Raw genomic sequence first — 51,844 nt, forward strand, 5'->3', positions numbered from 1 at the left:
CTATTTAAGATGAATATTGAAGGTAATATTGTATGGAGGAACAATCTAATTAATCATACCATATTTATTATTTATTCTAATAATTTTATTTCAAAATTATTGACTCGCATATTTGAAGTTTGAACTAGTATTTTCAATGCGCGATACGTAAAAATAGATACTCAATAATAGTACTGTATATTAAAACTTTAGATTTATTTAGATTTTAGATATTTATATTATTCTATAATAATAATAATAATAATAATAATAATAATAATAATAATAATAATAATAATAATAATAATAATAATAATAATAATAATAATAATAATAACTTTGAGTTAATACCACAAATGGTCCTCTGACTATTGGGGTAGTACTGTTTTTAGTCCTCAACTTTCAATTCGACCAAAACACATACTTCAACTTTCATTTTTGACCATAAATAGACCTCTGTTAGTCCTTCTGTTAAGTAAGTGTTAAATTTAAGGGTATTATCGTCAAATCAAAGAAAAAAATAAGAGTTAATACCACAAATGGTCCTTTGACTATTGGGGTAGTACTCATTTTAGTCCTCAACTTTTAATTTGACCAAAACACATACCTCGACTTTCATTTTTGACCACAAATAATCATGTGTTAGTCTTTCTGTTAAGTGAGTGTTAAATTTATGGGTATTATCGTCAAATCAAAGAAAAAATAAAATATTTAACAACAAATCCATTTAAAACAGCAAAGGCAAAAAGTATCACTACAATCGTGGATGCAAGCGAAACAAATGGAGCCGAGATGCCATGAATTGGGCAGTCAAGCATATCATATGAAACCAAAGGTTATGCTGGTTATTCTTGGAAGCCATAAACTCTGCTACGTTTCTCTGAATTTTTTTTATTTTTGTTGAAAGCTGCTTTGATAAATCTGCGAGTTTCTGGATAGATAAGGGTGTCCGACATGCTTCTAGATTATAAGTGGAGTCTATCAATAGAGGCATGTATGTGGAGCAAATGAAGTATGGTATTCAATAGAGATATACCAAGTCAAGGCCAATCGACCATAGTTAAATCTCAGTAGAATAGTCGAAAATTTTTAAACACACAGAAGACTTAACGTACAAGAACTAGAGTTAATACCATCTGAGGTCCTCCGAGTATAGTGATTTTGCCACGTTTAGTCCTAAACTTTCAAATTGACCAGTTGTGGTCCTCTTGAAAGGGTCGTGGTTGGTTAAAATTTAATAGTTGAAGGACAATTGGTGGTTAACTTGGACTACGAATGGTTAAATTTGAAAGTCGAAGGACCACAGATGGTCAATTTGAAAGTTTAGGACTAAACATGGCAAAATTACTATACTCGAAAGATCTCAGATCGTATTAACTCACAAGAACTATTAGAGAACGACTATTGATTACTACCTTATATCTATTTTTTTTAAACAATTGAACACAGTAATCAAGCTAGATACATGAAATCTTGGCATCATAACAAAATCAATTTTTATTTATTTAGTTTTTTTTTTTTTTGAAAAAGCAATGGCTTACGCAAAAATGTATGGTGGTTTAACAACCATTAAAGATATGCAACGCATCTTGTTAATGTATTATTCCAAATTCATGTATTGGCATTGCTGTTTTAAATGGATTTGTTGTTAACTATTTTATTTTTTCTTTGATTTGACGATAATACCCATAAATTTAACACTCACTTAATAAAAAGACTAACGAATGACCATTTGTGGTCAAAAATAGAAGTCAAGGTATGTGTTTTGGTCGAATTGAAAGTTGAGGACTAAAAGAGTACTACCTCAATAGTCAAAGGACCATTTGTGGTATTAACTCAAAGTTATATCAAGCAAATTTCATTTTTAGTTATCGAATATTGTGACATTCTCACACTTAGTCATATTTTTAAAATATTTCGCATTATATCCTTGATGTTTTTTCTTTGTCACAATTAGTTAAGTGAAATTTGTTACTCCGTATTATTTAAAAATAAATATTGAAATATTCTATTCATAGATTTCATCCATGTCCGATTTGACATAAATATTGAAATATTCTATTCATAAAGTCTAGTAAAAAATTCGAAATTTGACATTCATGTCCTTCATCTTTAAAAAATGAACCGTTACGGCCGAACCACACACATAAGTATCTTGTGGAAGTCTCCCTTTTAATAATAATAATAATAATATAATAATAATAATAATAATAATAATAATAATAACTGCGCACGCCGGTAGACAGGCTGTCCGTTCCTGCCACGTGGCCAACGCCGATAACGGAAAGAAGATAGCAGTGGCCAGTGGGACCCCAAAAGGCCAAAATACGTGATCCATCGCCGAAAACTTTATAGTTGATTTCTGGTCAACAAAACGATATAAAAATATTGCACCATACTTATATATATATATATATATATATATATATATATATATATATATATATATATATATATATATATATATATATATATATATATATATATAGAGGCGGGTTCAGGTGCGGCGGTGTCTTACGGTGCGGTTATTTTTTACGGTGCGGCAACACCAATAGTTCACCAAATATGCACCATCAACGTTAGGAAATACACCACACAAAACAGAGTAAACAGAGCCCTGCATCACCAAACACACACCATTAGGTGTGAGTAAAAATACCATACACTGTTCGGAAATACACCATTTGGGGTGGTGAGTTATATGGTGTGTTTTTTTGAGTCTGTGGTGTATTTTGTGATGTTTTATTACATTTCATTGGGGTGTGTTTTTATTACACTGTTGATGCATATTGTTAACACTGTTGGTGTATTCTGAAATTTGACCGCACCGTCGCACCGTAAGACCCCGCCACATATGAGCGCTCTTCTATATATATATATATATATATATATATATATATATATATATATATATATATATATATATATATATATATATATACTGAAAGGTTCCAGCGGTTGGGTGCTTCCCTTGCGGTTGTGCGGTTAATTAATGTGCGTGAGCTTTGTACTTAATGTGTGTGAGTCTTATGCTTAATGTGTCTAAGCTTTGTACTTAATATGCGTGAGTGTGTATGTTAATGTGCGTGAGTTTTGTACTTAATGTGCTTGAATCTTGTGTTTAATGTGCTTGAGATTTGTACTAAATGTGCGTGAGTGTGTAATGTTAATGTGCTCCTGTACATATACGTCTTCGTCTTCTATTCCTCTCTTTTCCCTTAATCCTCTCTTCCTCTCTCTCTCTGTTCTTCTTCATATATGTCTTAGCTCTTCGTCTTCTCTTTCTATTCCCTTAATCCTCTCTTCCCCTCTCTCTGTTCTTCATTATATACGTCTTCATCTTCGTCTACGTCTTCGTCTTCTCTTCCTATTCCCTTAATCCTCTCTTCCCCTCTCTCTGTTCTTCATCATATATGTCTTCGTCTTCGTCCGACTTTTGTGTTTAATGTGTGTGAGTTTGTGGTCTGAATGTATTTTGTTTATAGCTTCCTGTGCGATTGTGTTAAAAGTCACGCACATTAAGCACAAACCTCTCGCACATTGAGCACAGTACTCAGGCACATTAAGTACAAAACTCGCGCACATTAACATTATACACTCGCGCACATTAAGTACAAATATCAGACACATTAAGCACAAGACTCACGCAAAAAAATATACACAAATTAGGTACGCATAACAAAAAACGTGCCATTAGATATGAATAAATACATCATACAGTGTTCGGGAATGTACTATTAGTGTGTTTCACTGTGGTGTGTTTTATTACACTATTGGTGCATGTTGTCAACACTGTTGGTGAATTCTGGAATCTGGCCATAATACAGTTTGCTATGTGTTTTGTGGACTATTATAGTGAGGTTTATCTCATGCATACTCTAAAATAATGATCATAATGTTGTAAGAATATTCAGAAATAAGAGATAAGAGAGAAAAGAAGAGGATCATCTATTCATCGGTACATTCTCTACAAGATTACAAAGAATATATAATCTATATTTGACAGCTATTACATAACATTCTATAAATACTAAGCTGTTACAAATCATGTTATTAATATCAGAATAATGTCCATAATAAGATTTTACAACACTCCCCCTTGGACATTATTTTGATATGATCCTGCCTTGTAAAAACTTGCTAGGAAAACCCTGTGGGAAAAACCTAGACAAAAGGAATATAAAATATGTATATTCATGCCTCGTTAAAAACTTCACTAGGAAAACCACGTGGGAAAAACCTAGTTGAAGAAAAGAGTACATGATATTTGTAAGAACATATATTGTACTGATTACCTCATTAAAACCTTAACTTAAGAAAACCCTGTGGGAAAAAATTTAGTTAAGGGAAAAAGAGTACAATCATAAGCCTTCAAGGCATAATTGGCATAATCTTCAGGATTTTTGGTGTTTGTCTACATAAGCAACTATTTTTCGACATTTCCCATTGTCATTATTGTATCATACTCATGTCTCGTTAAAAACATCACTAGAAAACTCAGTGGGAAAAACTAGTTGAGGAAAAAGTGCATGATGTATGTGTATTCTTGTCTTATATTAGCTGCCTCATTAAAAACCTTAGATTTAAAGAAAAATCCGTGGGGAAAAACTTAACTAAGGAAAAAGAGTACAACTGTTAGTCATCAAGACCCAATCTTCAAGATTGATTCATGTAAAATGATACTCCCCCTAGAGATAACAATCTTTAATTCACATACATTAAATTTCCAAAAATGTATAGAGGAATTTTGTAAATAAATATATACAACTGTCAATGGAATAAATATACTCTATAATAATCTCGTGACTCTTCTGGAGTTCACTTGGTATAATATTGACATCACAATATCTAGTCAAAAGGATTTCATTATGTATCCTTTTATCATTTGTGTAACACAATCTTTATTGACCCTTTATGGGATAATAGAGATAAATATAGTACATCCAGTTTTGGGACTTGACATTATGGGGATACAAAAATAATAGCCAGTACACAAGTAGCCCATTGTATATTGGTTTGTCTAAGTATGCAATCAAAATCATATATTGTAACTAGTGTATAAAAATTTCTTCAAAGAAAAACTCAATCTTCAAGTCGAGATAATATTCAAAAACTCCGTCTTTAGATATGGGCTGACATCATCAAACCCTTTATATATTTCATTGATGTTTTCCACCATCAATATTGACTTAGATAATAAATAATAAATAAGTTCATTATCAACCTTTTATCGAGCACACAATGGTACATATTATTCCTTCAATGAGGATATTAACTCCATTCACAACCCTTTAAAGAGTAAATATAATGACACTTAAATTCCCATTTCGGGAATTATAAATTCATCAGGGATTTCTCAAAATAAATATTAACTATTTCAGGTCCTATAAAGACCTTAATATTTTAATGTGCGATTTTCACTTTTTCTCATTTTGAGAACTTAAAATCCTTCGGGGACTTTTGAATTTAATATTAGTTGCATATCTAATTTATTATTCTGCCAATGATGTAGCGGAACTTAATGTCATTTATCGTGGGAAAATATGTTTGATTAAAATCAATCAAGGGTATCCGCGTGAACCCATAAGACTACAAACTCGCTTTATATCATATCACCTCATTATTCTTATTTCTCTTTCGTGCACACACCCACTTGTAACCTTCGGGGTTAACTCTCAACGGTGTATTGTTATAAAGAGAATTATTAATAATTAGCGAGTCGAGCTATACCTTAATTGCTCCTTTATACGTTAAATAGTCATGGCACTTCCGGTGCATAACTCTGGATCTAGATTAAAATATAATGGAGCAATTTGTACAGGCTATTGTGTTGTCGACAACTATAATACTTTCATAAATCTCTCCCATATTTATATTTGTTTATGGCAATATTTAAGTCAACCAGATTCTAGACATTTCCCAGAATTTATTCAGATCACATCTGGTTGTCCCGCATCCCTAGTATTATGCTTGTTTGGTGCACCTATAAATTGACTAAGGTTTTTCGTCATCTGGACGAACGTCTCCAAGACATAATTATTCAAGGTATATCAAGAGTGACAATGTTTATTTACTAGATCTAGTATAATGATTCTTATCTCTTACACCGATAGATCTCCTACACTTCTGACATCAAGGAGTATCGATCGATATATTTGGTCCAAATTGGGGATGGTATATGGACCTAGGCACTCTTTTATGATCAGTATGATCAATAGATGTATTTGGCAGATTATTTGCTAATATCGCAAATATATCATCTTCTGGACTTTCAGTTCAGTCTAACTAGTACATGGATTAAATAATGAAGATATTTTTATTCTACGAAATTTCTTGGCATTCTATTAAATTTGAACTCTTATCTCCCCTAATGCCGAGAAACAATCTTCATTAATTAAGTATGCAGTCAGCGTACCTAAGGATATGTATATTAGTCTCCTATCATGTGCTCTTGGCATTAATTAATCAAGAGACTAAGGCTTCTTTGGTAGCCTTTTTAGAGGTACGCTGTAGTGGTGATATATTGAAATAGACTGCGTACTATAAATAATAACGCAGATAGGGAAATGTTTATTTTGAAAACATGTACTAGGTATAACAATCATAACAATCCTTGAGGGATTGATTTGTGATATGCCGTTAGTTAGATTTGAATAAAAAAAATATTAGGAATTCCCCTTCACAATTTAATTGCTTCAGGCACACTAACATAATCTGACTAACTTTATAGTATTATCTCATCGGACGGTGTTTGCACTCGTCCTAACGACCCTTCCAGGGTTTGACAAAAGATTTGGGGATCATTTTTATCAAATAGTTATTGTCCAGGTTTGGTCCAAATGTTGACATAGGAAATTAGAGCTCTTAGTTCACCTTCGGGTAAATATATATTCAAAAAATTAAGAGCTATAAATTTTATATCTCAATATTATATATGAGATAAATTTCTATATTTAGGACTCATGTCCAATATTTTCTATTGCAAAACTAGCACTATATGCAAGTTTGACTTTGGACAAATAATTATTGACTTTTGAATTGTATCAAGTCAATTTCACATTAGAGATATATAATTTGTCTGAATATTGTTATAATATAATTAGTGCTATGAATTCACCTTCCAAGCAAAACTATAGTCGATTATTCATGCTAGATATCACAAAATTTAGACTCATATCATCTAATCGATATCACAAGATCAAATTAAGGTTTAGCAACGACAGGTGCAACCTTACAATGAAAACAATATTGAGAATTCATGCTATTGTCTCACTTATACGTTGCGTGATAAATCACGATAGCTATGGCCTATAGCAAATAATTAATTGCCAACAAGAGAAATAATAAATTATCTTATATGAGCCTAATCAAAAGATTATAGGCTAAATATTATCAATTAAAGATAAGCATATTCAATATGAGATATAATTGTCCCTTATGTCTTGGCACCAAAAACTCAAATAAGTCATGCACATCCACTTTAAACAAAGAGTATCATATGTGTGGTACACACAATGCATAACATGACATGAGAGATTCTATTAATTCATAAATTAGAAAATAAAATGAGAGAAGTACTGTTCGCCGAAGGGTAACGAGCACATGTTCGTTGTTGGGCCCATTCATTCCTATTTCGGGGAGTTAAAAACAACAATTTTCCAAGCAAGCTCTCATTTTATCTCATAGTTTCATACAAGTTTGAAAACCTCACAAAATATCAAGATATACAAGCTTAAAACGGCAGAAATTTTCAGAATTTTGACATGGATTGCAAGATTTTCTGTGGAAAAATGATAGCACATTTTGATACAAAATTTTGCAGATATGTAGTTCAGCAAGTATAGAACATACATAAAAATTTTCATGTCAATCCAAGGTCTAGAAGTATTTTTCACGAATTTAATTTTCAAACTGCGCCGGTTAGAATTTTCACGCAGTGATTACTATGTGTAAAAAAGGAATTAAAGCTGTTAATTTACCTTCTGGGTAAAACTATAATATACTTGAAAAAACAGCCTATAGGTCCATGTATAAGGTGTGAAGGACATCTCAGTATTCATGACACATATCAAATAAATCACAGTTTGACACCCATCAAAGGCAAGTTCAACAAATAACATATATTCAAAATCATATAAATGAATATCGGGCAATGTGCCTTTGATATGTTGGGTTTGTATCCCCTACCATTACCTTGCAATCTAGCCATGTTACCATAAGGCACTAGGTAAAATCTCAAGATTACCAACAACAAACGAATTGAATAATTAGCCAAAGGCAACATTACTTTTAGAATTATCAGGGGCACTGCCGTAACATTATGACACCATATTCTTGGAGATTAGCATATCTCTTGTGACTCGTACACAAAGGCACTACAACATAATTTAACAAAAGACCACCCCACTAAGACAGAAGTCAGAGATATAACCTCACATAGCCTTTCATTAGGCACAAGCCACATGTACAGCCACAAGTGAACTTGGAAAAGATGATTCATTTAGAAGGATAAGAGAAAGGAAAGACAAAAAACTGCTACAGGAAAAGAAATATGGCTTCAAAACATGACAACCATACTCATAGGAATACCAGTACATTTTATGTTCAATTTGCTTCGCCTTAAAAATGTGCAAATTCCATTTCCTCTGGAGATCACATAAGTGGGTCATCTCATGGTTATTCGGAAGCTATTAAATATGAGCTGTAGCCACAAGATCTATAAACTAGAGGAAGAAAACAAGCCAGGGTACAAGACACGAAGCAATTCATGCTTATTACTTCACTTAAAAATGACGCTAGATAAATTTCAATATTCATAGCACATAACATATAATTGTTATCATCAAAGAACTCAATAAACTCATTTTGGCAAGACAAAGGAAACATGAGCATGTGAATATGCAGGATCATTTAATGGCATATCATCATAAGCTAGGATCATGATCCAATTTAATTCAATAGCACCATGGATTTCCAAGTTTTTATGCACACCACTTTGTGATACTATAGGGAGCATGCAAGCTGACTGACACGAGTTATATAGTAAACTTCTATCTCTTAGATGTTGTAAGAAAATTTTGTCATAGATGATCCCTAGGGTTTTGCAACACGGACTGTGCAAATAACAAATAATTGTGAACACATCTTTCTAGGCAATTTTTTGAAACAAATTGAATGAATGAACCTGATTTTGCCCAGGAGAAAGAATCCACCGGCGGCTTTGTAAGTTTTAGCTTCCGCCGCTCTCTTTTCTTTCCTCTAAATTTCCTCTGTTATGCTTTTCCATTTCTTTCTTCCTGGTTTTAATTTTCACAGAATTTCCTGGTTTTTGAGAATATTACGTGCATCTTCTGGACAGAGGAGGCGACCACAAGTGGTAGGGATAGCTTCGGAATCATCGGAGGCGGATAACCGAACGGGACCCGTCAGAAGATGGGGAGGATGATCTAAGCGCATCCCCACCAGCCGCGCCATGATCTGCGATCCCAAAAGGCCGACGTCTCATCCTGCAATTTTTCGAAAAACCGTCGAGGCATGCGATCGATCTGAAGATGGATGTCGATCGTCTGGAGGATGATCAGGAAAAAGTTGCGACGCCTGGACATCATGATCGGGCAGGTAGGTCTCCACCCGATCCTTGATCAACCGGCTGGATCGCGGGGAACTGCTCCGCCGACGAAGGCTCCCTCCGATCTGCGACCTTGGTTGTGGCATGCGCTTAGCGTTGGTGATGGTCGCACCGTTGGATGCGGTGTCGATGACGACAGAAGTCGCCATTGTTGCCGTCCTTTATTTTCATCGAACCACTTCTCACTTCTCATTCACTAAGGATTGATGTAGAACACTCGTGTGCGGTCAACAATTGGAGTAGCAGAGATTGGTCCAGACGACAAGGCGAGGCCTGTTCCACATCCAGTTCCTTGATTGGTCGGCTCAATCGCTGGTAATTACAGCGGTGGAATGACAGAAGTCATGGGGAATGAGCGTCGATCTACCAAATGTTGTTCGCGATCACAAAGCGGCGGAAGGATTGATGGCGATGACAATCTTCCGTTGTGCCCCGGAACTGCGATCTAAACCAGTAGAGCAAAGTACTGATAACGTGTTGTAAGAATATTCAGAAATAAGAGATAAGAGAGAAAAGAAGAGGATCATCTCATCATCGATACATTCTCTACAAGATTACAAAGAATATATAATCTATATTTGACAGCTATTACATAATATTCCATAAATACTAAGCTGTTACAAATCATGTTATTAATGTCAGAATAATGTCCATAATAAGATTTTACAACACATAAATTATTTTGTCACAAAAAATAAGTAAATAGAAATATATATAATTTAGTAGAGTTACTCTTAACATGCAGGACTTAATTGATGGAAACTTAACTCGATTAGTTTCGAATAACGTTATACAAATATTAACCCAAATATATATTTTTAAAGGTTGAAAACGATATTCTGGCTATTAGCGATTGTACTCTGGGGGGCGGCGCTAAGGGGGTGACAATTCATTGATGTATTTAATTTCCATAATTGTCCCCACATTCATCTCTGTCTAATTTCTATATTCATGAATCTTGACCTTGGGACTGCTCTCAGAACATGGAGTTCGGTGCCTGCCTGAATTTTTCAACGACAATAGAAAAATAATGTTGGGGCCACTGAAGATATTGAAACTGCATTGCATATCTGGAGGGGGAAGATTTTTACATCAATAAATTCCAAAATTTCATTCAATTATCCATCTTCGGTTATGCGATCCGTTAATGTTATTGTTCACCCTAATATAATTTTAGCTTTGCTTCTGGCTTAAGGGATTTGTCTATTTGATTTGATTCAATCGACTTGAAGTCATCTTATAATATCAAGTGTCAGTTTTTTTTTAAGTCAACCGATGCTAATCCTAATTAAATTTATTGGACGATTAAGTTGGTAACTACAATATTTCAAGTTAGACTCTCGTGAGAGCTATTTATTGACTTTTTATAATTTGAAGGACGATTAGTTATGAACAACATAAGTTAGTTTACCTTTTGTTGTCTTTTACCTACTAGGGTCATAAGACGGGTTTCACCAAACACGTACTTTGTCGTGGTCTTTTTTGAGTGACGAGGAAAATCTGTAATCACAACCAAATGATATGCACCGGGTAAGCCCCTTATTGACCCTAGCTGATAAAGGATCATAAATAAGTAAACCAACCTAAGTTACCTATAGTTCACTAGTTCAAACCATGAAAGCTAATAGGACACTTCAAACTTGTAACCTAACAAAAAAAAAAAAAATAGCCTAACCAATTTGAATGTGGTTGCCTCTCATTGTAATTTTTTCTTTCAAAAAATTTTACCTTATTACATCTTCAGGTAGTAGTTGTTAATTTTCCTGTAAACTAAAGTCAATTTTTAAAATATTTTTTAATTTTTTTTTGTTTCTTTTTTTTTTTTTACTTTAATAATTAAAAAAGATGGATAGAAAGACATCATTATCATTAGATAAGTAGCCGTTGTAGTATTGATAAAATGGAAGAGAAATATGCTCAACAGATACAAGTAACAACCAACATCCTAGCTATACAACTGCAGACTGCAGTGGAATACCCAACGGCCCATGAATGGCTGGCGAGGGTACTTTCGTCATACAAATATCCAGCCCGGACAAACTTTTTTGGGATATACAAAAGCCACCACAGAAAAGACTGCACCACCACGGTCAATACAATAAAGCTGCCCCTGGGCCCTCTTTTTACTCTCTCATTTTACTTTTTTTTTTTTTTTTTTTTTTTTTATTGAGTTATACTACATCGGCTCTGTTTGGCAGAGCTTATTTAGGAGCTTATATCTTATTTTAAGCTATTAATAAGCTATAAGTTTTGTTTGATAATATTTCCAAAATAAACTCCTAGCTTAAAATAAGAGCTTATTTTGAAAACGCTAGCTTAGGTAGCATTTCAAAATAAGTTCCTAGCTTCCTATCTATTTTTCCATCTTTATCCTTATTATTTTAAAGAAATAACATAATTTACACTTTTCAATTTTTTTTTTTTTTTTTTTTGAGGAAACCCTTCTCAATTAAAACATTTTCTCTTCTCCTTTATTCGCAACTTTTACCGCAAATATTATTATTATTATTATTATTATTATTATTATTATTATTATTATTATTATTATTATGAGATTTGCAACAATATTGCTACTTCATTATGAGATGCTAGATCATGATTATGCTAATAGTTTTATTTCAACATGTTAATTTTTTTTAAAAGACAAAATGTTAAATTTTAATATGTAAACAAACTAATTTAAATTTTATGAAGATGTCCTTTTTAGTCTTTTTACATTTATCAACTTATCAAAAAGTTAATTTTACCAAACACTTTCAATCATAACAACTAGCTTAACAGCTCTTCAGTTTTCAGCTCCGAGCTTATAGCTTTTCAGCTTTCAGCTTTCAGCTCCTTTTCTACTCCCTTGTTTATACTCCTTGAGGTGGCAAATCAAGATTGATTATTTTCATCATGTGGATCCACAGCAAAATGTCTACATAGGTGAAAGAGAGTACAAGTTGAGAGCTTAAAATGGGAGTACATTAATTTTTTTTTTTTACCATTAATTAAACCATATATTTAACCGTGTATTTACACAATTATTATTATTATTGTTGTTGATGTTGTTCTGCACCCAATGGGTTCTTCGTATCTCCACCCCTACAGGTTTTAAAATACCCGCACAATTTATGTAATGTGTGCAGATATGGGGAGAATTTTGTAATACGCGCGTGGGTGCAGTGCGAGAGAGGTATCCTCGCCCGCACCCGCACCCGCACTTATATATATTGTTATTAGTACTCATTTATTATATAAGTTTATGTATATTTTATAATTAAAAGTGCATAATGAATTAAACTTCTTAGGGTTTGTGTGGTTCGCACATACGAATCAGAATCGGAATGGGTATCAAATACTTAGTAATGGTAATGGGTTTCGGTGAAAGTATTTAACATGTTTGGTAGTAGGGTGGAATGAGACAGTTGTTATATTATAGACCATGGTGCATAATCGATTATGCATCGCGGCCCATATACGGCGCCGTTTCTTTAAGTAAAGAAACGGTCCGCCGTTAGAGTTAACGGAGTCTGTTTGTTTGGTGTATTAAATACCAACTGACACTACAGTATATCCAAACCGACACTGCAGTTATATCAAAATGATACTGTAGTTATAATGAAATGAAACTGCAGTGTATATAAACTGAAACTGAATAACATTTCACATATTTGAGTGTATATTGTACAATGAAGCTGTAATTATATCAAAATGATCATGTAGTTGTGTTTTAATAAAACTATAGTGTATATAAAATAAAATTAAATAACATTTTCACATATTTGAGTCTATAAATATCGAATGAAACTATAGTTATATCGAAATGAAACTGTAGTTGTGTTCAACTGAAACTGCAGTGTATACAAAATGACACTGAATAACAGACTTACTTTTTGCAAAAGGGTGCGAAACGGCGGAAATAAACACTGTTAATTTTCATTTAAAAAAAAAAGACGCGCGGTGCATAATCAATTATGCACCGCGGTGCATAATATAATTTGCCGAAATGAGAATGGTTACTAATAGTAGTGTTTGATAATGAATAAGGGAATGAAATTCTTATTTTATTTGGATATGAATTTTTCAATTGATGGGGTATTCGAAACACATAATAGTGTTCTAAAAACCTATCAACCAAACAACAACAATCACTTTCATACCCATTCCATGGAATTGTAATTCCATAGTTTGGTTGGAGGGAATTACAATTCCATGGAATTGCAATTCCCTCAAACCATGGAATTGCAATTCCATTGTAAATTACCACTTTACCATCATTATCATTATTATATTAATATTATATAAGGGCGTTTTAGTATTTATTCACTTCTTCCCTCTCAATTTTTCATCACCATATTCCTTCTTACCAAACAATGTAATTTAAATTCCCACTTTATTCTTTTCCCACCGAAGTAGAATTCATTTCCCCTCTAATTCCCTCCTTCCAACCAAACGCTTGTTTGGTTGTATGTAATAATTGAAATTCTTTTCCTACCTTATTTCATGACAATGCAAATTACAGTATTTTTTTTTTGAAAGTAATAATAGTGGCGTATTAATGGATAAACTGAGCAATAGAGTCAGGAGGGACAGAGTCCCAGTACATAGGTTGTTCCTAATCAAAAGCTAACGAAGCTAAAGTATGAGTATGAAAATTAAGTGTTCTAGAAATATAACTTAAAGAACAACGTGTAAATAATGATATGGCTGTCCTACAATGGTCCACAATGATCCCGTTAGGCAAATTACAGTATTTAGTTGGAGGGCAATTCCCTCATTTTGTTCTATCCCCATGAATTGCAATTAATGCTCGTAATAAATGGGAAAAAAAGGGAAGAAAGGACAAAAGTACCTTTTATTATTATTATTATTATTATTATTATTATTATTATTATTATTATTATTATTATTACACAAGGACATTTTAGTCTTTATATTACTTTTTTTTTTTTCATTCTCAATAATTCTATTCATTTTTACTCAATAATGTAATTTGAATTCCTACTTTATTTTTACCTTATTTTTTTCTTATCGTATTGTAATTCCTTTCTCCCAACCAAACACGTTGTAAGCGGTTGGGAGTGAAAGCTCGGCCCTCACGAAATTTGAACTCTTTCCTCTTGCTTCTTAATTGTAATTTATGATGGCTTTCATGACAAAGAGTACGAATACAATTTTAAAATAATATGCAGTTGTACATAGTATAAAGGAACCATAACAGCGATTAATATTGTAATTTTTCTTTAAAATAAAATTGGAGTTAGGTTGAAAAAAGGTAGTATACAGAAGTTGTTGCTCATTTTAGAAAGCTTCTACTTAAATTTTACTTCGCTATTTCGTTTTGTAATATATTTGGTTTTTTTTTTTTTTTTTTTTTTTTTTTTTTTTTTTTTTTTTTTTTTTCCTGTTTTTGCATTTAATTAATTTTATAACATAAATGGTTAAAATAATTAACTTGCAAATATAAACATGTATTCAAGGAAATTTAGTTATTTGTATACTATACTTAATTGAATATGATACTTTGTCAATGGATACTATAACGTAGCGTTTGGTTGGAGGAAATTACAATTCCATTCCTACATAATTCCCACATATTTCTAACGGTAAGCAAATTCATTCGTTTGGTTGGAGTGATTTCCAATTCTGTAGAATTATAATTCCTTCATTTTCAAGAAATGAGAATTTCATGCCCTCCCTTAGTATTTTAATTCCATGAAATTTAGGAAGAAAAAAAAAACTTTGGGACAAAATGATCCATTTTTTTAAACCTAAAATTGACGTTTGACCCATCTCTTTCGATTATAGTGTGTCTTCTTCTTCTTCTACACTAGACACAGAACGTCAATTAGTAGTCCAACCTCAATTAAATATGTTTTTTTCAAAACTCTCTTATATATTTTATTGCTTTTATTATGTAATTCTAGTGTTTATTTACATCATGTTACATAAAATTTCAAAAGCAAAATATAAATTTGGCCATTTAAGATTTATAATAATAATAATAATAATAATAATAATAGAAATAGTAATATTCGTATTAATAAGTATGTGTATTTTAAATTTTATACTACTTATTCCCTTTCAATTCTCATATATACCAAATATTGAAATTTAAATTACCACTTTAATTCCATATTATTCATTTCCCATGAAATTATAATTCTTTTTCTTCCTAATTCTATCCCTCCAAGCAAATGCTCCGTAAACGTTCTCAAATTTATATATATACACGCATTTTTATTTATTTTGATTTTGATGTCTATTGATTATGAGTTTTGTTATATTATGCTCCTAATTTTATCTCCAAATATTAACATTCTTATATGACAATTGACTGCTTTTGTATTTTACTTGTAAGTAGATTTCTATTAAACGCTCAATAAGATCAGTTAATTTACAAGTAATCATTTTTTTTTTTTGTAAAGTAATTAACTTGTAACTACTACAAAATTGTGTGCACGAAATAATTGAATAATTGAGTTTTATTATCACGTAATAATGTAAATATTATGTGGTGAAATAAGGAGAGAAAATAGCAGTACTAGTTGAATATTACCAAATCCATTCTATTTTATTAAATTTTCTGATTTTCAGAATATTTTGAATTAGAATCCCAATTTAAAAAAGAAATAATATATATATATATATATATATTTTAAAAAACATAGTTTTAAAACAGAAATACCAAAGAGTCATACACCTCAACGACAAAACAAACACAACGGAGGAGAGAGAGAGAGAGAGAGAGAGAGAGACTAGGTAGAGCGAAGGAGAAACTCCGGCGAAACGTAAACCAGAGATTTTTCGGTGAAGGAGATTAATGCTTTGATTTGTATTGTAAATACTCGGAACGACGCCGTACTGCATCCGACTCTGGAACTCCCAACTTGCCACCGCGAGATGGCTGTTACGCCGCCGTCTCTCGCGGATTCGTCAACCTTGACGTTTCTGTTCCGCAGTCGATCTGTAATCTTCCAGAGCCCTACTTGAAATTTCATTGTGTTATATGCAGAAGAAGTTATTGTTATTGTTTGGAAAGAGTATAAAATTGATTCTGGAATTGGAGTTTACAAGAATGGCTTCTGGAGGGAAAGGAGGGTTGGAGAAGCTGAGGAGATGCGTAAGGACATTGTATTTTATGGTGGCGATGGTGGCGTCTTTGTTGGTGCTATCAGCGCCGGTGCTGGTGGCGATTGGGGACGTCATGGTGCAGTGCGTTTTGATTTCGAGCTTCACGTGCATCAGCTGTTACAGTATTCAAGAGCATTTGCACAGATATACATTCAAGAGTTCATTAACTGAAATTCCTCTTGTTTCCATCATCAGATCTCTCGTCATCACTTGTATGTTGCCACTCTCCTTGTTTTTTTTTTTTTTTTTTTTTTTAAAGCTCCAAAATCTTGTTTAAATTTGCGATAATTTGATACTATTCATCCACTTCCTACCGATGATATAATTCATCTGCGTTTTCAATTTGTGTTAGTATAATATCCTGATGATTAATGTTCCTTTCGCTGATCTTGTTACTTTCCTGTTTCTCCTTGATGAAAATATGTACATATTTTGTTGAAAACGGTAATGCTGGTACGAAATTGCTGATAATCTATTTTTTTGGGGTTCTCATTTTGACTTTAAACACAAGTTGCTGATAATGGTAATTGTTTGGATCTTATTTTTCTAATTGAGACAGTAAGAAATGAACTATCATTCCATTGCTGTAGTTTGTTTCTTCAAATGAATGAAAAGGTTGGTGTTAGTATGTAGTAAGTGTCGTTGTTTGATTTGCTCTTAAATGTATTTCTATTACCTGTCTAGCTTCTTTCTTTTTCTATTCCTTTTGTTTTGGTAATTTTTCCATTTTACTTGAATAATCATTGCTTGTTTGCTATTTTAATGAATACAGGTGTGTATTCCATGTGCAACAGCGCTGCTCTCTCACACGGACCATATCTTGGAACAGTTACCTTTTGTTCAGTCATTTCAGTTCTTCTTCTTTCCATTAAGGCTTGTGTCTTCTCTGTCAATTCTTACCTTGAAGCTGAAGCTTCAACATCCATCTCAAGGCAAAGGCTTCATTTGAAAAAGTCATGGGGGATGCCTGTCTTATTTCTCTCATCTGTGGTGTTTGCTCTTGGACATACAGTTGTTGCATACAGAACAAGTTGTAGAGCTAGAAGGAAACTCTTGTTCCACCGTGTTGACCCAGATGCTGTAAGTAAATAATATTTCCACTATTTAGAGACCCATTTGAAAATGCACAGAATCTACTATTTTCTTTTACTCAGAATTAAAGCCGATGTTCCATAAAATTTTACATTCTGGTGCTTTTGACATTTACTGTGTTTGATGGTTGATTATTCATCAATCACTTTATCTAATTACAGGTTCTCTCCAGAGTTGTTTTCTCTGGATATCAGAAGGTTCCACGTTCTCCAACCCCTTCTGCTGGGAGAACGCCAAGAAGTGACAGTGAAATTCGCGGAAAACCAGCAGGATTAGCTCATTTGGATGGGCAACTACCTGTTAGATTGCTGGCTGATTCTGACAGCTTATTTATCTCTTGTCATGGGCTTACCATTCATTATAAGCTAAGTTTGCCCGGGTCACCTCCCCGTTCCTTATCATCCATAACCTTTCTTGACAGGCCAGCAGTAAGTTCTTTATCAAGAAGCGAACAGAAACTTCGTAGGAGCTTCAGTAACCAGTTTCATACTTCATCTCTCTCTACTCCTTTGCTAGATAGTTCTCCAAAATCCCCTGTTCTGTCTGAAGACATACCTATTTTAAGCCTAGGTGAAACTGGTGGCGAGGATCAAACTAATAAGTTGCCATATCAACTTAACATTCGAGATTTGGAAGCAAATTGTCAGTTTGGGATTGTTTTAGTGCATGGCTTTGGAGGAGGAGCCTTTTCATGGAGAAATGTGATGGGTGTGCTAGCTCGACAGGTAGGTTGTGCTGTAGCGGCTTTTGATAGACCAGGTTGGGGATTGACATCAAGGCCCCGCCGCAGAGACTGGGAGGATAATCAATTGCCTAATCCCTACAAGCTTGATACCCAGGTAATTTCTTGTTTTTAATGTATATGCTGGTGTGTAGCGGTTCTTACGTCATCCAACACGGACTTCCTTGCCTTGTTTGTGATACTTCTGACTTTTTAAGCTTTTGATTGAACTGTGGTGGTTTATTTGTTTTCAGGTTGATCTGCTTCTTTCTTTTTGTCTAGAGATGGGGTTCACCTCTGTTATACTTGTTGGCCATGATGATGGAGGGTTACTTGCATTAAAGGCTGCACAAAGAGTTCAGTCATCTATGGGTTCAATTAATGTGAGCAACCACCTATCTTGCTTTAATGGAATCTTGTTATAAGTCCATTGGTTAAAACTGTACTTCTTGCAAACGTAAGGCCATTTAATGGAATCTTGTTACAAGTCCGCTGGTTAAAACTTCTTGCTAACATAAGGCCATTTGAATGATATTCAAACTGGTTGAATTGCTTCAAGGAATAATAAGCAGTTATCTTGGGGTAAATAAATGATTTCACCATTAATCGTCTTTTATTTTCTTACTGTTTAAAACTAAATTTTTTGTTTGTATTGTCAGCATATAGCTGAGTCTGCATTCTTTTCTACACTCTTGAGATCTTAAAAATTCTTCTAAGGTCTGTTGAAATAAATATTATGGAAGTGTGCATAAACTGATAAATTTTGTTGAAAATGTTTAAAATATGTGATGAGGTTGCTCTAGAGGGTGGCTTTCGAAACATTACATTGAAGTAGACAAACTGGCATGTATTGTGGAACAGTGACACAAAATTGTAGTATATGATCAAGTTCAATTTTGAAATATTGCGAAATGAAGACTTATTCTTTTTATTGTGGTATAAAATTGTTAGAGTGATGCTCATCTATTTGACTCTATTATGCATTTATGTCTCTAGGTTGAGATAAAGGGAGTTGTCTTACTGAGTGTTAGCTTGACAAGAGAACTGGTCCCTGCCTTTGCAAGAATATTGTTGCGCACTTCGCTTGGGAAAAAGCACTTAGTTCGTCCTCTTTTGCGAACTGAAATTACTCAAGTAGTGAATAGGCGTGCATGGTATGATGCTACTAAGCTAACAACTGAAGTCTTAAGTCTTTACAAGGTATGTTTTGCACATGTTATCTCATATCTGCTACATTGTCATAGTTGCTGCTTTTTATTATACAAGTATGCCTGATCATATAAATTGTTTTATTCCTTTTCTGTAATCAGGCCCCATTATTTGTAGAAGGTTGGGATGAAGCACTTCATGAGATAGGGAAATTATCATTTGAGACGGTGCTTACCCCTGACAATGCAGCATCAGTACTAAAAGCAGTTGAAAATTTGCCAGTACTGGTAATTGCGGGAGCAGAGGATGCACTTGTACCATTAAAATCTGTTCAAATTATGGCCTCAAAACTTGTAAATTCTGTAAGTCTATTATTTATATCCTCCATATATGTAGATGCATGCATACACAGGCTGCTTGGACTTTGTTTATCTAATTATGTATGTGTTGATGATTTTGCAGAGACTGGTTGCAATATCTGGTTGTGGCCACCTTCCTCACGAGGAATGTCCCAAGGCTTTGCTTGCAGCTATGTCACCGTTCATAAATAGAATTTTAGGGGTTCCAGAATCCTAACACTATTAGGAAAGATTCAACATCCAGATAGGTTTCTCTCTTTGTTTCTGAAAAGCCAGCCTTGCCTGCCCGCCCGCCCTTATAGTGTTTTTCTTCCTACAGTTTTATCCCAAAAGGTAGAGTAACAAGTTCATCTCTCCTTTTGGGCATTTTTGATGATTAGTTTGGTGTTGAGTTTTTCTGTGTTGTTGATTAGTAGTGGTAGGTTAAGGGTCTCTTGGCTTCAGTCAGCCCTTTTTAAACAGTTACCATTATTTGTGTCCATATGGGGAAATTGGAATGGAATGGGAATTTCTTTGTACAGATGCATGCAGAGATGAATGTTTAAGCAGATTTTGTTCTTTTAACCATTGTTCCATTCCCTTTTGTTCATTATATATCTTCTATTAATTGGAGGGAGCTTTTCTTTTTTTCTTTTTGAAAGGAAGGGAGCTTTTATAGTTCTTGCAAATAATTAAATTCTGTCAAACAATGTATTTGCAAGTAGATTGAAAAGCTAAATGGAAATGGCAATTGATGGAGGATGCATTTGGAAAAGCTTAGAGCTTTTATAGTTCTTGCAAATAATTAAATTCTGTCAAACAATGTATTTGCAAGTAGATTGAAAAGCTAAATGGAAATGGCAATTGATGGAGGATGCATTTGGAAAAGCTTAGTTTTATTCAAGGCATAAAACCCTTCAAAAGTTGTCATGCTAGCATATAACTTGCATGTCTCTGTCATGCGACAGCCAAAACCAAAAAAAAGAAAAAAGAAAAGGAAGACCTATAAAAATATGTTTCCTTTGGTCTCAGTTTCAGACATCAATCATTCTTCGTTCTCTTTATCGTCATCAATCTTTGCCCCTTTGGCAATATGTAACTTGTCAATCTCAACATTGACATCTTTCACCACCTTAGGCTTAGGTGGTCCAGCTGATGCATCGGTGGCCTCGTTTGGCCCAGTCTGCCATATTCTAATTGTCCCGTCTTCAGAACCTGAAGCATAAGATTCTCCTCCTGGAGAGAAACGCACACAATGCACAGGACCATGGTGTCCCTTGTTGCATCCTATAAACGAAAACGACAAGACAACAAACATTAGTAGTTCTGCCTGCCGCTAATTCATTACAGGGAAGGCCATGAATCGTACCAATTTGTTCTCCAGTGTGAAAGTCAAAGAGACGAACCCACATGTCTTCCCCTCCGGCAATGAACCTTTTTCCGAACCTTGGTTCTAATGAAGCAGATTCAACATTGCAGGGCATGTCATAGCTCTTTACCAATCTAAATCTGATAAGCAAGTAAATACCAACTGTAAGCCGCCACGCACACCCATACATTTCAGCACAAGATAAATCAAACAGCAATCAATACATACTGATTTGCATCCCAAAACTTAACAGAGGAACCATCAGCAGTAGTTATGTAGTGGCCATCTCGACTCACTTCAGCACTGGTTACAGAAGACTTGGTATCAAGGGTTCGAACAACTTCACAGCTTCTTAAATCCCATAATCTATACTCAAAACCAACAAATTAAAGCTAAACGAGGAACAAGGCATGCACACAAGTTAATGGAAAAAAATGCAGAAAAAAAAAGAAAGCAAAAAGAAAGTTCAACTCCTGTCAGATGGTCAATGGTTCTTTAACAAGCTGTACTTCAACTGAATTATTGGTTGAACCAGCTGACTTGACTACAAATGTCTTCCAGTTTGATAATGGTCCGGGTTAAACCCAGACAGGAAGAGTTCTCTTGACCAAAATTCAAAGGATATTATTGTCATATTTCCTTTGCAATTATCATTACAAAGCTAAATAGAGTGAGTATAAAAAGAGCATGAAACATTAAAAAGCTATTTCACATACCTCACTCCACTCGTATCACTGCAGGAACTTAATATGGTTTGGTCATTATGGAGCCAAGCAACTGTCCTAACCGAACCAGGACCACCGTCAATTTGCCTTGGTGGTGCATCTGGTCGATTTAGATCGAATATCCGAAGAATTTTTTCGAAACCACCAGTGAGAAAATGATGTGTATCCTGCAAATGACACGATTTCAATTCATATATATTGTAGGAAAGGGATAGTCCTTGAATGCTTCTGAAATAGGTTTTACATAGTCACTTTGTAAACAAGGAAGAACCCAATTGACAAGTCAATAGATGTGATTATGACAGTTAAGTTTCACATTTAAAGAGTAAATATTTTGAATGGCCATGGCACATATGAAGAATACAGTGTTGACAAACATGATGACTTCTCATTGTAGGGACACAAATACAAAATTGAGCAGTCTACACTTAACATAGAACCAATAACAAAAACCAAGGTTATCTCTTGAAATCCAAGTAAATGATCAAATTTTTGTTATAACTAAAGAAATTCACTTTAAAACTTAGCATATGGCACATTTAGAATGTCTGAAGCTTCTAAATAAAGCATTGATCCAACTTCCTAAAAAGAAAAATAAAGACTAAGCAGAGTTGACCTCTAATGCATAGAATTATATGGAGCATCAACTAACATACATCTGAAAAGGCACAAGCACGGACTATGTGCTTGTGACTAAATGAATGCAGTTCATCCCCAGTTAATGCATCCCATAATTTCCTGCAGAAAACCAACATAACAACATCATATCAATAATGAAAACCATAAGCATTGTTGTTGTATCAATACATCATTACCCACTAAAATAAAGGGGGAAAAAAAGAAGAATAGAAAATAGATTACTACTAATTCAGATGTTAGGTCAATGCTATGACTTTGTTAAAGTAGAAACTGGTTGAGATTGTGCTTCTACTCATTGGTGCAATAAGTTATAAGTTCTTGAGAAGATAGTGGAGTATTGATAGTATTCTTTTAATTTAGTTTTTCTAAACACCAATTGATGTTAACAACAAAGTGTCAGGTGGGAAAGCTTACATCCAAAGAAAACAGTAGGTGACTTACGCACTGAAATCAGCAGATGCAGATGCTGCACGAAGCGCGTGTTTATCTAGACAACAACTCCATACAGCACCTTTATGCCCCTGAAAAGTTCCAATCCAATCTCCAGTCTCTCCATTTCTCAACATTGGTGTGGAATCTGAATAAAAGAATAGACTATCCTCTATTAAAACCAAACCATGTTCAGGGACAAAAAGCAAACCAAAACCAACATTTTATTATGCAAATTCTCTTCAGCATTTACCCAACCGGCTATCGCCTTCTAAAATCCATTTTGTCCAGTTGCAATAGAAGCTCATTTCAAGTTAATTCACAAGCAATGACATCCACATACATTCATACCAGCTGCCCAATTAACAGAGACCCAAGGACTAACAAGTAGCCACCAAAATCAATGAATGCAGTAAAACGTAAAAATTAACTGGAAACAATATAAGCAGCAATGACATTATCACAGAAGTAACATCTTAGAATTTAACTTGCTTCTTAGTGTCAACATAAAGAATCATTCCCCATTAAAGAAATCTTGGGCTTACCCTTGCTGGCACTGATTAGGAAAAACCCATCAGGAGTGGATGGGCTGTAGAACAAATCGACAACCGGCCTAGAATGCCCGTGGCAAACAAGCGGAGCAGCAACCTTCTTCTTATCCATTATACCCAAAAATTCTTAATTGCTCCCACAAAACCTATTTTCTTTACTTTTGTTGTTTTTTATCCCTTGATCAAATATGCCAAAAGCTATCCAAACCAATCTGACCCAAAAACAAAAACAAAAAAAAAAAAAAACCCCAAAATTGGCCAAATAAACAAAACTCTTTTTTTTTTTTTTTTTTTTTTTTTTTTTTTTTTTTATATATACGGAACAACAATGAAAAATCTCGATTAGAAATTTCCGAAGAAAAAAACTGAAAATTTTCTGCGGATTAGATATAGATATAGAAATAGAAATATATGTATCTGCCTATAATAAAGTGTATATATTACGGGAAATGGCGCGACCGATTATCAAAGGCGGGAAACCCTAATCTGAGATTGACAGGTTTGATTCCTTAACGAATCCACACCTCCAGCTCAAGACGATGGATAGATCAGTAGTGATTATTGCAATTATTCGTAAAATCAGAGAAAAAAAATTAAAAAGAAAAAAAAAGAAATATAAAATCCAAAACTACACTACGAGCTGGGCGCAGGGAGCTGGAATCGCAATTGCTTCGTTTTATATATGGTGGGATTTTGGTTCAAGTCCCCGTACTTTTCGACAATTGCAAACTCACCACCATTATAACTCAGGGACCAAACTCGCCATTTCCTAAAAAAAAAAAAAAAACTATTGTCATTCTATATAATAAAATTAATTTTGAAGTGTTTATTTTATTTTTAGTTTTTGAATTTTAAAAATATTCTTTTTTTAGTTCAATATATTTTTGAATACATAAAGGTGAAACATTCACAAAGTACAATATTTTTAAAAGTTAAGAATTAGAAGTATAAAAAATTAAATTCAATAATTAAAAAATAAAATTTATTTTTAAGGCATGAAATTAAAAGTGAAATAAACTCTAATCTAGATGTTAAAATTTTAAAGTGAATTTTATAATAGAGACAGATGACATATTTGTTCTTTTAATTATCTCATTAAATAAATTTTCATTTTAAATAATACGGAGTACTATTTTAATAATTTCACATAACACTTGTTCTTCTTTTCCTACTTCATTGTCGTTTGTTTTCAAGACCGTTGAAAGATCCATTTTATATTTGACTTATATGATTTAGTTGCTCGTGTAATTTTGTTATTCTATCTACGTTCATTGTGTGTCATATCACCAAAACAACTACAACTGAGCACATAGGATAGTGGGTAGAACCTGAGACCTCTTATTTATGGGGCTACATTTATGTCGCGACCACAAGGCCTTTGACAATTAGAAATCATACAATTAAATGAAAATTGACCTATTTTATCAAAACAAACGTGACAGTTATACTCATTAAAAAATTATTAGTTAAATTTATTTTAATTATTTAAATAAAATAAATAAAAAAACCCACACCTCCACCCTTTGTCTCCGGCAAGGCACGGAGAGGTTTCTTTGAGCATTATTTGTAATTGAGGAGATAATTAAAGAACTAAAATGTATCCACTTTATAATTAAAGACTATATTTTAATAGTCAGAATAATTTGAGGGCCAAAATTACAATTTTGGTGAAAAGCCTTGTGAGATAATAATGTATTGAAAAAGAGTTAATTCCACTTTTAGTCCTACATTTATTGCGCGATGAACACATTTTGACCAGTTTTATTAATTTAGTCACATTTTGCCCAGCCATTTTAAAATATGGACACTTTTGATCCACCGTTATATTTGCTGTTAAACAACCGTGAAGTGGGAGGGCAATTGTGTCCTTTCACGTGCTATTCTTTCTCAGTCTTTCTGGCTAAAAGTTGTGTCGATTCTGCAGCAAAGGTTAGCGGGAGGACAAAGAGTATTCCAACATTTTTTTCAAAACGGTGCCTGACCTTCCTCCAACAATACTCTTAATCCCAATGAAACTTCCCCACAACCCTGCCAGAAAACCAATTCTGGTGGACTACTCCAGCAGGAAAACCAGAACAAAAACGAGTGAGCCGCCACCACGAGCCCATTTTTTGATGCTCTTATGGACCAATTCCGACATCAAGGCAAGAAAAGCAAGAACAAAATCAGATGAGCCTGGATTGCCTCATTTTCTGTTTTTAAAATACTGGATCCACAAGGCTTTTTTTTTTTTTTTTTTTTTTTTTTTTCTCTCTGTGACTGATCGTATATATATGTTATCAGAATTCTGGTTTTGATCGACAGTTTTATTGTATTTCATGTACGTATGAAGTTTGGTGCTCTGCTTGTTATAAGAGAAGATTTAGTTTCATTTCATAGGAAATGGGTTACACCATAGAATGATCCAAAAGTCCAAAATCCACTAATCAGATTTATCACTCCCAAATTAAGTAAACGAATAAATAATAAATACAGTAATAGAATGAATACATTAAGGGTGAAACTGAAAGCTTAAATGTAAACTGAAAGCTTAAACTGAAAGCTTAATGAGAGCGCAGAGGCCGCCGGCCAACCTCAGGATCATTTCGCCGTCTTCTTTCCTGACATATGACGTGTGGTTCCCAAGGAAGTTACTGGTGCGTGTGAAGATGAGCACAAAGACGGAGCCCTAGAAGATGGCGGTGAGGACGGTGCCCACCATGCGAGTTTCGTACAAATTGACGCCATGTCCGGAGAGACAGAGGCGCAGCCGAGGACAACGCCGCCAATGGTGAAGATGTGGAGGAGGTTTGGAGGATGAGGAAGAATCCGTAGAGAGGAGGGAGGAGGCAGAGGGAGAGGGTGAGGAAAATGCAGCTGGAGGCTGCACCCAGTAGAACGTAGTTGCAGTCTTGCAGAAGAGGAAAGCCTTTTGAGTCCGGGAGGAGTTGGAATCGTTGTTGCCGCCAAGGACACCAACAGACAGAATAGCACGTCAAAGGACATAATTGCCCTTCCACTTCACGGCGGTTTAACAGCAAATGTAACGGTGGACCAAAAGTGTCCACCTTTTAAAAAGGTTGGGCAAAATGTGGCTAAATTAATAAAATCGGGCAAAATGTGTCCATCACACAATAATTATAGGACCAAAAGTGGAAATATTTAACAAACAGAAGTCATTTTCCAGAAGTCATTTTCCGGGTTTCCAAAAAGACCCTTAATTAATTTAGGGTACGGTGCGTTTGGAAACCCGGAAAATGACTTCTGGAAAATGTTTTCCGGGTTTCCAGTGTTTGGCAAGAGGGAAGAAAATGAGGTCAACGAAAAATGAGTTTGTAGTCAACGAAAAATAAATATGTTTTGGGGGAAAATGACTTTTTTTTTTTTTTTTTTTTTTTTGGGGAGAAGTTATTTTCCAATCCTCATGCTTGGTATGTGATAGATACCCCAAACTAGCTGCCTAGGCAGGAGGCCAGATAAGGGAGCCAAGCCGGTAGCCGGCCAGGAGGGAAAGAGGAAACTGCTAAGAACCTCCCGGTCACGATAACAGACGCCGCCGAAGTCCACTATGCACTTATCAAGCAGTCAACATGCCAGTCGGCGCGTCCCCAGGCAGGCCTCGGAAGGCAATGCCGATGGGCGACCAGTCACGATGATCGGTGTGTCCCTGATCCCGGACCTTATAGGATTAGGACAGGCGACCAAGTCACGCGGGCGGTGTGTCCCCAGCCGCGCAGCACCCCAGGACCCGGACGGGCGACCAGGCTGGCCAGGGGGAATGCTCCTACCCAGAGGCAGAAACCCAGGAAGGCGTCCTCACGCGGCCGGGACAGCTCCCGACTGGGCACATGCCCCAAAACGCGTATCAGCAGATTTTTCGGAAGCAATCTCCGCTTAGATTAAGTAGTTTCCATAAATTTGCTTGGATAGGAAAGGTAGGGAATCGACGGTTGCATCAGCCCATACGTCAGCCCTATCTATCCTTGACCTTGGCTAGATGTCAGCCCTACTTACCATGTATAGATTCAATATTCGTGTATAAACATCCCCATGGGATCTCCATGGCGGGGGACAAACTTTCTCTTTTCGAGCGACATATTTTGAAGGGCAACACCCTAAAGAAATAACAGTCGTTATTCTCTAAAATTGTTCTTAGTTTCTTACTTTCTCTACACCTACAAATATAGTTATCCGGTGGTGTTGGCATGCCGGGCAGCCATCAACGCTGTGAAAATCAACATTGGCGCCGTCTGTGCGGATCGAAACTAAAAGTCCCGTTCTCAAGCATATCGATGGCACGAACGAGGCTAACAATCGCAATACTGGACCTAACCTCGCCGCCTTACCCGCTAATGGGCATGTGGCGGTTGTCGCGGACCCGGCTGAACATCCCGCCGGCAGCCGCTCATCCGTCGGCGACCTAAGGGAGCAGCTAAATCGTCACGCCTCTGGGGGGCAATCGGCTGCACGTACCGCGCGTACTGTCGCGAAGACCCCAGATCCGTCGAGGGAAAACCCGCCACCACGTGTCGCTCAGGCTCAACTCAACTTTGCAGAGTTGTTAGGGCAGGCCTTCAAAGCATACGTGCGTGGACGGGAACAGATCTCACCGCCCGAGCGGTCAGCTCCTGTGGAGGCTCAACAAGAGGTATCTAGGCGTTCGGAACACTCGGGGGTTAACCCGCTGGTTGGTCACCGGGCCGATCGCTCAATGCACTCTAGGCTCGGGCCTATAGCCCCGGCGCGGTTGGTCATGGAGTGCTTTGGGGAACGCAGCGAGCAGCAACCGCCTGACCGGTTGGTCAACGAGCAGCCGCGTGCCATCATACAGAGAATAGCAGCTGCAGGACGAAGGCAAGAAGCCGCAAAAGGTATGCGGGAGTCATCCAGGGCCTCCGACCGGGATAACCCCGAAATGGCTGGGATACATACTGTAACACCCCACTTTTCTAACTCTTAATTACATCTCTAAACAGTCATTAACATAAACTAAACAACGAAAAACTAGAAGTTAAGTAGTGGGAATGTCACCGCCACAACCACCACTCTTTGGTGATTGCACAGGCTAAAAGGGGTAAAACTACAAATAAGATTAAGTCTGGGTACTAAAAATAAATACTGGAAAAGAAAGGGGGAAAAACGTCACCCCAAAACAGTCAACATCAATCATCAAACATAAAGTCATAAGTTTAAATCCATAACATGATCATAAATAAAACTAGAGTTTAGACATCTCAAACTAGGAGACTAATCTAACTCGAGCTCTTCTCACTGCTGGGCCCACCTGAAAGGGGTTTTGCAAGCAACACATAGACAAACAGGAAAATACCTGTTAGCACGAAGCTATGTATAACCACACTCAACCCTGTAAAGCATACTAATATAAACTTCGAAAACATTTGATATCTTTATAGCAATAAGCTAATCTCAAATCATCTTAAGATTTATCACATTCGTTCTAAATGCTTGCACCCTATAATATCAACTGGCATGCTCATATATGTATAAGACAGATCACGTAGATACATAAGCATATAGACTTCTCAAATAGCTTATCAAGCAACTCATGCTTGCAGATAGGTTCATACTAAAAGAACATATAACAGGTGTTTACATGCTTTCATATTCTTATCACATAACTTGATAAGTGGAACTTCTAATACAACTCAATAATCATGCTCAAGGAATATCTCAAGTTAAACTTCTCATTAAACAATCTTTTACGATGCTCTATTCGCATACAATCATGTATAACATTATAATCATACTTCTTATGCAATCTAGTGCAACAATATATTCATACTCGTATGCAATCTCGTGCAATTATATAATCATACTCTTATGCAATCTAGTGCAACAATATAATCATACTCTTATGCAATCTTGTGCAACAATATACTCATACTCGTATGCAATCTAGTGCAATTATATAATCATAATCTCAAGCAATCTCGTACAACAATATACTCATACTCGTATGCAATCTAGTGCAATTATATAATCATAATCTTATGCAATCTCGTGCAACAATATACTCATGCTCATATGCAATCTAGTGCAACAATATATTCATACTCGTATGCAATCTCGTGCAATTATATAATCATACTCTTATGCAATCTAGTGCAACAATATATTCATACTCGTATGCAATCTCAGACAATAATATACTCATACACTCATTTATAAATTAGAGTACTTTCTGTGGAGGTCTCTTTGTTACTTTCTCGAGTCTCTCTTGACCCTCTTTCTTTCTCTCGAGTCTTTATTGACTCTCTTTCTTGAGTCTCTATTGACTCTCTTTCCTGAGTCTCTGTAGACTCTCTTTCTTTCTCTTATACTCGTAGACGGCTTAGGGTTTCATAGAAGTGTGACTCACCCCATCGGGAACGGCATAATTCCGACCCAATATCTCCTACCGTCTACGGAACCAATCTTGTGGTTCAAACTCTGCGGAATCAGGTATCGAACTATTAGTGTGCACACCCCCTAACCAGGATTCCAAGCTCGACGGGAAGTTTCCAACCTCGTAACGTGGGAATACGCCGCGTTACATATACTGGGACCGCAATGTCCATAATAATCTCCCGAGAGGAACATAGTCCAAACTGTATCCTCCAAAACATCACCGATATAGATAATACACAAATATATCTCTCATGCATCAATCTCATGCATGCAACAATTCTACTACTTCTCAATGCATCAAAGAATGATATACCACATGCTTATGGTTTTTGAAAGTATTCTTGGACTCACGTTGGCCCTTTATGCCTTTTTGAAATATGACTCATGTGAAATGTCAAAATGCTCTATATCATGCTTCTAATTCATGTATAAACTAACATGAAGTATTCAAAAATATATCATCATGCTCGGTTTGCAACATAGCAATTTCTATACATTTCACTCAACAAATATGCTTCTATTCTCATTGATCAAATAATACAATTTAATCATACTTTAATATTAAATCACATTCTCAAAGAATCATGCTTCTTTACTCAATAAAAATATTGTTTGATCACAAAATCAACAATTTCTCAAACACAGAGAACTTAGTAAAAATATGCACTGTATAACAATTCTTCAATAAATCATTCATAGAATACTTGTTTTTAATCCAAATTTAACGAAATCAAAGCCAAAACGTGCGTCGAGACGATACCGTAGAGTCGAGCCACAAAGGTCCGTAACACTCGGTCCGAAACGACACGTAGTTGAGCCACAAGGGCCCGGCCACTGCACAAAAATCCTTCACAAACAATACTCTGGGACTTGGGGCGGGACTCTTCATGGTCCGCCCCTGGAGCCCCGTTGATGCGCCGGGACTAGGCAACGGCCCTCCTCTAGGTCCGTGCCCTAGTCCCGTGCCACCACGGCTCTAGCCGGCGGCCCTTCTGATGGGCCGCGGCTAGGGCCGCCACTCTGATCTGGTGCACACTGTGTTGTGCACCAGATGGCATTTCTCCTGCAAAATCTCATCCAAACAAGTCCAAAACAATCTCAACAACTCACAAACACATACTAAATCACTTCTAAGCATAAACACATCAAAAGCTCATAGTTTCTACTCATTTCTACTTTAAACTAGGCTTCACAGAGCCAAATTTAAAGAGGAATCCATGGGGTTATACCTCTTGTAATCTAAACTACTTGCTTGGATCTCTTCTTCATCTTGACCTAGCTTGAGCCTCCTTCACCACCTACACTTCCCAAACACACCTTCTATCCTTAGCCTAAAACCTCAAAGACTAAAGAAAACTAGAAGAGAAAAGAGGCTAGAATGAAGGATGAACAAGCTTACTAGGTTGTTGTCTCTCTTCTTGTTCTTGGCAGACAAAAATGTGAGGAAGAGGCAAAGAATGAGATCAGGAAAATGAGATGGAATAAGGGGGTTTATATAGGGTTCAAAACCCTAGGATGATTCACAATGATTGGTTGAGGGCAAAGGGGTAAATTCCCAAGCTAAAAGATGAATCAAAAATGGATTGTGGATGTCTTGTGGTCCACCATGTAACATGAACCATAGGCTAAAATGTTATCTTTTATTACTCTGGGGTTGAAAGTGAATTTTCCCAAAAGCTATATGGATGAACACTTGTTCAAAATTCCCTTTTTGAATTCTCCCGGTCTCACTCAGATAAAATTCTCGATTTAAAATCTTTGTCCGCGAGGTACCCGGAAACTTAGGGATTTTCGAATGAAATTTATTTCTTCGGTGTCGAATTAATTTTAAAGAGCGACGAAATTATTTTATTCGAACACCGGTGATCGCAAAAATTTTTATTGGAGTGAAAAAGCTATTTTGAAATTTCTTAATACTGGATTTATAGAATGAAATTTTGGGTTGTTACACTCTATCCCCCTTAAAAGAAGTTTCGTCCCGAAACTTAGAAGAAACGGGTGGATCAAGTTCTCGAAGAGAAAAGGTGATATAACCAAAAGGTTAGAATTTTCTGTTGGAAGACTTGGGAAAGATTTAGGAATCTTTGAGTTCTTATCTATCTTATCTAAAATCTAACAACTGCACCGACGAATCTAAAACTGAACTTAAGAGCTTAACTAGTTACCTTGATTAAAGCCTCCCGAAGAGTCGTGGCATGTAGCTTGGATCCCAACCATAGGGAGTCCATCTCTGTACATTCTCAATCCCCATCCTTTGTTCCATGACTGCAGCCCTTTGATCAAAGTTGGCAAAACCGTAGCTCACTTGAGCATTCAGATTGTCAAAACGGTTGTTGATCATAGCATAAAGATCCTCGTAAGTAGGTCCTTGAGGTCCACTCATATACTCCTGTGGTGCTCCCTGCTGGGTAGCTGTAAATGGTGCTCCTTCATGACTCATGCCAACTCCCGAATCGGTTCCCATTGTAACCCCTTCTCCACTAGCGTCAGCTATGTGTCTTGATTCGATTCCAACACTCGACCACTTTCTTTGTGGTACATTCAAACTAACCACAAGTGCCATCTTTTCGTCCAAGGGCTTCTTAGCAATGTCAGCTAGGGTCAAATACTTATTCTCATCAACTTGGTACAATTCGTAGTATCTCAGATTGGCGGCATTCAGAGTCGACCTAATAGTCCTTTGGATTCTTTCTCCCATCTCAGGTAAATTCATCTTTTTGAATACCCAACTCAACTTCATGCCACAGGGTAGATTCTTCCTGTTCTTTGCCTTAAAGTAAGCCATATGCATAAGAATCAAAACTGGAAAGTTAATAGCACGACCAAATCTCAACATAAAAGCAATGGTACATGTCCAACTACCAATCTCTGTAGAGTTGTTCCTACACGGAAACAAGCACTCTTCTATCAACAAAACTAGCAATTTCTTTTCTCCAGTCAAAGTAGGTTTCTCGGGATGATATTCCTTAGGGAACTACTCCCTACTCTCGGTCATGTATCTCAAATACTCTTGATGTGTCAACCCTGCGTGGGCAACCCAATCCTCTCTATCATACATATCCAACCCATCCATCGGTAAATCAAACCAATTTGACAATTTCTGTGGTGTCAATTCTACTTTTGTGCCTCTCACATTAGAGACAATCAAAGTCACTCCCTTCTTATGTTTTGTGGATAAATTCTCATAGAATTCAATCACTAAATCAGGGTAAATTTCTTCTCGGATTCTCAAAAATTTTCTCAACAAACCTCGATTCTCCAAAAATACTATTAAAATCTTCAGAAAAGAATTCGGGGAAATATGTTTTACCTCCTATTACTGAGTAGGTAGGTTCTTCCTGACTAGTTCCCTCGACTTGTTGTTTCCCTTTCACCATTGTGGTCCAAGCTTTGCGGTCTTGATCTTGTTGAAATTGCAAGTAATGCTCCAACTTGTATTTTTCAGGTACTTGGTATGACTTGGGGAAGACACTCTTGAAGTTTCCTTGTTGAAAGATGTTGTTTTGGAGAAGATAGGCTTTTGGTTGAGGTTGAGGCAGTGTGCAACGAAGAAGAGAAGAAGAAGATGATGGTGCGAATTGATCTCTCGGCTTTGGAAAAGAAACAGAAGGGTTTAGAGCGATGGGGCTTGGCTGCGGCCCCTCACATGCTCCGGCCCCAAGGACCTGTGTCAGCCTCCTCGGAACGGCCTCAGGTCACGGACCATTACGTGGTCCGTGACCACGTTCCGTTACTTGGGACGGGGTCCGTCTAGACCCGTGACCTAGACCCGCTACTGGGTCGGGTTAATCGGGTCGGATCCGGTTCGACCCTGACTCAAAATCGGTCCTCCGACTTTGTCAAATCTTCAAATCGGGTCAAAATTGAATGTAGCCCTTCACTTTAAGACATCTCACTTCCTTTAGTCAATTCTTTGACTTCCCAATTCCTCTTTCGGGATTTGTTCGAACTAATATAAACTCGGAACGAATCCTCGTCTAATTCTTCCTTAACGAAGATGGATTCTTTCTACTCTTACTTTACTTGGGTAGAACACTACTTCCAAAATTACTTCTTTTAACATGAACTCTGATCATTAAATTCCCTAACGATTTTCCATTCTTACTCATATCTTCTTTCATTCTTCTAATTCTCTTGTTCACTAATTCGTAGCATTCAAAGCTAAGTTTTTCTCTAAAGCAAACTCAACTAACTTTTAACTTTCCAAAACTCATAGATTAACACATCTTTTAGCACCTTGCAACAACTTATAACAATTTCTCAAGCATGCACATCTGTTTAAGCATTCAAGCAAAAGTAACACACTCATACCAAGTTAGTGTGTTACCTTTCTTGAGCTTGAGATCTCCAGCATGAGTCTGTCCTATGACCATGATCCTTCCTGGTCCAGCTTCTCCGACACGTCCTTGCTATGTTTCGCCTCGTCCCTGATTCCCATTTCTGTGTGGACCTCCTCTCGGTGGGTAGCCACGTCCCATAGCTTGACTCGGCGCTGGGTTGATCGGTCCTCTAGGTGGCTGGCTCGGGTTCGTACCATGGGATCCCTCCGTTCTCGGGGAACGACAAATAGCGGCTCTATGACCCGGCTTCTCACACCGGGAGCAAACTATAGGTGATCCTCCACAAGTGGTCTTATGATGATCTTTGCCACATCTCAGGCATACTATAGTCCCCTCTCTCGGTGGTCCTCCAACTCCAGCTCCCTGTCTCATAGTCATGCTTCTCCTTTCTCCACATCTATGGTCAAATCTACTCGTCGGATTGAAACTGTGTCCCTTGCTTGATTTAATCATGGACACCACTCTCATGCCTGATGGTTCCGGGTTACCTTTGAATGACACGTACTCCCCTTTCGGTCCTCTCATTATCACTTCCCGCTCTTCACATAAAATCTTGGCCTTGTATTTGCCTAACCAATCTGGTCCTAGGATTGCGTCCATACTTTCCATTTCCATTTTAATGAAGTCCCCAAGAAAGATCACTCCTGCTATCTCTATAGGCAAGCCTTCCAAGATATCTTTGCAAACAATCGATCATCCGGAGGCTAGCCGAATGCTTATCTTCCTTTGACTAGTAGGCTGCCATCCAAACTCTTTCACCTTTTCCGAGGATATGAAGGAGTTAGTAGCTCCAGAATCGAAGAGCACCACTGTAGGTACGTGATTTACTAGAAGCGTTCCTGTGACTAGCTCCACTGGTATATCCGGATCCAAACGGGTGGTGAGCACTCTTCCTTGTGCCCCTTCTTCTATAGTCACTTCATAGAGTGGCTGATTGCGTTGACTCTTGGCAATTTCTTTCCTTCGTCCCGACCAGTTCTTTCTCTTCTTAACTCTCCCTTGAATTGACAAGCCAAGGGTGTACTTGCTACCAAAAGGTGACTCATCCCCATAGGGTCGTCTCGGTGGCATTTCACCACCTTTAACATGAAAGAGAGGAAACAAAGTTAGAGCTCTTAAGAGTTAAATGTCTCTCGCTTTCTTATCTCTAAGGCAAAGCTCACAATACCAAAGCACAACGCAAGCAAAGACATCTCTTCTATTTTAACAACTTAGCAAGAACAGTTTCTCTTCTAAGCTTAAACTTTCAAACTCTTGGTTTTTCTCTTTCAACTACTCTCTTTACTCCTCTACTTAACTCAAAGCAGATATCAAAGGCATAACAAGCACATTGATAAATCATATAATCAAGGCACAAGTATAAACTCATATACTTTCATACTTAGTACTTTTATAAAACTTCCACTTTCAAACTCTAACTTTCACAATCTCAACTTTTAACTTTCACTTTAGCTTCTCACTGAAAAACTTCTCTGTTTCACTTTCATAAGATAGAAACAAGCACTTTAAACACATTGATAAAGCACAAACATATAAGCAATCACAAAGGATCTCACGACCTTATCGCGTTCCTAACTGATACTTAGAGTTTCTCTTAACTTTGATTCTCATACTTAGTCACTAGACTTGGAGTCCTTCTCATCTCAGTTTTCATAACTTAGGGCTCTTTCCCTAATCTTATCCTTCTTAGGATTTCACTTAAGGTTATCATCTTAGCTTGTCTTCCTTAAGGCTTTAACTTAAAGATCTTTCCTTAACTTGTCCTTCCTAGGACTTTCACTTAGAGATTCTATACTCAATCTTAAGGGTCAAACATCCTAAGTTTCCCGCGGTTCGTACCGCTCTGATACCAATTTGTAACACCCCACTTTTCTAACTCTTAATTACATCTCTAAACAGTCATTAACATAAACTAAGCAGCGGAAAACTAGAAGTTAAGTAGTGGGAGTGTCACCGCCACAACCACCACACTTTGGTGATTGCACAGGCTGAAAGTGGTAAAACTACAAATAAGATTAAGTATGGGTACTAAAAATAAATACTGGAAAAGAAAGGGGGAAAAACGTCACCCCAAAACAGTCAACATCAATCCTCAAACATAAAGTCATAAGTCTAAATCCATAACATGATCATAAATAACACTAGAGTTTAGACATCTCAAACTAGGAGACTAATCTAACTCGATCTCTTCTCACTGCTGGGCCCACCTGAAAGGGGTTTTGCAAGCAACACATAGACAAACAGGAAAAACACCCGTTAGCACGAAGCTATGTATAACCACACTCAACCCTGTAAAGCATACTAGCATAAACTTCGAAAACATTTGATATCTTTATAGCAATAAGCTAATCTCAAATCATCTTAAGATTTATCACATTCTTTCTAAATGCTTGCACCCTATAATATCAACTGGCATGCTCATATATGTATAAGACTGATCACGTAGATACATCAGCATATAGACTTCTCAAATAGCTTATCAAGCAACTCATGCTTACAGATAGGTTCATACTAAAAGAACATATAACAGGTGTTTACATGCTTTCATATTCTTATCACATAACTTGATAAGTGGAGCTTCTAATACAACTCAATAATCATGCTCAAGGAATATCTCAAGTTAAACTTCTTATTAAACAATCTTTTATGATGCTCTATTCGCATACAATCATGTATAACATTATAATCATACTTCTTATGCAATCAAGTGCAATAATATATTCATACTCGTATGCAATCTCGTGCAATTATATAATCATACTCTTATGCAATCTAGTGCAACAATATAATCATACTCTTATGCAATCTTGTGCAACAATATACTCATACTCGTATGCAATCTAGTGCAATTATATAATCATAATCTCATGCAATCTCGTGCAATAATATGCTCATACTCGTATGCAATCTAGTGCAATTATATAATCATAATCTTATGCAATCTCGTGCAACAATATACTCATGCTCATATGCAATCTAGTGCAACAATATATGCATACTCGTGCAATTATATAATCATACTCTTATGCAATCTAGTGCAACAATATATTCATACTCGTATGCAATCTCATACAATAATAGACTCATACACTCATTTATAAATTAGAGTACTTTCTGTGGAGGTCTCTTTGTTACTTTCTCGAGTCTCTCTTGACTCTCTTTCTTTCTCTCGATTCTTTATTGACTCTCTGTTGACTCTCTTTCTTTCTCTTATACTCGTAGACGGCTTAGGGTTTCACAGAAGTGTGACTTACCCCATAGGGAACGACATAATTCCGACCCAATATCTCCTACCGTCTACGGAACCAATCTCGTGGTTCAAACTCTGTGGAATCAGGTACCGAACTATTAGTGTGCACACCCCCTAACCAGGATTCCAAGCTCGACGGGAAGTTTCCAACCTCGTAACGTGGGAATACGCCGCGTTACATATACTGGGACCGCAATTGTAACACCCCGTGTTACGGCCTTCAATCCCGGATTAATTATTTAATTAATCCCGTTAATAATAATTAAATATGATTTAATTCGGTTAGGTTTCCCTTTAATTAATTAATGGGGTCTACCATGAATCGTGGACCCTTGCCTGAATGAGAGTCTTAGGCCTATTAGGAATAAAGGAAGTAGGCCTTTTACTATTCAGATTATGATTAGAATTCTGTTTAATTAATTAATATGGTCCACTATGGACCATGGACCCTTATCCCTAAACCCAATCCTTAGTTCCAAAAGGAATAGAATTAGCAAGCCTATAATATTAGTTCCTAATTAGGACTCCTAAATATATAAATAAGGGACTTAAGAGGCACCTAGAACCCCCCCACCACAATAAACGACTCACCACCCCAAAGAGCTCCAAGAATTCCCTTAGAAGAAATCAAGAAAGCAAGAAAGCTTAAAGAAAGACCCTTCATAGCCAAGGAATTAATTAAGGCCAAGAGGTAACCCATGTCTCAATAAAACCTATTTTCATAGCTATGATTTCCCCCGTAGGATTTCCCCATATTATTGTGTATTGATGATTTGTGATGTTATTATTGATGATTGATGGGATAATTCCATGGGTGATCTTGATATCGGGAGATTCTTGATAATTATGGTGTTCTTAACGATTATGTGGAGTTCTTGATGATTATATGTTGCTCTTGATAATTGTATGGCGTTCTTGATGCTTATGTGTTATTTGTACCGAATCTTGTAATTAGAAGACGAACCGTATTCTTGTTGATGTAAAAGTAATTAGAACCCTAGGTTGATGTTCTTGTTGGCGTTCTTGATGCTTGTGTGATGTTCTCGATGCCTATGTGATATTCTTACCGAATCTTGTAATTAGAAGACGAATCGTATTCTTGTTGGTATAAAAGTGATTAGAACCCTAGGTTGAATCGTATGATATTATTCTTGGTATATCGGGTGGGGAAATAGCATGTTTGGGTGACAATTATGTTTAGAAAAGCATGATAGGTTATGTGCCGTACGTTTCTCGTATTTGATCCGTTAATTGTCTACGTGTTGATCGTTAATTGCGTTGTAAAGTGTCTAAGCATGGTTTCGGGTTCCACAATGGTTCCCGGGACGTTTTGTGTATAAAGAGTCAGTGGGGGGTAGGGGACCCGCCACCTATCCGCGGCCAGAAGGGGCGTCTCCGGCAGCGGGCAGCCGGCGGGCGGGCAGCTGCCCGCCGGCGACCCGCTGCCCGGAACAGTGTTTCCCGGCGGGGAGCCGGTGGGTGGCCCCCACCCACCGGCTACCCGCTGGAATTCCCCCCCATTCGGGACCCCGGCTTCCCCGTTTGATGTTTCCCCGACCCCGTGGTGTCCCAACGGACTCCGTCTATCGTGCCTATGTCTAGTTGGATATTTCGGGTACCGTTCGTAGGTTTTATGAGTCTTATATATTGCATGCTAGTTGAATTGGTATCCCGTTGACCTAGGTGGAAGAAGCATGAACCCCTTAGGATTATTCTTAGTATGTGAAGGATCACGCATAGGTTTTGTTATACGTTTTCTCCCCCTTCCTAATGTGTTAATGTGGGTTGCATGTGCTTGCTATGTGTTATGTGTGCATGATACCCCAATTCGGTTGCGATTGGATTGGTTATTCCTGAGCTGTGGTTCAGAAGCTGGCTGCGGTCAGATTTACACTCTTGGGCTGCGGTCCACCGTTTGGTTGCGATCAAACGTTTCCACATGAGCTGCGGTTCATACTTTCCTGGCTGCGGTCAGATGACATTTTCTTGGGCTGCGGTCCACTGTTTGGTTGCGATCAAACATTATGATGAGCTGCGGTTTATCCGTCGGTTGCGATCGACCCCTCCGTGTTGCGATACGGGGCAGGGTGCTGCGGGGCCGTGTTAGAGCTATATGCGCTGACCCTCATGTATGGGCATGCGATTGGTCCTGTGGCGCCAACAAAGTGTGCTGTGTGATGAGATATGGATGAGTTGGGATTATGAGTATCATGGGGGATGTGACTGTGGGATTTATACTGGGGATTGTTTGTGTTGGGTTATGATTATTAATTGTGCTCAGCCTTATCTGTCTTGCCTGTTGTGGATTGTATACGCTTGTTATAACTGTTACTTGTGTCTAGCCTTATCTGTCGAGTCATTCCCGGGTTTAAAAGCTAGAGTTCGTAGGATATATCTTCATGCTCAAAATGGTTTTCGTATATCTATATATATCTATATGTATTGTATTTCAACGCGTTGGAGTGGGTTACCAGCATCTCTCGCTGAACAGATATATTTGGCTTTCAGGCACAAACGAGTAGATCACTGGAGCGCGTTAGAGATTCGAGGCATAGTGTAGATAGTTTCCCTTTCGGCCTGCGTGCCATTTACATTATTACGGAATTTAGTTAGTTAGCCTGTGCATCTGAGTTCTCCAGCTCAGGTGTGGCATAGCACCCCGTACCTTTATGTTTAACAATGCTCTGTTTGGGATTTAATAAGAGAATACCTTTATTATATAAGTCTTTAAAAGTTTTAAAATTTCGGGGTGTTACAGTTGGTATCAGAGCCTAAGTTTGACCCTAGGATAAGACTCTTAAGACCGGACTTTAGGACATTAGGCTTGAACTCTAGGTATTAAGGAACATAGGATTCAGGAATCTTAGGACGCGCGGTGAGATTGTGAAACCTACACATAACCTCCCCTCACTTTATCCCTCTCTAAAAGAACTCCCCCTACGCTTACCACACCAAGGTAAGGGTGCAGCACACTGACTCATCATTACAATAAATATTGACCCGGAAAACCAGCAGCATGGCGCCAATAAGAAGACCGTCAAGGATCCCACACTCCTCGAAGAATGAATCCGAACCTTCAACAAAATCCTCGGGTTAGGAGAATGCCCAGAGGAACGCCACGCAGAGATAGTCTCGTTCTACTTCGAGACACGAGGTTGATCTTTGATAGGTCCACAAAGAACTTATGGGCAACAACCGGGGGTTCAACTAAGAGTACCTAGGGGCACGGCTTCAAGGACGACTCCACCCCGCACCCGCCATACTCATGGACCTCCTGAACCGAGTATTCCGACCCCACCTGGATGACTTCGTCATTGTATTCATTGACGACATCCTAGGCTACTCCCGAAAAAAGGAAGGACACGAAAGGCACCTCCGCATAACCTTACAAACTCTAAGAGAGCACCAGCTATACGCTAAGTTCTCCAAATGCGAATTCTGGAAAAACAGCGTGACCTTCCTGGGCCATGTAATAACCAAAGAAGGAATTAAGGTGGACCCCACCAAAGCCCAGGCCGTTAAGGAATGGTCCACACCGAACTCACTTTCAGAGGTCCGAAACTTCCTGGGCTTGGCTGGCTACTACAGGAGGTTTGTACCCGACTTTACCAAGACCTCTCATTAAACTCATGAAAAAGGAGACCCCTTTCCGATGGGACGACAACTGCGTCGCAGCCTTTCAGGAATTGAAGGATAAGTTAACCACGGCACCCGTACTAGCCATCCCCTCCGGGGTGGGAGGGTTCGAGGTCTTCAGTGACGCGTCCAAAAAGGGGTTGGGGTGCGTGCTAATGCAAAGTCATAGCATACGCATCTAGGCAAACTCAAAACTCACGAAGAAAATACCCCACCCACGACCTCGAGCTAGCCGCCATCGTATTCGCACTGAAAATTTAGAGGCATTACCTATACGGAGTGCAATGCACGATTTACACAGACGCATAGAAAGTATCATACAACTAGAGCCTCCCGGCAATAAGGGCCTTACCTTGGAACAAGGACCTTGATGGTTTTAAGGCACCGTAAGAAGTACATGTAACACACAAAATCGCCAAAACACCATGCGACGTCAAAGGGCAGTCAATCAAATGCATTCCAAGGAAGAAAAACGCATCACCAAGCACTTGGTCACCAAAGGATTGAACAAAGAATGAGCGACAAGCCGAACTCCAAGGAAAACCAAGAAGGCTTGTCATCAATCAAGCAAGGAAAAGACAAAGTTGGCTTATAACCAACTTCCCGGTGATGGTGACGAGGTTGCTAATTGGAAATCGGACTCGACCTACTGAATGGAAAGAACATGCGAGAGTCTTGACTCATCTATAACTCATACTTAAGGATCAATAAAACTATACGATGGGTCATCCTATGTATTCAAGTACCTTTTTATTGTGCACATGGGCATGGGGCTTGTCGAGACCTGAATCGGTGCATTCTTGGGATTTTCCCCGAAGAAATTCACTCTTCCTAGTCACCTTCCCGCGGGTCCCCAACGGGACCTTGATGGGACCCTAACGGGTCCTGGACGGGACCTTGGCGGGACCTTGACGGGTCCCTGACAGGAGCTTGGCAGGCGGACGACCGCCCACCTCGCGCCCACTGGTACAATGTGCTGATTTCTTAACCCCTCGTTTTATTGATTCGTGGCGCACTTGTGTGCCTCGATTGATGAACGCGAGTCTTGGGTAAGGAACCATGGGTCGCCCAAACATGGTGTCATCGGTAAAAGATCTTGACATGCAAGACACCGTCGGAAAAGCACAACCAATTGCATTACACGTGGAATTGAAGTTGGATTCTACAATGCAACCGACTAGGGATGATTGGCATAAAGGATTGTGCAGGCCAAGGAGACGAGTTAGGAACTCGTGCTAAAGACTCACAAAGGCCTTAAAAGTCAAAAGGCTAAGGATGGATCGGGACTCCTCCAAACCATGGATATCGTTCAAGCAAATCAGAGGACTCCTTATAAGTTGTATGGAATCAAGAACGACGTAGCCCGTGGTGCTAGGCAAAAAGTAAAGACCACATTTGTGCCAAGATCTCAAGGGTCATTAAGGACCCACAAGGAAATGAGATGACTCGTAAACTCACCGAGTCATTCCACAACGAGATTAGGTAACCAACTGCGCTTCAAGAAGAAAAAGAGCATGCAAGGACGCCTTCATCATTAAAAGTAACACAAAAGGGCACAACAAGCCGAACCTCGGAGAAGACATGAAGTCTCACTAAGAATTTCACTCACTAAAGAAGAGATGAAATTCAATAAGAAAAAGTCAACCCAAAGCTTATCGACTCCCAAGAGACTTTGGGAAGAATTTTGGAAGTGCGCCCTAAGAGATCGACTTGGTTGACCAAACTTGGTCAAGACCTTGGACGCATTAACGAAGTAAGTGTTAAATCATCACGGGAGATTCCCTCAAGATAGGAGAGAAGGATGAAACTTTATCCTGGGAAGCAAGGTCTAACAAGGATCTTAAAGTCAAGCAAGTGCCAACACCAAGGAAGAAGGATCATCAGTCCGTCAATACGTCAGGATCAAAGCACCAAACCAGAATAGTCACTTAAAATCGAGAACCCTTAACCCATCCTAGCCGAATTCCTTTCCCTCCCTTGGGAAATCGGCCCCCTCCTTATTTAAAAACCCTTTCTACCCTTCAAACCACATTCTTGATTCCCTATTTTAACGATTCCAAACAAGGTGGCAACCTCACGCCCTAAGTTGCAACCTTGAAAACTTTGATCCTAATTCCTAAATTCACTTTGTCCTTAGGTTTGAAACCCACTCTCTTAGCCCTTTAAACCTAATCATTCCCAAAAACCCAGCACACATAGACATACAATTATACAGTTTCCCCGCAAAATACTTTCTCTATAGGACCACCGTACTACCTTAGACTCGTTACCCCCGCAATGATTTCTAAGCTTCGGGGACGAAGCTTCTCGTAAGGGGGGGAGAGTGTAACACCCCGTGTTAGGGCCTTCAATCCCGGATTAATTATTTAATTAATCCCGTTAATAATAATTAAATATGATTTAATTCAGTTAGGTTTCCCTTTAATTAATTAATGAGGTCCACCCTGAACCGTGGACCCTTGCCTGAATGAGAGTCTTAGGCCTATTAGGAATAAAGGAAGTAGGTCTTTTACTATTCAGATTATGATTAGAATTCTGTTTAATTAATTAATATGGTCCACTATGGACCATGGACCCTTATCCCTAAACCCAATCCTTAGTTCCAAAAGGAATAGAATTAGCAAGCCTATAATATTAGTTCCTAATTAGGACTCCTAAATATATAAATAAGGGACTTAAGAGGCACCTAGAACCCCCCCACCACAATAAACGACTCACCACCCCAAAGAGCTCCAAGAATTCCCTTAGAAGAAATCAAGAAAGCAAGAAAGCTTAAAGAAAGACCCTTCATAGCCAAAGAATTAATTAAGGCTAAGAGGTAACCCATGTCTCAACAAAACCTATTTTCATAGCTATGATTTCCCCCGTAGGATTTCCCCATATTATTGTGTATTGATGATTTGTGATGTTATTATTGATGATTGATGGGATAATTCCATGGGTGATCTTGATATCGGGAGATTCTTGATAATTATGGTGTTCTTAACGATTATGAGGAGTTCTTGATGATTATATGTTGCTCTTGATAATTGTATGGCGTTCTTGATGCTTATGTGTTATTTGTACCGAATCTTGTAATTAGAAGACGAACCGTATTCTTGTTGATGTAAAAGTAATTAGAACCCTAGGTTGATGTTCTTGTTGGCGTTCTTGATGCTTGTGTGATGTTCTCGATGCCTATGTGATATTCTTACCGAATCTTGTAATTAGAAGACGAATCGTATTCTTGTTGGTATAAAAGTGATTAGAACCCTAGGTTGAATCGTATGATATTATTCTTGGTATACCGGGTGGGGAAATCACATGTTTGGGTGACAATTATGTTTAGAAAAGCATGATAGGTTATGTGCCGTACGTTTCTCGTATTTGATCCGTTAATTGTCTACGTGTTGATCGTTAATTGCGTTGTAAAGTGTCTAAGCATGGTTTCGGGTTCCACAATGGTTCCCGGGGCGTTTTGTGTATAAAGAGTCAGTGGGGGGTAGGGGACCCGCCACCTACCCGCGGCCAGAAGGGGCGTCTCCGGCAGCGGGCAGCTGCCCGGCGGCGACCCGCTGCCCGGAACAGTGTTTACCGGCGGGCAGCCGGCGGGTGGCCCCCACCCACCGGCTACCCGCTGGAATTCCCCCCCATTCGGGACCCCGGCTTCCCCGTTTGATGTTTCCCCGACCCCCGTGGTGTCCCAACGGACTCCGTCTATCGTGCCTATGTCTAGTTGGATATTTCGGGTACCGTTCGTATGTTGTATCAGTCTTATATATCGCATGCTAGTTGAATTGGTATCCCGTTGACCTAGGTGGAAGAAGCATGAACCCCTTAGGATTATTCTTAGTATGTGAAGGATCACGCATTGGTTTTGTTATACGTTTTCTCCCCCTTCCCAATGTGTTAATGTGGGTTGCATGTGCTTGCTATGTGTTATGTGTGCATGATACCCCAATTCGGTTGCGATCAGATTGGTTATTCCTGAGCTGCGGTTCAGAAGCTGGCTGCGGTCAGATTTACACTCTTGGGCTGCGGTCCACCGTTTGGTTGCGATCAAACGTTTCCACATGAGCTGCGGTTCATACTTTCCTGGCTGTTGTCAGATGACATTCTCTTGGGCTGCGGTCCACTGTTTGGTTGCGATCAAACATTATGATGAGCTGCGGTTCATCGGTCGGTTGCGATCGACCCCTCCGTGTTGCGATACGGGGCAGGGTGCTGCGGGGCCGTGTCAGAGCTATATGCGCTGACCCTCATGTATGGGCATGCGATTGGTCCTGTGGCGCCAACAAAGTGTGCTATGTGATGAGATATGGATGAGTTGGGATTATGAGTATCTTGGGGGATGTGACTGTGGGATTTATACTGGGGATTGTTTGTGTTGGGTTATGATTATTAATTGTGCTCAGCCTTATCTGTCTTGCCTGTTGTGGATTGTATACGCTTGTTATAACTGTTACTTGTGTCTAGCCTTATCTGTCGAGTCATTCCCGGGTTTAAAAGCTAGAGTTCGTAGGATATATCTTCATGCTCAAAATGGTTTTCGTATATCTATATATATCTATATGTATTGTATTTCAACGCGTTGGAGTGGGTTACCAGCATCTCTCACTGAACAGATATATTTGGCTCTCAGGCACAGACGAGTAGATCACTGGAGCGCGTTAGAGATTCGAGGCATAGTGTAGATAGTTTCCCTTTCGGCCTGCGTGCCATTTACAGTATTACGGAATTTAGTAAGTTAGCCTGTGCATCTGAGTTCTCCAGCTCAGGTGTGGCATAGCACCCCGTACCTTTATGTTTAACAATGCTCTGTTTGGGATTTAATAAGAGAATACCATTATTATATAAGTCTTTAAAAGTTTTAAAATTTCGGGGTGTTACAACAATGTACATAATAATCTCCCGAGAGGAACATAGTCCAAACTGTATCCTCCAAAACATCACCGATATAGATAATACATAAATATATCTCTCATGCATCAATCTCATGCATGCAACAATTCTACTACTTCTCAATGCATCAAAGAATGATATACCACATGCTTATGGTTTTTGAAAGTATTCTTGGACTCAAGTTGGCCCTTTATGCATTTTTGAAATATGACTCATGTGAAATGTCAAAATGCTCTATATCATGCTTCTAATTCATGTATAAACTAACATGAAGTATTCAAAAATATATCATCATGCTCGGTTTGCAACACAGCAATTTCTATACATTTCACTCAACAAATATGCTTCTATTCTCATTGATCAAATAATACAATTTAATCGTACTTTCATAATAAATCACATTCTCAAAGAATCATGCTTCTTTACTCAATAAAAACATTGTTTGATCACAAAATCAACAATTTCTCAAACACAGAGAACTTAGTAAAAATATGCACTGTATATCAATTCTTCAATAAATCATTTGTAGCATACTTGTTTTTAATCCAAATTCAATGAAATCAAATGCCAAAATGTGCGTCGAGACGATCCCGTAGATCCGAGCCACAAGGGCCCGTAACACTCGGTCTGAAACGACATGTAGCTGAGCCACAAGGGCCCGGCTACTGCACAAAAATCCTTCACAGACAATACTCAGGGACCTGGGGCGGGACTCTTCATGGTCCGCCCCTGGAGCCCCGTTGATGCGCTGGGACTAGGCAACGACCCTCCTCTAGGGCTGTGCCCTTGTCCCGTGCCACCACGGCTTTAGCCGGTAGCCCTTCTGATGGGCCGCGGCTAGGGCCGCCACTCTGATCTGGTGCACATTGTGTTGTGCACCAGATGGCATTTCTCCTGCAAAATCTCATCCAAACAAGTCCAAAACAATCTCAACAACTCACAAACACATAATAAATCACTTCTAAGCATAAACACATCAAAAACTCATAGTTTCTACTCATTTCTACTCAAAACTAGGCTTCACAGAGCCAAATTTAAAGCGGAATCCATGGGGTTATACCTCTTGTAGTCTAAACTTCTTGGTTGGATCTCTTCTTCCTCTTGACCTAGCTTGAGCCTCCTTCACCACCTACACTTCCCAAACACACCTTCTATCCTTAGCCTAGAACCTTAATGACTAAAGAAAACTAGAAGAGAAAAGAGGCTAGAATGAAGGATGAACAAGCTTACTAGGTTGTTGTCTCTCTGCTTGTTCTTGGCAGACAAAAATGTGAGGAAGAGGCAAAGAATGAGATCAGGAAAATGAGATGGAATAAGGGGGTTTATATAGGGTTCAAAACCCTAGGATGATTCACAATGATTGGTTGAGGGCAAAGGGGTAAATTCCCAAGCTAAAAGATGAATCAATAAGGGATTTTGGATGTCTTGTGGTCCACCATGTAACATGAACCATAGGCTATAAATGTTATCTTTTATTACTCTGGGGTTGAAAGTGAATTTTCCCAAAAGCTATATGGATGAACACTTGTTCAAAATTCCCTTTTTGAATTCTCCCGGTCTCACTCAGATAAAATTCTCGATTTAAAATCTTGGTATGCGAGGTACCCGGAAACTTAGGGATTTTCGAATGGAATTTATTTCTTCGGTGTCGAATTAATTTTAAAGAGCGACGAAATTATTTTATTCGAACACCGGTTGATCGCAAAATTTTTTATTGGAGTGAAAAAGCTATTTTGAAATTTCTTAATACTGGATTCATAGAATGAAATTTTGGGTTGTTACACTCTATCCCCCTTAAAAGAAGTTTTGTCCCGAAACTTAGAAGAAACGGGTGGATCAAGTTCTCGAAGAGAAAAGGTGATATAACCAAAAGGTTAGAATTTTCTGTTGGAAGACTTGGGAAAGATTTAGGAATCTTTGAGTTCTTATCTATCTTATCTAAAATCTAACAATTGCACCGACGAATCTAAAACTGAACTTAAGAGCTTAACTAGTTACCTTGATTAAAGCCTCCCGAAGATTCGTGGCATGTAGCTTAGATCCCAACCATAGGGAGTCCATCTCTGTACATTCTCAATCCCCATCCTTTATTCCATGACTGCAGCCCTTTGATCAAAGTTGGCAAAACCATAGCTCACTTGAGCACTCAGATTGTTAAAATGGTTGTTGATCATAGCATAAAGATCCTCGTAAGTAGGTCCTTGAGGCCCACTCATATACTCCTGTGGTGTTCCCTGCTGGGTAGCTGTAAATGGTGCTCCTTCATGACTCATGCCAACACACAGAGTATCATCTTTCAATTCCTCTATCTGCTAAACATGCTTCCTAACTCAAAATCAAATGAAATCAACTTCTACTAGCTCGTCGTAACGAGCCCGAGTGTCCAAGCCTCAAGGGCCCACGAGTCCCGGTCCGAACAACACATGGCTGAGCCATAGAGGGCCCGGTCTATTCAACTTTTGGCCTGGCGGAGCTTGGTGACAGGGTTTGTGAAGCCCCGCCAAGCAGCGGCCCTAGGCAACGAATCCAGCTGGAATCTGTTCCCATGGTCCGCTACTTCATGGTGCTAGCCAGCGGACCTTGCCTAGGTCCGTTGGCTAGGACCGTGAGGTCATCTGGTGCACTAGACAGTGTGCACCAGAGCATTCTTCTTCACCAAAAATCAACACAGAGCATCAAAATACACCTCCAAACCTCAATAAATCAATCATAGAACATCAACAACACACAAATAACTCATCAACAAGTATTTACTAGCATTTTTAAACATCTAACTCAAGCTTCTAACATTTAACAGAGTAAAATCTTAGTTTGGGAGTCCATAGTTTATACCTTGTGCTTTGCCTTCTCTTGTGTGGATTCCCCTTCCTGATCTCCTTCTCAGATACTACCTCATTCACCACCTATTATCCTCAAACAAACAAACACACACCGAGCTTTAGGAAGATCTCAGAGATTTGGGACAGGAGTGGATGATCTAAGTGAAGAGATAGATGGATGGAGGATATGGAAAGCAAATAACTTATTGTCTTTCTTCTTCTTCTTGGTAGAGCTCAAAGAAATAGAGTGGAGAGGCAAAAGAGAGGATCAGGAGAATTTGATGGAATAGTGATGCTTATATAGGGGTCCAAAACCCTAGGTTGATTTCGTTGGTTGGTGTGGGTAGAAGGGTAATTTTGCTTGTTCAAAAATCAGACATTCTTCTTTGGCTTTGTAGAAAACAATAAGGTCCATTCTATAACATGGACTATGGCTTAAAAATAATTTTGTACAACCTTGGGGTCAAAATAGATTTTCTAAAATATAATTTCTAATTAAAACATTGGATTCAGGTTTCACTCAGATTGAGTTTTTGGATAAAAACTTGGTACATAAATATACCCAAAACTTTGGATTTTCAGAGTAGGCTACTACTTGTTGCTGAATTAATTTAAAAAAATTGATTTAAAATATTTAATTCATACACTGTTTTTAGAAAAAAATTTCGGACGAGTGAAAATAAATATTTTGGAATTCATTAAAATATAATTTAGGAAAAATATTTTTGGGTTGTCACACCCTCCCCTTTTTCCAAATCTTGAAAAAGAAGGGTTCGGTGGACTCTAGACTGTCAAAGGGCTTTCGAGGAATTGAAAAAATATTTATTGTCCCCGCCCTTGCTTGCAAAGCTAGAGGCAGGTGATAGCTTACTTCTGTACTTGGGCGTGTTAGAGGGTGCGATCAGCTCCGTGCTGGTCAAAGAAGAAAGAGGGACTTAGCGCCCCATTTATTATGTAAGTAAAGCCCTACACGATGCTGAGCTGCGGTACACTGTGCTAGAAAAAATAGTATTTTCTATAGTCACTTCATCAAAGAGGCTAGCTCATTACTTCCAAGCTCACACTGTTCACGTGCTCTCACACCAACCGCTGGGAAGCTTCCTCCGAAATACCAACAGCTCTGCCAGGATGGCAAGGTGGGCCATGCACCTCAGCCAGTTTGACATAGAATTCAAACCGAGGCACGCCATCAAGGGCCAAGCCCTTGCAGACTTTATATTGGAGTGCACGGCCCGGGAAGTGACGGAGCAGGTAGAAACTGAAGATGGAGGGTGGTGGACTTTGTCCACGGACGGCTCTTCTAGTAGCAAAGGTTGCGGTGGAGGTGTGGTGCTCGTCACTCCAGAAGGATTCCGCGCCTACTACGCCATCCGATTCCATTTCAAATTATCTAACAATGAAGCGGAGTATGAAGCCCTCCTCAATGGGCTACGGTTAGCAGCAGGACTGCGAGCTGAAAAGGTCCGAATTCATTGCGACTCCAAGCTCGTAGTTGGCCAGGTGTCAGGGGAATATGAAGACAACAAAGGGAAACAAGTTAGAGTTAGTAATTAACAAATATAGCTAGAAGGCGATAGAAGGATACCCGTCGGTGGGAGGGCAGCCGGTTGAGTCCTCACAAAACCCAAACTCGCCAGCTTCCATTCAGTGGTATAATTAGCGACCTTTAAGGGGCCACCCCTCGTCAGCTCAGTTACACCATTGCAAACAGAAGGACTCCTATCCAGGGGAGGATGATACCGTACTTGAGATCCCCACTTAATGTTAAAAGGGGGCGAAGAACCAAGAATAGAAACAAAAATAAACTTGGGCTTCCAGTCCTTATTGGAAGAAGAGTGATCATCAAAGAGTCTCTGGCGCGGTCTACTAGAAACAATAACAAACCCCTTACCCTCTCCAGATGCCGTACCAACTATAAACAGAGCCTAGAAAAGACTCAATGTGGGCTCTATTTTTCTCTCTTGACATACTGAAAGAAAGCTAGCAATGGCTTGATGGCCATTAGGGACAAGTTAGCCAGGGGCTATTTCATAATAGTTCAAAAATTCTATCAGGAAGCTATGAAGAGGAAACCGAAGTCAAAGTTGTAATGATAAAAGATGGACCCCAAAATACCTATCTCGACGAGGATTGGCGATACTAGCGTCGGGATGAGGAGGGATAGTGAGAACATCACGACCAATGAGACCTTGGATGTCCTCCCAGTATTGGGACTCCAATTGAGGTCGTATCGACAGAACAAGAGAGTTATCAAGAGGGGAGCGCGTGTGACGACCCAAAATTTAATTTTTATAAATTCGGTTTTAAGAAATTCCAAAATAGCCATTTTTCACTCTACCAATTTTTTTGTGACGAAAACGGTGTTGGAATTAATTGTTTTGAGTTTTGTTTTAAATGAATTCAACACCGGGAATTATTTTATTTCTAAAATCCTAAATTCTCAGGTACATCGCGTACCAAGTTTTTGACCCAAAAGTCAATCTGAGTGAAACCGGGAGAAATCTGAGAAACCTAAACTAAGTGGTTATCTAGAAAGTATTTTTGGAAAAATGTATTTTGACCCCCAAACCATTTAAAAATATCTTTCTAGACCTTGATCCATGTTGCTTGGTGAACCACATGACTCCATCCTTGTTTGATGCTTTTAGAACACCAACAAAATTACCATTTTTCCCTCCACCAATCATTGTTGATTCTCCTAGGGTTTTGAGCCTCTATAAATTGAATAGTTATTGTTGATTCCCCTAGGGTTTTGAGCTTCTATAAATTGAATAGTTAGCAGCCATTTGCCTCTT

At 38.1% G+C, this 51,844-nt stretch overlaps 2 protein-coding genes across 4 annotated transcripts; one reads left to right on the forward strand and one right to left on the reverse strand.

The window, feature by feature from the left end:
• Nucleotides 1-16,283: 16,283 nt before the first annotated feature.
• On the forward strand, nt 16,284-20,609 carry LOC109146957. The gene is made up of 7 exons (XM_019294606.1): nt 16,284-16,935; nt 17,496-17,803; nt 17,977-18,654; nt 18,791-18,919; nt 19,533-19,736; nt 19,847-20,047; nt 20,148-20,609. Exons 1-7 carry the CDS (start codon nt 16,599-16,601, stop codon nt 20,259-20,261), a joined length of 1,971 nt encoding a protein of 656 aa, XP_019150151.1. The 5' UTR covers nt 16,284-16,598; the 3' UTR covers nt 20,262-20,609.
• Nucleotides 20,610-20,896: 287 nt separating this feature from the next.
• LOC109146955 (serine-threonine kinase receptor-associated protein-like) lies at nt 20,897-24,380 on the reverse strand. Of its 3 annotated transcripts, none has more exons than XM_019294605.1 (8): nt 24,181-24,380; nt 23,731-23,948; nt 23,198-23,333; nt 22,774-22,855; nt 22,109-22,284; nt 21,621-21,758; nt 21,393-21,532; nt 20,897-21,310 (listed from the first exon to the last, which is right to left on the reverse strand). In XM_019294605.1, exons 2-8 carry the CDS (start codon nt 23,846-23,848, stop codon nt 21,069-21,071), a joined length of 1,032 nt encoding a protein of 343 aa, XP_019150150.1. In that variant the 5' UTR covers nt 23,849-23,948; nt 24,181-24,380; the 3' UTR covers nt 20,897-21,068. The 3 variants fall into 3 exon arrangements, with proteins under 3 accessions (XP_019150150.1, XP_019150149.1, XP_019150148.1); XM_019294604.1 differs by having other exon boundaries at nt 23,731-24,017; nt 24,048-24,380; XM_019294603.1 differs by having other exon boundaries at nt 23,731-24,011; nt 24,042-24,380.
• Between the last annotated feature and the right edge of the window lie 27,464 nt (nt 24,381-51,844).

The sequence above is a fragment of the Ipomoea nil genome, unplaced genomic scaffold (genome assembly GCF_001879475.1).
Source record: "Ipomoea nil cultivar Tokyo-kokei standard unplaced genomic scaffold, Asagao_1.1 scaffold1952, whole genome shotgun sequence".
NCBI lineage: Eukaryota > Viridiplantae > Streptophyta > Magnoliopsida > Solanales > Convolvulaceae > Ipomoea > Ipomoea nil.

Coding starts and splice junctions, on each gene's coding strand:
- LOC109146957 (XM_019294606.1), top strand. CDS start 16,599: ATGCAGAAGAAGTTATTGTTATTGTTTGGAAAGAGTATAAAATTGATT. Junction 16,936..17,495: donor CAGATCTCTCGTCATCACTT/GTATGTTGCCAC, acceptor TAATGAATACAG/GTGTGTATTCCATGTGCAAC. Junction 20,048..20,147: donor CCTCAAAACTTGTAAATTCT/GTAAGTCTATTA, acceptor ATGATTTTGCAG/AGACTGGTTGCAATATCTGG.
- LOC109146955 (XM_019294605.1), bottom strand. CDS start 23,848: ATGGATAAGAAGAAGGTTGCTGCTCCGCTTGTTTGCCACGGGCATTCT. Junction 22,856..23,197: donor GCATCTGCTGATTTCAGTGC/GTAAGTCACCTA, acceptor GGTTTTCTGCAG/GAAATTATGGGATGCATTAA. Junction 22,285..22,773: donor GTGCTTGTGCCTTTTCAGAT/GTATGTTAGTTG, acceptor TGTCATTTGCAG/GATACACATCATTTTCTCAC.